This window comes from Mustela lutreola, chromosome 3 (assembly GCF_030435805.1).
Source record: "Mustela lutreola isolate mMusLut2 chromosome 3, mMusLut2.pri, whole genome shotgun sequence".
In the NCBI taxonomy this organism is placed as follows: Eukaryota; Metazoa; Chordata; class Mammalia; order Carnivora; family Mustelidae; genus Mustela; species Mustela lutreola.
In genome coordinates this window covers 83,079,747-83,151,835 of record NC_081292.1, presented here as the reverse complement: position 1 = coordinate 83,151,835, position 72,089 = coordinate 83,079,747, and the positions used below count along the sequence as shown (strand labels likewise).

The following is a 72,089-nucleotide window of genomic DNA, read 5'->3' as shown; positions in this document are numbered from 1 at the left end:
ACCCAAAGAGATACATGTCCCAGGGTTTCAGGCTCTGTTTGAAAGATCTCCATATATTGCTAAGACTTTTTCTTAATTGTGTGAGGGTTTGGACTTTTCTGCTTCAAAACTTCAGCACATTTGAAAAAACTATATGAACAAACGTTATTTTCCTTCATACTGATATTCACTTCCACACTTACTGCCCCAATTAAGTAATTCCCACTGTAACTGGACAAATTCTAGTGTAGAAAGTACAGAGTATAAGGAAATTTTCAAGAAAAATGAAAGCGGCAAAGACCATAGGATATATCTTATTTGCATATTCTTTATCTTTTAAAGGGAAAGCAATATGCCATGCTCTCCTAATCACTGGATACTGAATCCCAATGTTCACAATGAAGAGACCATTATCAGATAGAAAATGACCACCAAGTGTCCTTGGCCTGCAGTGTAATGATATGAAAAGTCTTTATATCATTATACTGATTTTCAGTACTTCCACGCAGCTTTTCCACTTTTCCTCCATCACTCAGAATTCCTCTCATCTATCCATCTTCTTCCTTCCCCTTTTATTTTTTCTGTACTTAATTCCTTTCTATTGAAACTGGAACTGAAATAAGAAAATAAACAAATAACCAGAACAAAAGATTTAAAGCAAAGATGCAGAGCTTTAGTTCAATGGCATCCAAAATTTTTGCAAATATAATTTTTTTATATTAGACTGTCTTTTTTTTATAATTTTTTATATTTTTATAAACATATAATGTATTATTAGCCCCAGGAGTACAGGTCTGTGAATCGCCAGATTTACACACCTCACAGCACTCACCATAGCACATACCCTCCCCAATGTCCATAACCCCACCACCCTTTCCCTACCCCACTCCTCCCGGAAACCCTCAGTTTGTTTTGTGAGATTAAGAGTCTCTTATGGTTTGTCTCCCTCCCGATCCCATCTTGTTTCATTGATTCTTTTCCTACCCCCCATACCCCCCATGTTGCATCTCCACTTCCTCATGTCAGGGAGATCATATGATAGTTGTCTTTCTCTGATTGACTTATTTCACTAAGCATAATACCCTCTAGTTCTATCCATGTCATTGCAAATGGCAAGATTTCCTTTCTTTTATGGCTGCATAGTATTCCATTGTATATATATACCACCTCTTCTTTATCCATTCATCTATTGATGGACATCTAGGTTCTTTCCATAGTTTGGCTATTGTGGACATTGCTACTACAAACATTCGGGTGCATGTGCCCCTTCAGATCACTATGTTTGTATCTTTAGGGTAAATACCCAATAGTTAGGCTAAGTCTTTTAAAATTACGATGTCTACCCTAGTAGGGCACCTGATGTAAATACACACACACACACACACACAAAACATGTCTAAGGACTAGGATATCATCATCATGGTAGTGTACACTGTCTGTACTTTTTGTCCCTCTTTTAACAACTAAAAATTGATAACCATGCATAAACAAAAATGCCTCTGTGGGAGTTGTGGAATCTATCACTATATATCAAAGGACCTGGTAGGAGTCTTGTCCACCTATGCATTGGATAGTGGGTAGATGGACCTTGGCATGTGTTGTGGAAGCAGCTGACACTGGCAAACTGGCTCCATCCCTCTTAGCTACAGTGGAGAAAAGATGGACAGTGCTGGCTTGGGCAGACATCCACAGATGAGAGAGACTTTATAGAAGTCCAGCTTTCCTGGGAAGAGAGTCCAGCACTGTGTTAGAGGAAATACACACACACACACACACACACACACACACACACGTACACACATTGGAGAAGATAAGGGGAACTTTGCCAACACTGCTTTATCCCCGAGGGCACAGAGTGGGACTGAACTAGCCAGTGGTAGACTATCTATCATAAGGTAAAGGGAGAGTGGTAAGTGAGCATTTGGCTTAAGCTATTTGGGATGCTGATAGTAACATATTGAGGTAGGAACTCCATGGCTGGAGGGAGACAGAGGGCATGATAGAGGCAGATATGAATATCAAAGTGCATTAAATGGACATGGTTCCTGGAATGTATTCAGGAAGCCTGCCAATGAGCCACTGGTAGAACCTCACCTGAAGATTCCCCCCACTTGGCTCACAGGCTTCCCAACACTACAAGTGCTAAACACACACTACCCCATATTCTCAGGAAAGAGTCCTTGTACACACTCATAACTGTGGCAACAAGAGTGAGTTCCATTAGACAGGGGATGCACTCAACAATCAAACCAGTGTCTGCAGGCAAGAGAGACACCATCATCTTCTAGAAAACAAAAAAAAAAAAGAATTTTCTAGCTGTAAGAATAAGAGAAAACAAGCAAGCTTAATAATTTGTTCACAAAAGGGAGCAAGAAATGTAGAGCAGACAAAATAATAAAAGGCTGGAGAAAATGCCAGAAACAATCAGGTTCACCAAAAAATATCCCCAACTTAATGACAGCTAGTTAAGATCTGCAGAAGTGTCTGCTGGAACATGAAGAAGGAAACATGTGGTCACCAAAAGATAACTATCCCTTAGTGACAGAACTCTAAGACACAGAATCTGATTTAGCTGATAAAGAATTCACAATTGTTCTGAAGAAACTTGACAAGCTACAAGAAAACACCGAAATACATTTCAATAAAATCAAGAAAGCCATACATGAACAAAATGAGAAAATTAATTAAAAAAAAAAAAAGAAAAAGAAAGAAAAAATAAGAGAGAACCAAACAGGGGTGCCTGGGTGGCTCAGTGTGTTAAGCCTCTGCCTTCAGCTCATGTCATGATCTCAGGCTCCCTGCTCAGCAGAGAGCCTGCTTCCCCCTCTCTCTCTGTGCCTGCCTCCCTGCCTACTTGTGATTTGTCTGTCAAATAAATAAATAAAGTCTCTTGAAAAAGAAGAAAGAAAGAAAGAACCAAACAGAAATTCTAAACGTGAAGAATCTAGAAATTTCAAATGCAATGATGATCACCTACACCATAAGAGAACAAATGGATAAAGATAAAGATAAAATGAGTGAGGTAGAGGATAGGACTTAGAAATAAACAAGAGGAGGACAAAGAAAATGAATAAAAAAGAGTAAAGAGGGGCACCTGGGTGGCTCAGTGGGTTAAAGTTTCTGCCTTCAGCTCAGGTCATGATCCCAGAGTCCTGGGATCGAGCCCCACATCGGGCTCTGCTCAGCGGTGAGCCTTCTACCCTCCTTCTCACTCTGCCTGCCTCTCTGCCTCCTTGTGATCGCTCTGTCTCTGTCAAATAAATAAATAAAATCTTAAAAAAAAAAAGAGTAAAGAAACTCAACGTGATCTATTGAACATCATCAAACATGCAAACATTAGGACAGTTGGAGTTCCTGAAGGAGAAGGGAGGGAGAAAGTGGTGAAATCCTCTTTAAAGAAATAATAGCTGAGAAGGTCTCCAACTGGGGGGGAAGAGGGAAGTGAGGTAGGTTTAGATACTCATATTCAAGAAGGTAAGAGGTCATGCCTTCCTTTCAATGCAGAACAATATTCTCCAAGACATATAAATGAAACTGTCAAAACTGACAGACAAAGAGAGAACCCTAAAAGCAGAATGAGAATGAAAGATTGTAATTTACAGTTGGAGCTCTATTAGTCTAAGAGAAGGTTTCTCAGCAGAAACTTCATAGGCCAGGAGAGAGTGAAATGATATAATCAAAATGTAGAAAGAAAAAAATTGGAAGGAAAGGTTGTATCTGGCAGAGTGATCCTTCATGTATGAAGGAAAATAAAGACTTTCAAGCAAACACAAACTGAGGGAATTAATCACCACTAGACCTGCCTTGCCAGAAATGTTGAAGGAGATCTTTGAGATAAAATGAAAAGATATTACTTAGTAAAATGAAAAATACAACACACTGGTAAAGGTAAATAAACAGTCAGATTTAGAGAACTCTGATTCTGTAATAGGGTATTAACCACTTAACTATAGTGTAAACTTAATGCTTAAATATAGTATTAAGATTAAAAGAAAAGAGTATTAAAAATAATATAGCTAGCATAATTTGTTTAAAAATATACAAAACTAAAAGAGATTAGTTGTGACATCAAAAATAAAAAAGAAAAATAAGTGTAAACTTTTGTATGCAATGAAAAGATTATTTTAGCTAAAAATTGGTTATTTTATTAATAAGATGTTTTACAAAAGCTTCAGGTAATCACTAAGAAAAATTGTAGAGTAGATGTACAAAAGGAAAAGAAAGGGTTATCAGAATTACCAATTGGAAAATCACCAATTCACAAAGGTAAGAAGTAAAGAAAAAAAGAAACAATAGAACTACAAAACAGCTAGAAAGCATTTAATAACATGACATTAGCTTTTCCTTACAAATCAATAATTACTCTAACTACAAAGAGATTAAATTCACTAATTAAAAAGCACATAGGGACACCTGGATGGCTCAGTTGGTTAATCATCTGCCCTGGGCTCAGGTCATGATCCCAGGTTCCTGGAATCAAGTCCTGCATCAGCCTCCCTGCTTAGAAGGGAATCTGCTGAGCCTACTTCTCCCTCTGCCTGCCACTCCCCTATGTTGTACTTTCTCTCTCTGCCAAATAAATATAAACTTTAAAAAAACAAACAAACAGAGTTTCAGGAAGAATGAAAATATAAGACCCATTGTATGCTGCATACAAGAGCCTCACTTTAGCTTTTTCTACATGCATAGGATCAAAGCAGAAAGATAGAATAAGATTTTCCATGCAAGTGGAAACCAAAAGAAAGTAGGAATATCTAAACCTATATAGACAAAATAGGCATTTGGCCAAAATTGGTAAAAAAAAAAAAGAAGACACAGAAAGTCATTGGATATGGTAAAGTGATTAATTTATTAAGGGGATATAACAATCATAAATACATATGCAGCCAACATAAAAACATTTCAATATACTAAGAAAATGTTAATAGATCTGAAGGGGAAAACAGACAATACAATGATAAAAAAAGACTTCAGTAACCTTTCAGCAATGGATAGATCATCCAGATGGAAAATCAACACAGAAACATTGGACTTGAACTATGATTTAGACCTAATAAAACAGTCACTGATAGAACACTGAAACCAAGAGAAATAGAATACAAATTTTTCTCAAATGCACATGTCACATTTTCCAGGATTTGCCTGGCCAGAAAACAAGTCATAGCAAATTTAAGATTGAAATCATACCAATATATTTTCTGATCACAATGGTATGAAACTAGAAATCAGTAACAGGAGAAAAGCTGAAATTCACAAATATAAACAATAAGCTCCAGAACAATTATCCACCTCTCTCCAAGAGCAGAGAGGTGGATAATTGGATTAGGCACACCAACTTGAGCAGAGGGGTGGTGGATAACTGGATTATGCACACCAACTTTCACTGGACACTATCTTCTCAGTGGGTTGGGGTCAGTGCTCACCTTGTACGTCTGTCATCTCTTCCATTTGATAATCAAGAGGACAGGCATAAAGATGAAAACCATCAGATTAAGGATAGTGGGGTGCAGAGATAGAAAGTACCTTAACTGTGCTTCTGAATTCCCAATCCTGGAACTGCTTTTCCTTTGAACACAATATAAACAACAAGCTCCAGAACAATCAATGAGTCAAAGAAATCAAAAGGAAGACTCAGATATATCTTGAAAAATAGATTAGCCAAAATACTATAGCAGATTGCACACAACACATTCTGCAGACACTCCCTAAAGCATCAAACCTTAGGCACCACATGATCTCTTTTTCATAAGACTGTTAGTTTTCAGGTGCAGGAGACATAAATGGAGTTTCTAACACAGAGAAGAAGGCAGAGACTAGACAAAATACCAAGACAGAGAAATTTATCCCAAATAAAAGAACAAGATAAGGCCACAGCTAGGAAAAGAGATATAAGTAACATACCTGATGGAGAATTTGAAGCAATAATCAAAAGTATACTCTGGGCTTGAGAAAGGAATAAAAGGCATCAGTGAGACCCTTACCACAGTAATAAAAGAGTTAAAAAAATAATCAACCAGAGATGAAAAATACAATAAAAGAGATAAGAGGCTTCATGCAATGAACAGAAGGCTGGAAGAAACAGAAGGAACTAATTAGTGATCTACAAGACAAAATAGTGGAAAATAATGAACTAAAGAGAGAAAGAATAATTATGGAACATGAGAAAAGACTTAGGAAAATCAGAAGCTCCATCCAACATAATAACATTCATATTATAGGAGTTTCAGAAGAAGAGAGAGAGAAGGGGGCAGAAAATTTGTTTCAAGAAGTATCAGCTCAAACCTTCCTAGTCTGGGTAAAGAAACAAGCATTCATATCCTTGTACAGAGAACTCCCAACAAAATCAACAAAAGCAGGCAAAGACCAAAGCATATTGTTATTTAATTCACAAAATATAGCAACAAAGAAAGAAATCTTAAAAGCATCAAGGCAAAAGAAGTCCCTAACTTAAAAGGAAAGATCATTAGGCTACCTGGAGATTTCTCAACAGAAACTTGGCAAGCCAGAAGAGAGTGGCATAATATATTCAAAGTGCTCAATGGGGGAAAACCTGCAGCCAAGAATACTCTAACCAGCAACGCTATTATTCAGAATTGATGGAGATAAACTTTCTCAGACGAACAAAAACTAAAGGAGTTAATGACCACTAATCCAGCCCTGCAAGAAATATTGAAGGCAACTCTTTGAGTAGGAAAGTAAGATCAAAAATGACAAAGACTAGAAAGGAACAGAGAAAAATTCCAGAAACAACAAAACAAGTAATAAAATGGCACTAAATATATATCTATCAATAATTACTCTGAGGAGTGCCTAGGCTGTGTAGTTGGTTAAGCATCTGACTCTTGGTTTTGGCTCAAGCAGTGATCTCAGGGTCATGAGAATGAGCCTCATATACGCTCCACACTTAGGGCAGAGTCTGCTTAAGACTCTGTCTCCCTCTCTTTCTGCCCCTGCCCCCCCCAAATAAATAAATAGATCTTTAAAAAATAATAATTACTCTGAATATAAATGGACTAAACACTCCAATCAAAAGACATAAGGTGGATAAAAAACAAGACCCATCTAATATGCTGCTTACAAGAGACTCATTTTAGACCTAAGAACACCTGTAGATTTAAAGTGTAGGAGTGGAGAAATATTTATCATGCAAATGACAAAGAAAGTTGAGAGAAGTAATACTTGTACCAGACAAGTAGTTTTTGTTTTGTTTTGTTTTGTTTTATTTTTCTTGTATTATGTTTTTCCAGCTTTGGTATCAGGGTAGTACTGGCCTCATGGAATGATTTTTAATGTGTTCACTGAATTCTGTTATTTGTAAGATTTTGATAAAAGTTGTCATTATTTTCTTTTTAAGTGTTCAGTGAATTCACCAATGAAACCATGTGATCTTATGTTTTCTATGCTGGGAGATTTTTGATTCCTAATTCAACATTCATTCTTGTTATTGACCTAAAAATATTTCCTATTTCTTAGATTCAAGATTCATGATTCAATCTTGGTAAGTTATGCATTTTTAGGAATTATGTTTGTTTGTTTCCCTAAGTGTATGATTTCTGTAGTTCTGTGGTTATCTGTTGTATTATTTTCTCCTCCATTTTTCATTTTAATTTTTGAGTCTCCTTGTTTTTTTTAAATAAGTTAATATAGTTAAGTCATTACCAGGTTTTTGTGGGATTTTTTTGTTTTTTGTTTTTTGTTTTAGAAAAACTTGTTATTACTTTCAATGATATGTTATTGTTTATTCTGTCCTCTATTTTATTTATTTCTGATTTTTCTTTGTTATTTTCTTCCTCTACTAAATTGTAGCTAAGGTTCTTCTTTTTCTAGTTCCTTGTGATATACTGCATCCCATAGATTTTAGAATATTATGTTTTCTTTTTCTTTTGTTTTGAGAAATATTTTGATTTCCCATTTGATTTATTTAGCCCATTGTTTGTGCAACCATATGTTGTTTAATATTTAAACATTAAGTATTTCATATTACACTGTAGATTTTCCAGCTTTATTTTGTTGCCGAGCATTAGTTTTTACCATCGTGGTTAGAAATATACTTGGCATGGTTTCAGTCTTCTTAAATTTGTAATTTTTAATTTGTTATTTTTATTATGTCTCCTTTTATGTGAATTAAACAGGGGATTCTTCTGTACCTGAAAAAAAATGTGTATTCTATTTTTCATATGTACACACACACACACACACACACACACGTGTCCGTATATATATATGTATATATATCTTTTAGATATCATACACCTCGAACTGATATAATACTATATGTTAACCATATTGGAATTAAAAGTAAAAACTTAATTTAAAAAAAAAATTTAGAAAAGAAATATCTTGAAACAAATGAAAAGTGGAGCACAACATATCAAAAACAATGGGATGCTTTAAAAGCAACCCTATGAGGGAATTTTATAGTAATAAATGTCTACACTAAAAGTATGCTAATAAATAACCTCACCTTATACATCAAGGAACTACAAAAGGTATAACAAATTAAGTGCAAAGTTAGCAGAGGGAAGGAAATGATAAGATCAGAGTGGAAATAAATAAAGAAAAGGAAAGTAATAGAAAAATATGAAAACTAAGAGCAGACTTTTTGAAAAGATAAACAAAACTGGCAAACATTAGCTAGACTAAGAAAAATCAGAAACCTCAAATAAAATAAGAAAGAAGAGGCATTACACCTAATGCCATAGAAATACATAGAATTGGGGTACCAGGGTGAATCAGTCAGTTAAGTGTCTGCATTCAGCTCAGGTCATGATCTCAGAGTCCTAGAATCTAGCTCCACATCAAACTCTCTGCTCATTGGGGAGTCTCTTTCTCTCTCTCTCCCTCTATGCCTTCTTTCTTTCTCTTTCTTGCTACCTCTTTCACAAATAAATAAAACCCTTTTAAAATGCATAGAATTAAGAGACTACTATGAACAACAGTTATATATCAACAAATTGGATAAACTAAAATAAACGGATAAACTATTGGAGAAACATATGAGACTTCTCGTACTATGTTGAACAACAATGGTGAGACTGAGCATCCCTGTCATCTTCCTGACCTAGGGGAAAAGCTTTCAGTTTTTATCCATTGAGAATGATAATCATTGTGGGCTTTTTGTAGATGGCTTTTATGATATTGAAGTATATTCCCTCTGTCCTTTTACTGTGGAGAATTTTAATCAAGAAAGGAAATTTTGTCAAAAACCTTTTCTGGGGGTGCCTGGGTGGCTCAGTGGGTTAAGCCTCTGCCTTCGGCTCAGGTCATGATCCCAGAGTCCTGGAATCGAGCCCCGCATCAGGCTCTCTGCTCAGCGGGAAGCCTGCTTCCTTCTCTCTCTGCCTGCCTCTCTGCCTACTGCCTACTTGTGATCTCTATCTCTGTCAAATAAATAAATAAAATCTTAAAAAAAAAAAAAAACAACCTTTTTCTGCACGAGTTGAAAGGATCACATGATTCTAGTCCTTTCTTTTATTAATGGAATTTATCACATTGATTAATTTGTGAATGTTGAACCACCCATTTAGTCCAGGAATAAATTCCACTTGGTCCTAGTGAATAATCCTTTTAACTTACTATTGGATCCTATTGGCTAGTATCTTGCTGAGTGTTTTGACATCCATGTTCGTCAGGGATATAGTTCTCTATAATTCCATAATTATGGAATTAATTCTCCTTTTTCATAGGGTCCTTATCTGGTTTTGGGATCAAGGTAATGACCTCATAGAATGAGTTTGGAAGTTTTCCTTCCATTTCTATTTTTGAAACAGCTTCAGTATAATAAGTATTATTTATCCTTTTTTTTTTTTTTTTTGACAGACAGATTCACAAGTAGGCAGAGAGGCAGGTAGAGAGAGAGGAAGGGAAGCAGGCTCCCTGCTGAGCAGAGACCCCGATGCGGGGCTCGATCCCAGGACCCTGGGATCATGACCTGGGCTGAGGGCAGAGGCTTAACCCACTGAGCCACCCAGGTGCCCCATTATTTATTCTTTTTATGTTTGGTAGAATTCCCCTGGGAAGTCATCTGGCCATGGATTCTTGTTTTGGGGGAGGTTTTTGATTACTGCTTCAGATTCCTTGTTGATTATGGGTCAGTTCAGATCTTTTATTTCTTCCTGTTAGTTTTGGTAGTTTATAAGTTTCCAGGAATACAACCATTTCTTCCAAATTGCCTAAATTGTTACCATATAGTTGCCCATAATATTTTCTTAATTCTTTAGTGTTGGTTATGATCTCTCCTTTTTCATTCATGATTTTATTAATTTCAGTCCTTTCTCTTTTCTTTTTCATAAGTCTGTTTAGGGGTTTATCAATCTTATTAATTCTTTCAAAGAACAACCTCCAATTTTTTTTTTTTATCTGTTCTACTCTCTTCTGGTTTCTATTTCATGAATTTCTGCTCTAATTTTTATTATTTCCCTTCACCTTCTGGGTTTAGGCTTTATTTGCTGTTCTTTCTCCAGCTCCTTTATGTGTAAGATAAGCTTGTGTATTTGAGATTCCTCTAATTTCTTGAAAGAGGCTTGTATTGCAATGTACTTTCCTCTTAGGACCAACTTTGAGGTATTTCAAAGGTTTCAAACTGTTGTGATTTCATTTTCATTGGTTTCTATTTTTTTTTAATTCTTATTTAATTTTCTAGTTGAGTCATTCATACTTCAGTAGGATGATCTTTAACCTCCAAGTGTTCTGAAGGTTTGAAGTGTTTGAGGCTAATTCCTAGCCTAAGCAAACAGAAAACAAAAATAAATAAAAGGCATTCAAATTGGCAAAAAAGAAGTCAAACTCTCTTTTTGCAGATGACATGATACTTCACGTGGAAACCCCAAAAGTCTTCATCCCAAAATTGCTAGAATTCATGCAATAATTCAGCAACATGGCAGAATGCAAAGTCAATGTGCAGAAATCAGTTGTGTTTCTATACACTAACAATGAGACTGAAAAAAGAAGTTAAGGAATTGATCCCATTTATAATTGTACCAAAACCCAGAAGATACTTAGGAATAAACCTACCAAAGACGTAAAAGGATCTGTACTCTAAAAACCAGAGGACATTTATGAAAGAAACTGAGGAAGATACAAAGAGATGAAAAAAAAAAAATCCATTCTCATGGATTGGAAGAATAAGTATTGTTAAAATGACTATGCTATCTAGTGCAATCTACAATTCAATTCAATCCCTATCAAAATACCATCAACTTTTTTCACAGAGCTAAAACAAACAATCCTAAAAATTTGTATGGAGCCAGTCAAGACCCTGAATAGCCAAAGAAATGTTGACAAAGAAACCAAAGCTGGTGGCACAAAAACAGACACATAGATCAGTGGAACAGAATAGAGAACTCAGAAATAAACCCTCAACTCTATGGTCAACTAATCTCCAACAAATCACGAAATAATATCCAATGGAAAAAGAACAGTCTCTTCAATAAATAGTGCTGGGAAAACTGGATAGCCAAATGCAGAAGAATGAAACTAAGCCATTTCTTAGACCATACGCAAAATAAACTCAAAATAGATGGAAGACCTGAATGTGAGACAGGAATCCATCAAAATTCTGTAGGAGAACACAGTCAGTAATCTCTTCAACCTCAGCTGCAGCAACTTCTTACTAGACACATTTCCAAAAGCAAAGGAAACAAAAGCAAAAATGAGCTATTGGGACTTCATCAAGATAAAAAGCTTTTGCACACCAAAGGAAACAGTCAACAAAACTAAAAGGCAACCCATGGAATGGGAAAAGATATTTGCAAAAGACATATCAGATAATGGGCTGGTATCTAAGACATATAAAGAACTTCTCAAACTCATACCCCCAAAACCAAATAATCCAGTCAAGAAATAGGCAGAAGACATGAACAGATATTTCTCTAAAGAAGGATTCCAAATGGCCAACAGACACTTGAAAAAATGCTCCACATCACTTGGCATCAGGGAAATACAAACCATGATATACCACCTTACACCAGTCAGAATGGCTAAAATTAACAAAACAAGAAACAACAAATGTTGGTGAAGATTAGAAGAAAGGGGAACCCTCCTATACTGTTACAAGCTGGTACTCTGGAAAACATTATGCAGTTTCCTCAAGAAGTTAAAAATAGAGCTACCCTCTGACTATGACAGAAATTATACTACTAGGTATTTACAAAATTTCCAGAGGTAGTGAAATGAAGGGGCACCTGCATCCAAATATTCACAGCAACAATGTCCACAATAGCAGAACTGTGGAAGGAACCAAAATGTCCTTCAACAGAGGAATGGATAAAGAAGATGTTGTATATACATTCAATGAAATATTATTCAGTCATCAGAAATTATGAATACTTACTATTTACATCAACGTGGAAGGAACTGAAGGGAGTTATGCTAAGTGAAATAAGTCAGTCGGAGAAAGACAATTATCATATGGCTCCATTCATATGTGAAATATAAGAAACAGTTCAGAGGACCATAAAGGAAGGGAGGGTAAACTGGATGGGAAGAAATCAGAGAATATGAAAAGACATTCTCTTCTATAAATGGGATTAGGAAAACTGGATAACCAAATACAGAAAAGTGAAATTGAACTCCTATCTTACACTACTCACAAAAATTAACTGGAAATGGAGTAAAGACTTGAACATAAGACTTAGTAATATAAAACTCCTAGAGGAAAAGATAGAGAAAAAGCTTCCTTTTCTTGTACATGACACCAAAAGCATAAGAGAAGAAAGTAAAAGTCAATAACTGGGGTTACATCAAACTAAAAAAATCTTCTGCATCGCAAAAGAAACAATCAACATTATGAAAAGCCAACCTATGGAGTGGGGGAAAATATTTTCAAACCATGTATCAGGTAATGTATTAATATCCAAAATATAGAAAGAAATCACACAACTAAATAACAAAAAAATACATTTAAAAATGGGCAGAGAAACTAAATCAACTTTTTTTTTTTTAAGAAATATCCAGGAGTGTTTGGGTAGCTTCATTGGTTAAGTGTCTGTCTTTGGCTTAGGTCATGATCCCAGGGTATTGGAATCAAACCCTGCATCAGGCTGCCTGCAAATGAGAAGACTGCTTCTTTCTCTCCCTCTGCCTCTCTCCCAGCTTCTGAGTGTTCTCTGTCTCTCCCTGTCTCACTCTCTCTCTCAAATAAATAAATGAAATCTTTTAAAAAATAAAGAAGACATCCAAAGGGCCAACAGGTACATGAAAAGATGCTCAGCATCATTAATTATCAGGGAAATGTCAAATCAAAACTTTAGTGAGCCATTACCTCACATCTATTAAAATGGCTATTATCAAGAGACAAGAGTAACAAAGTGTTGACAAGCATGTGATTAAAGGGAACCCTCATGCACTGTTGGTGGGAATGCAAATCATTGCAGTCACTATGGAAAACAGTATGGAGATTTTTCCAAAAATTAAAAATAGAACTGCTATGTGAGCCAACAACCTCCATTCTTGGTATATATCTAAAGGAAATGAAGACAGGATATTGAGAAGCTATCTGCTCTCTCATGTTCATTGCAGAATTATTTTCAATAGCTTCAATAGATATGGAAACAGTCTAAGAATCCATCAATGTATTGATGGGTAAGGAAAATGTGATATTCATATACAGTGGAATATTATGCAGCCATGAGAAAGAAGACAATCCTGTCACTTGCAAAAGCATGGATAGACCTTGAGGGCATTAGCTAAGTGAGATATGCTGGACAGAGAGGGATAAATACCATATAATATTACTAAAATGTGGAGTCTAAAAAAGCAATTTTGTAAAAACAGAGAGTAGAATGATGGTTAGAGGGTGGGGAAATTGGAGAGATATTGTTAAGGGATACAAACTTGGAATCTGTAGGTGAATAAGTCCTGGAGATCTAGGGCACAGCACAGAGATTACAGGAAAAAATGCTGTGTTATATACTTCAAAGTTGCTGAGAGTCTAGATCTCACATGTTCTCACAACAAAAGAGAAATTATAATTATGTGAAATGTTAGCTAATGCTACTGTGGTAATTATATAGTATCATAGAAATGTATCAAGTCAACACCTTATACACCTTGAACTTTTACAGTGGTATATTTGAATTATATCTCAATTGTTTAAAAATAGCTAATTATAAATAATTATGAGAGTTTTCTCTAATCTAGAACTACTCACTTTTCTAGGATAATGCCATTAGTAACCTATTAATTTTCTACTTTGGTGTTGATCTTTTATTTTTCACATATTAAAATATTTCAAAGATTGGGTGCTTTCCTTAAATAAGTACATTTTTAAGCGACCAAGGGAAAATGTAATAATTTCTATTTAGCAACAGAACCGATCCAAGTGTGTGTGTGTGTAACCAAGGGAAAGAACAGGTATTTATTATTTGAGATATAGCGTAAATATAACATATGTGGTATATACATACATATACATATGGTGTGTGTATAATATACATAAGTATACACACACACCACATATATATAATACATATTATTTCAAGTCCCTTTGAATATTTTAGAAGAAAATATTGAGAACGTATAAAAATCCCTTGATAATTTTCTCATCTGTTTCATTTCTGAAATTTAATAAAGACAGTTAAGATTTGCTATCTTTGTTTTTATCTACTAAAATATATTTATAAAAGCAGAGTACTTATAATAGTCTGTGAACCCTGCTATTATTCCAGAAGTTACCCCTTTCCCTTCATGTTAAAACTACTTAGCAACAAAGAGAACTCCTTCAGTATTCTACAGATTTTCCTTCCTCATTTCTTTGTTTCCATGGTGTTTTAACATAGTGTTTTCTTAGTTCCCTTGATACCAGCTTACGAAAGCAATAGAATATGAAACTATTTTAAACTTCATCTCCTAGCTTTTAATGTCTTCTACAAGTGAACTGTGTTGGTTAGAGAAAAAAAAAAATTATATATATATATAGAGAGAGATATCTCTCTCTCTCTCTATATATATATATATCTCCTCATCTTTTCCAGATCCAAATTCATCAAACCCAGGACTTTCTTATACATAAACAAATATAGTGTGAGATGTTATTTACTGTCAATAATAAATGGAGAGTGTGGGATGGATTAGAATGTGGTCAGAAGATACATTTGACATGTGAATGTAAATAGTGCTACTCTGTGAGGTGAGTAGGTGAAGGTGTCCTACAAGGGGACAAAACAGTAGTAGCAGCACTTTGGAGTTAAGTTACAGAAGAAATGGTATGTCCTAGAAGATTTTCAGTAAGGGTGGTATTGTCAATTCAGCTTTTAATAGAAAATAAAATTTAGTTTTCAAACGTATGTCTTTTTGGTCAAAAATTAAATTAAGTCAGCTGGAGAGCTCATTCACTTACTGATATATTCTTGTTCCTTCTTTTGACAAGAATTGCATTTTAAAGATGCCAGGGCATAGATTGATGGAGAGCTGTTGTAAGCATTATAATATTTTCTGTTCTATTTGACTTTCAACCCTGTACAAGTATTAATTTGATTAAAATTAATTTTACATAACATTTTCCCATTACTAATACATGGTAAAAGTACCGTATCTAGTGCTATATTTATTAACCATAGAAAAGAAATTATTCTGTATATTGTTAATGTATAACTGGCTAAGTATTTGGCAAAATGAAGTTAGATACTTACCTCATCTCACTAGAATGGATTCTAACTGTAATAAAAATTTACATACAAAAATTAAACTATAAAAATACAGGGGAACATATTTAAGAAAGGAGGAATTTTTTTGCATATAATACTTAAGGTTACAGTGGGAAATCAGGATCAACAGAATTAAATACATAACAACTTAGAAATCTAGATAAATCTAGTAAAACAAAAACTATAAAAGCATCTGAATATTATAAGACAATGAATTACTAATCTTCTGAAGAATGACCATTTTTTAGAAACCAATAGGGAATGTTAAGCATCTTTGTAGACACTTGGGCCAAATTTTAGAAGGGCTAATTTAGATAAAAATAAATTCAATTATACATAAATAGAGAAAATTAATTTCTCTGGAAAATTTTAAATTAAAAAATTACTAAGATAATTAGACACTGTTTATTGCTTCTGAAAGTATAAATAATACCTAGTATTAATATTGTAAGTTTTGGGTTGTTTTTTCATGAAATATACATGCAAAAGGACACATAAGATGAACACTGATGATTTAAAGAACAAATTAGCAACAGTGTACCCATTACTCTGTGTGTACCCATTTTCTGTTAAGAAACAGAAAAAAATGGTACTTCACATGACCTGTGGTAAAAATCACATCTTCCTCTGCTTATCCTGAAATTTGAGTTAGGATAACTCATTTTTTTAAAAAAATAATTATATTCCCAATATACTGTACATCTCAATATATATATCATGTATTGCTTTACATTAAATAATATGTCATTTTTTCTATTAACAATTTTGTATACTCTAAGCTTTTTTCTTTGACTTGCTACTGTATTTTAATGGTTGGATTTTAATCTGTTATTTCCTAAGCAATTGATTTCTTTTTTCTGAATTAAACTGTATTTATGCTTGGTGCAAGTGTATACATGTATGTGGACAAAGAAGATCGGGATCAGTTCTTCCCCTCTCCATAGCTTGATGTCCATAATAATTCACTGATAACAGGGAAAGATTACAACTGGGGTCAGTCACATCTTCAAGCTTGCTCATAAGCACTTATTTAAAATGACAATTTTAGCTGAAAGCAAATATAAATGGAAGTAAGAAAAGATAAACTGCATGTACTTAAAACCCTGCTAAAACACAAACTAATAATTAGACTGTTATAAACATTCCTTGACTAAAGAGTATCTGAAACTGGTAGATTGTATCCACCTTTATTATCTTGTGTGACATCAAGTACTCCCAAGTGATTCAAAACTTCCCAAATGGGGTGCCTGGCTGACTCAGTCAGTTAAGAGTCTGCCTTCAGTTAGGGTTAGGATCCCAGGGTCTTGAGATGGAGTCCAGCATTGGGCTCCCTGCTCAGTGGAGAGTCTGCTTCCTCTGCTCCCTCTGGCCCTACCCCCTGCTCATGCTCTCTCTCTTGTTCTTTCTCAAATAAATAAATAAAATCTTAAAAAAAAAAAAAAAAAAACCTTTCCAAATGTATTTATCCTAGTCTACTCTAGATTGATTGATTGATTGACTGATTCTGTCTGAATTCTGGTTTATAATGATTCCATTAACATATATGGATGATTTTTACTCTAAATACAACATGAAAAGTTCCAATCAGGGACTCCTGGGTCGCTCAGGGGTTTAACCATCTGCCTTTGGCTCAGGTCATGATCCTAGGGTCCTCGGATCAAGTCCTATGTCTGGCTCCCTGTTCAGCAGGCAGCCTGCTTCTGTCTCTGCCCCTCCCCCCACATGCTTGCTATCACTCTCTCTTTAAAATAAATAAATAAAATCTTAAAAAAGTTCCAGTCAGTATATTTGATGCTTTTTATTTTCAAAGCGATGTGAATACAAAATAATATTGAAGTTCACATGGTCAGGGACACCTGGGTGGTTCTCTCCCACTCTCAATCCCCCTGCTTGTGTTCCCTCTCTTGCTCCTCTCTCTCTCTCTCTGCCAAGTAAGTCCATAAAATCTTAAAAAAAAAAAATTCACATGGCCCTTGCTCTTAGGCCTTTTCAGTGAAACTTCAGAGAGCCTCCTGCTTTCCTGGTGGGATTTTTCATTAATGTTCTCTCACCACATTGGCTTTGAACTCAACTTTTCCTATTATGATGTGATCTTTATCCCGCTGCCCCAGTTTCTCACCTGAATTCCTCATAACCCTCTCATTAATATGACAAGGTCTTCTTAGCCACACTGGGCCATGTTAAGCCACACCTTAGGCTCAAGCATTATCTTGGCAATTGCCCATTCCTTTTAGGACTGTTTTTTTGGAGGTAATAGATGTCCACTCTCCATGCCTTGTTTAAAAAAAAAAAAAAAGAATCCTGAAATGTACATTCTTATTTTAAAAAATCTAAGTGTGCACTGCTGCAGAGATTGGGGAGACAGGAGTCACATGGAAGCACATTTCCCCAGATCACCAGCAATCACACCACTAGTCCACATACTGTGATCACTGAGATGTTGCTTATGAGGACTTTAATCATGAGCAGAGGTGATGAGCTACTTTTCTATCTTAATCATGAGCAAAGGTGATGAGATATTTTCTATCTAGAATTATCTTGGTGCTACATGCCTGGTTACTTTCCCAATCTTTATCCCAAACTAAAATTAAATACCATCTGTTAATGGATGAATTATGTTTCTGCAAAATTCATATGCCGAAGCCTTAATCCTCAGTACCTCAGACTGTGACTGTATTTAGAGAAGGGTCTTTAAAGAAGTAATGAAGTTAAGATGACCTCCTTAGAGTAGGCCCTAATCTTCTCTGACTAGTGTCCTGAGAAGAGAAAATGAGGACACAGACATGAACAGAAGGAAGACGCTCAGAGGACACAGGTAGAAGATGACCACCCACAAGCCAAGGAGAGGGTCCTCAAAAAAAAACAAACCCTACTGACACCTTGATCTTGGACTTGTGACCTCCAAAACTATGAGAAAATAAGTGTCTATTGTTTAAGCCACCCAGTCTGTAGTACTTTGTTATAGCCGCCCTAGCAAACTAATATGGCTTCTCACCAGACTTACAGCTCACATTTGCAGAGGTCTCCTGGTATGATGCCACTTTACTCTCTCCTTAAGCGTGTTGGTGCCATCTTACTGCAAAGTGGCTATGCTTGGTTTATCAGTGGCTCTGCCTGAGCTCTGCTGATAACCAGACAACAACACAAATATTACAGAAAATCTCACATAGATATGAACATTCATATTTTCATGTCTGATTTTTCTCTTCAAAATGTGTTTTCCCAATTAAATGATTCAATCAATATTCCTAAAAATTCACATTTTAAACTTTAAAAAAGCACATTTTTTAGGACATAAACCTTAAACAGATCTCTTTGCCCATAATATTTTTACTTCTATATTAAACTTTACTATTTCTAAAATCATATCAAAGTTTTGTGTTTTGTTTTTGTTTTTTCTGTTTTGTTTTTGTTTTTTTTCCTTTAAAGCCAGATGTTGCTTCTTGTTTGTGCTTCCAAGTCAGTATCACATGCTCCTCTTTTTGCTGAGCTGGCCCTCAGTTTGTATTGATTCCCTTCAGGGTTTCCTTGGAATCTAATCTTTCAACTTTGGACTTCTATTACCACACTTTTCCCCATTATTATGAATAGTGTTCCTGTCTACCTATGATCTTTCTTCAGTGACTTCAATTCAGGGGAAATTGGTATAAGTTAATGCTCTCCACTAGTTTATCAGAATCTCTCCACCTGCTCCCATCTGTTTACTCTAGAATTCAGACTAAAATATTTTTAATTTTCTCCAAACAATATGCCTAAGCATTTATATAGCATTAATCATGATCCAAGCACTGTGATAAATACTTTATGTTAGGTATGATTATTCCCAATTTTCTTGATGAAGAAACCAAGATTTAGAAATTTAAAAACTTTTCAAAGTTCATACAAGTATTAAGGGTTGGAAATATTATATAAATATAAGTCTGTCTGGTTTTGTAACTAAGATTAAAGCACTTATATAGGTTCCTTTTAAATATTCTTAATTTCATATTCTGTATACTCTAAAAATATGATATATAGTTTTTTCTTTTTTAAAAAGATCTACTTATTTATTTTAGAAAAAAAGAGTGTGTGTGTAAGAACTGGGGAGGGGGGAGGCACAGAGAGAGGTATAGAGAAAGAATCCCAAGCAGACTGTCTGTTGAGCAGGAAGACCAACACAGTGCTCAATCTCATAATCCTGAGATCATGACTCAATCCAAAATCAAGAGTCAAATGCATAACCAATTGAACCACCTAGGTGCTCTGATACATAATTGTTTCTTAAAGAATTTTTTTTTTCTAAGTTGGTACAGACACTATGGAAAACAGTGCAAGATTTCTTAAGAAATTAAAAATAGAGCTTCCTTATGACCCTGCAATTGTACTACTGGTTATTTACCCCAAAGATGTTGATGTAGTGAAAAGAAAGGCCATCTGTACCCCAGTGTTCATAGCAGCAATGGCTACAGTCACCAAGCTGTGGAAAGAACCAAGATGCCCTTCAGTAGACGAATGGATAAAGATTATATGGTCCATGTATACAATGGAGTATTATGCCTCCATCAGAAAGGATGAATATCCAACTTTTGTATCAACATAGATGGGACTGGAAGATATTATGCTGAGTGAAATAAGTCAAGCAGAGAGAGTCAAGTATCATATGGCTTCACTTATTTGTGGAGCGTAAGGAATAACACGGAGGACATTGGGAGATGGTGCGGAGAAGTGAGTTGTGGGAAATTTGAGGGGGAGACAAACCATGAGAGACTGTGGAGTCTGAGAAACAAACTGAGAGTTTTGGAGGGATGGGGGGTTGGGTGAGCCTGATGGTGGGTATGATGGAGGGCACGTATTGCGTGGAGCACTGGATGTGGTGCATAAACAATGAATGCTGGAACACTGAAAAGAAATAAAATAAAATAAAATGGGGAAAAAAAAGAATTTTTTTCTTATAAAAGCAATCCATACTAAGTTGTACAAAATATGAATAAAAGTATAAAAGAAAATTGATGTAAAAAGACCTTTATGGGCGCCTGGGTGGCTCAGTGGGTTAAGCCACTGCCTTTGGCTCAGGTCATGATCTCAGGGTCCTGGGATTGAGTCCCGCATCGGGCTCTCTGCTCTGCAGGGAGCCTGCTTCCTCCTCTCCCTCTCTCTGCCTGCCTGTCTGCCTGCTTGTGAACTCTGTCTGTCAAATAAATAAATAAAATCTTTAAAAAAAAAAAAAAAGGACACCTTTATGCTCATGGCCTAAAAATATTGAATATTTTAGGTACATCCTACTAGGCATCTCTCTTTATCCCTCTTTCTTTTGTTTAGGGAAGATCTGAGCCTCTGGTGGATATTTTAGGGAGGATCTGGTGGATACTTTATATAAATATATCATATTTTATATAGAAACAACTCTTTCCATTTAACATTTTAACATAACTATTTCCCATTTTAACATTTTGAAAATACTCACAATGGCTGTGTAATATTCTATTAAGTGGATAAACTCAAATATAATTTAAAGAGTCTCCTATCTTATATTGGATATGATTCTTGTTTTTTTTTTAAGATTTTTTAAATTTATTAATTTGACAGAGAGAAATCACAAGTAGATGGAGAGGCAGCCAGAGAGAGAGAGAGAGAGAGAGGGAAGCAGGCTCCCTGCCGAGCAGAGAGCCCAATGTGGGACTCGATCCCAGGACCCTGAGATCATGACCTGAGCCGAAGGCAGTGGCTTAACCCACTGAGCCACCCAGGTGCCCCGATCTTGTTTTTGTATGTTAATAGATTCCTGTTCTCATCCTTATAAATAATGAAATCAGTAAGTATCTTTGAAACAAACTTTAAATTTTGTAATACATTTTAATTTACAGAAAAGTTGAGAAGATATTATAATTTTCATATATTCCACACCCAGTTTCCCTTAGTATTCAAATCTTACATTAAGTTACATTTGTCACTATCAGTGAACCAATATTGATACATTATTAAGTAAAATTCCATATTTTTTTTCAGATTTCTTTAGTTTGGCTATGATTTCTTTCTTTCTTTCTTTCTTTCTTTTTTTTTTTTTTTTTTCCCCAGGATCCTATCTGACATCCCACATCACATTTAGTCATCATATCATCTCATGTTCCTTTTGATAGTAACAGTTCATCACACTTTACTTGTTTCTGACAGTTTTGAGAAGTGTTGGCCAGGTTTTTACAGAATGTTCCTCAACTGAGATTTATCTGCTTTTCCTATTTTTAGAATGGGGTTAGAAACTTTTGGGTTGAAGACATTTTTAACACATCTTCCCAGAAAACATACTATCAACATGACTTCCCCCTATTGATGTTGACCTATTCCCCTGCCTGAGGTAGTGCTTGCCAGGTATCTCTGCTGCAAAGTTATTCCTTTTCTCCTTTCCATACTGGACACTTGGGAAGGGAGGCACCCACACTTAAAGATAGGGAGTTGTATTCAACCTCCTTGAGGACAGAGTGCTTATGTAAATTATTTGGAATTTTTCTGCACTGGAGATTTGTCTTATGTCCCCCCATCTATTATTTATGCAATTATTATATAAATATGGACTCAGTGATATTTATTTCATATTTTTATTTTTTATTTTTTATAAACATATATTTTTATCCCCAGGGGTACAGGTCTGTGAATCGCCAGGTTTACACACTTCACAGCACTCACCAAAGCACATACCCTCCCCAATGTCCATAATCCCACCCCCTTCTCCCAAACCCCCTCCCCCCAGCAATGCTCAGTTTGTTTTGTGAGATTAAGAGTCACTTATGGTTTGTCTCCCTCCCAATCCCATCTTGTTTCATTGATTCTTCTCCTACCTACTTAAGCCCCCATGTTGCATCACCACTTCCTCAGATCAGGGAGATCATATATTTCATACTTTTAATTATAGTCTAAACTATTTTTTTGTGTTATTCACTCAGATTGTCCCAGGTTTGTCCATTGGGAGATCTTTCAGTTGACTCCTTTGTCCCTTTCACATTTTCCCTCATTTTGTGTGTGTGTGTGTGTGTGTGTGTGTGTGTGTGTGTGAAAGAGAGAGAGAGAGCACTTTCACTGTGTACATTTCATTGTGTACATTCCCTTTGAAAAAGAGTAATGTCACAAAGCTGACTGTAAAGAACCCCTTTCAGTTCAGGGAAACTTTTCTGAAAGTGAAAATATCCCAGAGAGTTACAGCTTTAGAACCTTCCTGAAGTGTGACCTCTCCCTTCTCCTCTGATAGGTCAAAGAATCATAAAAGATGTTAACTACTTGTCTTGCAAATTATAATGACTCCAGATCACTGATGATGTCTTGTGGTGTGAAATTTAATAAAGGGGAACCACACTAAAGTGGACTTAACAGTCTAAAAAGTGTGGCTGGAGGGGAAGAGGAATCATTCTGCATCAGTTACAGGAGGAAGTGTCAGTTATAGACCTTAAGAGAAGAATCATCCACAGGTAAGGATCATCAATTACAGGTTCCAACTGGAAAAGAAGTACACTGCATCTCTTACAAAAAAATCCATGAACCCTGCATCCATTCCATGAGAAAGAGGTATCACCCTGAACCCTTGCTCTTCTCCAACAGATTTTCATTCAAAACAACCCCACCCAGGTTCCTCCTTTTCCATAAAATCACATTCCTCTCCTTTGTTTATTGGATTCGCCTTTGGTTTTGCCATAGCTTGTGTGTCCTGAATTGCAATTCTCCCCTATTCCTGAATAAATTCATTTTTCTGGGAAAATAACTGACAGTTTTATTTTTAAGCTTATCAGTGGTGACAGAAGTGTATTCAGGAGTGTTCTACTTTGGGGTGAATCAATACCCTCCTGTATTAATATGCTGCAGCAGCATTTGCAAGTTTCACACAGTTCAGAACCTGCTGGGTGAGAAAGCCACACCTAAAAATAGGATTTTACAGCAAGTCTGTAGGCCAAGCAAACACTGCCCTTCCTGGTTCCCTTACTGACCAGTTCTTGGCCTGGTGAGTATGTAATAGCAGGAAATCTACACTCAGTTTAGTACAAAATGAGTAATAAATGTTAGCTTTTAGCGGGGGTTTCCTAAGAGAAAAATGAAACTTTTGCAAAAACAGACAAGCAATTTTCCAAGGGGCCTGATAACCATGTGATGCATCCTTGTGCAGAGAGACTTTGGGTTTCCCCAGCCCATGAAAGGAGTTTAAAAAATGGACTAATGGATGTTGAATTAAATTAAATATTACTCAAGATAAAAAAGAGAATAACATAATTATTGAAGACAAAAATTTCTTGTATTCACAGTGTAAAGTAGGAATTTGTTTTTCTCATCTCTCCCCTCTCCCTAATGTCCTGGAAAAGACAAGTTTTTGGAGAAGTCACCTCCAAGCACTTGTGTCTTCCTCAGAACTGATACATAGGTAAGTTGTTTCACAAATGCTTTGGCTTAAAATTCACTTTGGCTTTAAAATGCATACTTTTTATCTGTAAAGGTCTTTCAACCGAATAGTTGTTAGTATCATTTCAAACTCTAAAATTGAAAAAGTCCTCGAAAATGTTTTAAACTTTAAATGTAAAATAATTGTAGTAAAATATTATTTAAGCTTTAAAAATACAAAATAACCCATTGGCTAAGGAGTTAAAATTGTGGTATCTCTCCCACTTTAATGTTCTGTTTCTTTCCTTTCCTTTCTGGTCCTTATCAAGGAGAGATCTGGTGTGGGGACACTGGGAGAGGAGGAAGAGTATGCAGGCAGGCCAGCTGTCAACTTAACCCAGCTGAGGACCAGGAGGAAACAGAAAGCACAGTGTGTGCCTCTGAAAAGTCCAGTATTCCCTTCCCCGTCATAGGAGATGTGAACATCAGGTGTGCCTTCTTCAGCTCAAAAGGGGCACTGGGCATTGTGTCTGCTTACATCCGCAAATGCAAACCTGTTTTTATTTCCAAGGTATCCAGAAACGTCATTCTTGAATTGTTTACAAATAGAACTGTAAGCTACCTGTCCCCCAAAAGCTATTTATTCTGAAAAAAATTATCTTAACTTTGAAGATTATATGCAAAATTTGAATTTTATTCTCAGGCTGACCGTGAAAATGTATACATCTCATAAGCCATTTATGGAGGAACAATAATAGATTAAATCAAATTATCAGATGTTTAAAGATTGCATTTTTCACCTAATACATACAGTTTTATTTTTACCTTAACTGTGAAATATGTTGACTTTCTTTTACCGCAGTACCTTGACAACCACTAAGACCACTTAGTACAAGTTGTCACCCTATGACACCCTAGAGCTGAGGCTGCTAATTCTATGGCATGTTTTACTGGCAGCACACACATTATTTATCAGTCAGTACAACTGACACACACTCAAAGAACTAGGGAAAGTTGATTGTGCCTTTGTTGGCAAGATCGATTATCCATGCTAAGCTCGAAATTTTTAATTATGCATAATTAAATGCAGTTCCCCTCCTTGTAATTTGCATGTTTATACCCTTTCAGAGTTAAAAGAATATGTGTGTGTGTATATAGCAACAGGAAAGAGAACTATTAATGCAAGTAAGAAATCCAGTGGAATACATATGAGTTACACATTTAATAGCAAACATTAGGCTCCTCTGTTTAGGAAAAATTAATATACAAAGTATTTTATATTAAAAATTATACCATCTGTTCAAAATGTATCTGACTGCAGTTTTCAAACATTACAGTGGAAAGCTAGCTTATCTACTGTCTATAGTTTAGAATGTGGTTAGGTAGATGCTTGCTTTCCTAATGATGACAGTTCATGATGTGAGAGTTCATTCAGTTTTTTCAGTTACAGAGTTTTTCTGCAAAAATTCAACCTCTTTACTGATTCTAAAATTCTGAAATTAAACCGGAATCAAAACTTAAGTTTACATATTACATGGTAATATAGGGGAACCTGGGTGGCTCAGTGGATTAAGCCTCTGCCTTCAGCTCAGGTCATCATCTCAGGGTCCTGGGATCGAGCACTGCATTGGGCTCTCTGCTATGCAGGAAGCCTGCTTCCCCCTCTCTCTCTGCCTGCTTGTGATCTCTCTGTCAAATAAATAAATAAAATCTTAAAAATAAAATGGTAATATAGTATATATAATGACATGAAAGGTAGCCAAATGTTCAGAAAAATAAAATATAAAATTCTGATTCCCCTTTAAACTAGGATTTTAAATATTCTATTTGTTTTTTTTTAAGATTTTTTATTTATTTATTTGACAGAGAGAGATCACAGTAGGCAGAGAGGCAGGCAGAGAGAGAGGAAGGGAAGCAGGTCCCCTGCTGAGCAGAGAGCCCGATGCGGGACTCGATCCCAGGACCCTGAGATCATGACCTGAGCCGAAGGCAGCGGCTTAACCCACTGAGCCACCCAGGCGCCCTAAACTAGGATTTTAAATCAAACAAATTTGTTTGTATTTAATGCAATTCAGGGCATGTCTCCGTTCAGAGATATAGGTAGACAAAGAAGGCAGAATACCAAACAAAAATGAATATTAATCTCATACTGAGCAGAAAAAATATATGTTCCCTAAGTCTGGTTTCTGCTTTAAAAATGTGTGCTATATAGCATTTCTAGTAACTTATTGAAGAAGTTACATTGTGAAAATTACTGTCTGGCTCTGACTTCCCCAATTTATGGAATTTGCATAGCTCATTCCAACTGCACTTCATTTCTTACCCACTAACCAGGGGGGAGTACTCAATACCCAATTTCTACTTAGCTCACGGGGATACAGTCAGGGTCGAGGTGACCTGGACTTCACTGTATCTGTACATATTTATTGTTCTCAAGCCTTGAATACTGAATCAGCATGGAGGAGATGGTTCACATTCTTGTGTTCAAACAGAACCTGTCCTTAAAGAACATTCCCGCCATTAAATGAGAAGAAATGGTGGGTTTGCCATGACTGATGGTGGAGACCAATTTTGCTAACTAATGGAGAATGTTGGGACTCTGTGGTAGCATGAATTGAATAGGAAGCCACACCTGGATATGCCAGTTCTGCTCTACTTTTGCAAACACAGTGTCTTCAAACACCTATCAGGACTTTTTCACTGAAATAATCTATCTACCACAGTGCAGATGTTATAATTAGCATATAGCAAATTAGGTTCTTAATGGGAGTTTGTGAACATAGATAAGAAAAAAAATGTGCCGGGGGAGGAGTCAAGATGACGGAGAAGTAGCAGGCTGAGACTGCTTCAACTAGCCGGAGATCAGCTAGATAGCTTATCTAAAGATTGCAAACACCTGAAAATCCATCGGCAGATCAAAGAGAAGAAGAACAGCAATTCTGGAAACAGAAAAACAACCACTTTCTGAAAGGTAGGACCGGCGGAGAAGTGAATCCAAAGCGACGGGAAGATAGACTCCAGGAGGAGGGGCTGGCTCCCGGCAAGCGGCGGAGCAAGGGCGCACAAAATCAGGACTTTTAAAAGTCTGTTCCGCTGAGGGACATCGCGCCAGAGGCTAAACCGGGGCAAAGGCCACATGGGGTCAGCGTGGCCTCAGGTCCCGCAGGGTCACAGAAGGATCGGGGGTGTCTGAGTGTCGCAGAGCTTGCGGGTATTGGAACGGGAAAGCCAGCTACAGAGACAGAGCCAACAGTAAGCTCACAGCTTGGGGTGACCTTGAACCGGTCGCAGGCTCTGTGAGCTCAGAGCGCAGCCAGAGGTCGGGCAGACGGGAGTAACTGGGCGCTCTTCTCTGAGGGCGCACTGAGGAGTGCGGCCCTGGGCTCTCGGCTCCTCCGGGCCGGAGACCAGGAGGCCACCGTTTATATTCCCGTCCTCCGGAACCCTACGGAAAGTGCTCAGGGAACAAAAGCTCCTTGAAAGCAAACCTGAGCGGATTAATCACCCCGGCCCCGGGTAAGGGCGGTGCAATTACACCTGGGGCAAAGACACTTGAGAATCACTACAACAGGCCCCTCCCCCAGAAAATCAACAACAAATCCAGCCCAGACCAAGTTCACCTACCACGGAGTGAGGTTTCAATACCAAGGAGAGCAGCAGAATTCCAGAGGAGGAGAAAGCCAAGCACGGAACTCATGGCTTTTTCCCTGTGATTTTCTTTTAGTGTTGCAGTTAATATAATTTTTTTCTTTTTCATTTTTCATTTTTTGTTTTTTTTTTCTCGCCTTCGGATAAAATTTTTTTTTTAATTGTTACCCTTTTCTTTTTTAACGATTTTTTACTAGTTTATCTAATATATATATCTTTTCTTTTTTATATTTTTCTTAGGTGTTTTCTTTTTTTAATTCTTTTCTTTTCTTTTTTTTTCTTTTTTCTTTTTTTTTTCTTTCTTCCTTCTTGAACCTCTTTTTATCCCCTTTCTCCTCCCTCACGATTTTGGATCTCTTCTAATTTGGTTAAAGCATATGTTCCTGGGGTTGTTGCCACCCTTTTAGTATTTTACTTGCCCCTTCATATACTCTTATATGGACAAAATGACAAGACAGAAAAATTCAACACAAAAAAAAAGAACAAGAGGCAGTACCGAAGGCTAGGGACCTAATCAATACAGACTTTGGTAATATGTCAGATCTAGAGTTCAGAATGACAATTCTCAAGGTTCTAGCTGGGCTCGAAAAAGGCATGGAAGATATGAGAGAAACCCTCTCGAGAGATATAAAAGCCCTTTCTGGAGAAATAAAAGAACTAAAATCTAACCAAGTTGAAATCAAAAAAGCTATTAATGAGGTGCAATCAAAAATGGAGGCTCTCACTGCTAGGATAAATGAGGCAGAAGAAAGAATTAGTGATATAGAAGACCAAATGACAGAGAATAAAGAAGCTGAGCAAAAGAGGGACAAACAGATACTGGACCACGAGGGGAGAATTCGAGAGATAAGTGACACCATAAGACGAAACAACATTAGAATAATTGGGATTCCAGAAGAAGAAGAAAGAGAGAGGGGAGCAGAGGTATACTAGAGAGAATTATTGGGGGGAATTTCCCCAATATGGCAAAGGGAACGAGCATCAAAATTCAGGAGGTTCAGAGAACACCCCTCAAAATCAATAAGAATAGGCCCACACCCCATCACCTAATAGTAAAATTTACAAGTCTCAGTGACAAAGAGAAAATCCTGAAAGCAGCCCAGGAAAAGAAGTCTGTAACATACAATGGTAAAAATATTAGATTGGCAGAAGACTTATCCACAGAGACCTGGCAGGCCAGAAAGAGCTGGCATGATATTTTCAGAGCACTAAACGAGTAAAACATACAGCCAAGAATACTATATCCAGCTAGGCTAACATTGAAAATAGAAGGAGAGATTAAAAGCTTCCAGGACAAACAAAAACTGAAAGAATTTGCAAACACCAAACCAGCTCTACAGGAACTATTGAAAGGGGTCCTCTAAGCAAAGAGAGAGCCTACAAGTGGTAGATCAGAAAGGAACAGAGACCATAAACAGTAACAGTCACCTTACAGGCAATACAATGGCACTAAATTCATATCTCTCAATAGTTACCCTGAATGTGAATGGGCTAAATGCCCCTGTCAAAAGACACAGGGTATCAGAATGGATAAAAAAACAAAACCCATCTATATGTTGCCTCCAAGAAACTCATTTTAAGCCCGAAGACACCTCCAGATTTAAAGTGCGGGGGTGGAAAAGAATTTACCATGCTAATGGACATCAGAAGAAAGTAGGAGTGGCAATCCTTAGATCAGATCAATTAGATTTTAAGCCAAAGACTATAATAAGAGATGAGGAAGGACACTATATCATAATCAAAGGGTCTGTCCAACAAGAAGATTTAACAATTTTAAATATCTATGCCCCTAACGTGGGAGCAGCCAACTATATAAACCAATTAATAACAAAATCAAAGAAACACATCAACAATAATACAATAATAGTAGGGGACTTTAACACTCCCCTCACTGAAATGGACAGGTCATTCAAGAAAAAGATCAGCAAGGAAATAAAGGCCTTAAACAACACACTGGACCAGATGGACATCACAGATATATTCAGAATATTTCATCCCAAAGCAACAGAATACACATTCTTCTCTAGTCCACATGGAACATTCTCCAGAATAGATCACATCCTCGGTCCTAAATCAGGACTCAACCGGTATCAAAAGATTGGGATCATTCCCTGCATATTTTCAGACCACAATGCTCTAAAGCTAGAACTCAACCACAAAAGGAAGTTTGGAAAGAACCCAAATACATGGAGATTAAACAGCATCCTTCTAAAGAATGAATGGGTCAACCGGGAAATTAAAGAAGAATTGAAAATAATCATGGAAACAATGATAATGAAAATACAATGGTTCAAAATCTGTGGGACACAACAAAGGCAGTCCTGAGAGGAAAATATATAGCAGTACAAGCCTTTCTCAAGAAACAAGAAAGATCTCAGTTACACAACCTAACCCTACACCTAAAGGAGCTGGAGAAAGAACAAGAAAGAAACCCTAAGCCCAGCAGGAGAAGAGAAATCATAAAGATCAGAGCAGAAATCAATGAAATAGAAACCAAAAAAACAATAGAACAAATCAACGAAAGTAGGAGCTTGTTCTTTGAAAGAATTAATAAAATTGATAAACCCCTGGCCCGACTTATCAAAAAGAAAAGAGAAAGGACCCAAATAAATAAAATCATGAATGAAAGAGGAGAGATCACAACTAACACCAAAGAAATACAAACGATTATAAGAACATACTATGAGCAACTCTACGCCAATAAATTTGATAATCTGGAAGAAATGGATGCATTCCTAGAAACATATAAACTACCACAACTGAACCAGGAAGAAGTAGAAAGCCTGAACAGACCCATAACCAGTAAGGAGATTGAAACAGTCATTAAAAATCTCCAAACAAACAAAAGCCCAGGGCCAGACGGCTTCCCGGGGGAATTCTACCAAACATTTAAAGAAGAACTAATTCCTATTCTCCTGAAACTGTTCCAAAAAATAGAAATGGAAGGAAAACTTCCAAACTCATTTTAGGAGGCCAGCATCACCTTGATCCCCAAACCAGACAAGGATCCCATCAAAAAAGAGAGCTATAGACCAATATCTTTGATGAACACAGATGCGAAAATTCTCACCAAAATACTAGCCAATAGGATTCAACAGTACATTAAAAGGATTATTCACCACGACCAAGTGGGATTTATTCCAGGGCTGCAAGGTTGGTTCAACATTTGCAAATAGTCAATGTGATACAACACATCAATAAAAGAAAGAACAAGAACCATATGATACTCTCAATAGATGCTGAAAAAGCATTTGACAAAGTACAGCATCCCTTCCTGATCAAAACTCTTCAAAGTGTAGGGATAGAGGGCACATACCTCAATATCATCAAAGCCATCTATGAAAAACCCACCGCAAATATCATTCTCAATGGAGAAAAACTGAAAGCTTTTCCGCTAAGGTCAGGAACACGTCAGGGATGTCCATTATCACCACTGCTGTTCAGCATAGTACTAGAGGTCCTAGCCTCAGCAATCAGACAACAAAAGGAAATTAAAGGCATCCAAATCAGCAAAGAAGAAGTCAAAGTATCACTCTTCGCAGATGATATGATACTACATGTGGAAAACCCAAAAGACTCCACTCCAAAACTGCTAGAACTTATACAGGAATTCAGTAAAGTGTCAGGATATAAAATCAATGCACAGAAATCAGTTGCATTTCTCTACACCAACAGCAAGACAGAAGAAAGAGAAATTAAGGAGTCCATCCCATTTACAATTGCACCCAAAACCATAAGATACCTAGGAATAAACCTAACCAAAGAGGCACAGAATCTATACTCAGAAACTATAAAGTACTCATGCAAGAAATTGAGGAAGACACAAAGAAATGGAAAAATGTTCCATGCTCCTGGATTGGAAGAATAAATATTGTGAAAATGTCTATGCTACCTAAAGCAATCTACACATTTAATGCAATTCCTATCAAAGTACCATCCATCTTTTTCAAAGAAATGGAACAAATAATGCTAAAATTTATATGGAACCAGAAAATACCTCGAATAGCCAAAGGGATATTGAAAAAGAAAGCCAACGTTGGTAGCATCACAATTCCGGACTTCAAGCTCTATTACAAAGCCGTCATCATCAAGACAGCATGGTACTGGCACAAAAACAGACACATAGATCAATGGAACAGAATAGAGAGCACAGAAATAGACCCTCAACTCTATGGTCAACTAATCTTCGACAAAGCAGGAAAGAATGTCCAATGGAAAAAAGACCTCCTCTTCAATAAATGGTGCTGGGAAAATTGGACAGCCACATGCAGAAAAATGAAATTGGACCATTTCCTTACACCACACACAAAAATAGACTCAAAATGGATGAAGGACCTCAATGTGAGAAAGGAATCCATCAAAATCCTTGAGGAGAACACAGGCAGCAACCTCTTCGACCTCTGCCGCAGCAACATCTTCCTAGGAACAACGCAAAAGGCAAGGGAAGCAAGGGAAAAAATGAACTATTGGGAGTTCATCAAGATCAAAAGCTTTTGCACAGCAAAGGAAACAGTTAACAAAATCAAAAGACAACTACAGAATGGGAGAAGATATTTGCAAACGACATATCAGATAAAGGACTAGTGTCCAGAATCTATAAAGAACTTAGCAAACTCAACAACCAAAGAACAAATAATCCAATCAAGAAATCGGCAGAGGACATGAACAGACATTTCTGCAAAGAAGACATCCAGATGGCCAACAGACACATGAAAAAGTGCTCCATATCACTCGGCATCAGGGAAATACAAATCAAAACTACAATGAGATATCCCCTCACACCAGTCAGAATGGCTAAAATCAACAAGTCAGGAAATGACAGATGCTGGCGAGGATGTGGAGAAAGGGGAACCCTCCTACACTCTTGGTGGGAATGCAAGCTGGTGCAGCCACTCTGGAAAGCAACATGGAGGTTCCTCAAAATGTTGAAAATAGAACTGCCCTATGACCCAGCAATTGCACTATTGGGTATTTACCCTAAAGATACAAACGTAGTGATCCAAAGGGGCATGTGCACCCGAATGTTTATAGCAGCAATGTCCACAATAGCCAAACTATGGAAAGAATTGAGATGTCCATCAACAGATGAATGGATCAAGAAGATGTGGTATATATACACAATGGAATACTATGCAGCCATGAAAAGAAATGAAATCTTGCCATTTGCGACAACATGGATGGAACTAGAGCGTATCATGCTTAGCGAAATAAGTCAAGCGGAGAAAGACAACTATCATATGATCTCCCTGATATGAGGAAGTGGTGATGCAACATGGAAGCTTAAGTGGGTAGGAGAAGAATAAATGAAACAAGATGGGATTGGGAGGGAGACAAACCATAAGTGACTCTTAATCTCACAAAACAAACTGAGGGTTGGTGGGGGGAGGGGATTTGGGAGAAGGGGGTGGGATTATGGACATTGGGGAGGGTATGTGCTTTGGTGAATGCTGTGAAGTGTGTAAACCTGGTGATTCACACAGCTGTACCCCTGGGGATAAAAATATATGTTTATAAAAAATAAAAAATTAATTTAAAAAAATGTAAAAAAAAAAGAAAAAGAAAAAAAATGTGCCTTGAGTTTCACTGACTTCTAATTGATATTTAGCAGTTTTTTTCAATTATGAATGTAGACAAAAACCAAAGCTTTGGATGTACCAGTAGAGCCCATAGCCATGGGTCACCTGGATAGCTCAGTCAGTTAAGCTACCAACTCTTGATTTCAGCTCAGGTCATTATCTCAGGTCCTGGGATTGAGTCCTGTGTTGGGCTCCACACTCTCCACTCTTGTCCCGCTCCCTCTGCTCCTCCTCCTGCTCCTGCTCTCTCTCCAATAAATAAATAAAATCCTAAAAAAAAAAAAAAACAAGAACCCATATATATTTTAAATATTTTAATATTTATATACAATTATTGCTACAGATAACTCAAAAATATTGTTTTGCTTATCACTATAATCATGGTATTTATTAAATTAAGAGGACTTAATAAAGTCATGGTATTTACTAGTCCCACTGTTAAGTCTTAGTTAAGGTGATTTGTATAATTTATAATCATATTTCAATATAATTTGCCTTTTTTGTGCTTGTATTATCTTACTTTATGTATTTACATGATTCTTCTGATAAGAGTTAGTAAGTTCATTTTGCCATAGAAATGCAGACAAAGTAATAGAATTTTTATTGTGGCATGGCTTTCAGTGGCAAGGCAGAAAGTAAAGGCTTTTGAAGGCATTCTCCTTCCCATTTCAGTTTCCTGAAATTCTGACACCCCTCAGGAGAGAAGCATAAAAGAAAGGTAGTTAAGACGGAGATAGGATGGGAAATAAAGTGGCTTTATTCCTGAAAGAACCATACTTTGCTTGTTGATGTCCTGCAGGACGATGGCCGGTCCTCCGAAGGTTCTGGTTTAAAAGATGAGGATAGAAAAGCTCTATCCTGGCACTGAGGTTCCCAGAATATATAAAGTGACAAATCCAGCTTGACATGGGATAGTAGAACCCCCAGCTTCAAATGAATATAAGGACTTGGCCAGAAAGTAGCACAATCAGTGGAGACCATGATGGATTAGAACCCATACCCTTGTTTTCTGTACAACTGAAACAAACAAACAAAAAACTAATACCAGCTCAGATAATTGTGCAGCCTTGAGAAAAGAAACGTAGCTTAAAAATGATCATAATTGGATTTACTGCCATTGTGGCAAAATGCTGGCATGGACTCAGATTTATTTTCATCTTAAGAAAAATGAGTACATATTTTACCTACACTCAAGTTGGGAAAGAATCAATCACATAGAATACATTATATACTTATTATACTATTACACTTATTTTATTAATTAATTAATTGTTATCCTTTTTATAAGAATATTATTTCAAGTCCTGATATTTGGGAAGAATGATGACGCTTAATTTTTTATAGCTTTTGAAATCTGTACTCTGATTTGGAAGATAAGTTTGGGGAGATTATTTCATTACAGAAGGAGGCATTTTATAATGAATAATCATAATCACTTCTGAATATGATTTTATGACTATCAACTTTAGTCCTTCATTAACAAATAATTATAATGTGTGTACTTTAGAACACTCTGGACATTATTAGAAGCAACAAAACTACTGCCATGGACAAGAGGTAGTTCTAAATTCGCAGTGTAACAGGAGACAGCTGAACGATCATGTAACATTAGCTAATGATCTGTACTGGGAGGGGAGAGGACGGAGCATGTAGCAGACACTGGTGAGTAGTTGGTAGGCTATTTTTGTTGGGTAGTGAGGAAAGGCTGTCTAAGGAACTGGCATTTATTCCAAGACATGAACACTGAGAAGGCACTAATCACAAGGAAGAACTCTAGATTCAGAGACTGGAGGATCCAGAGGCTTCCAGGAATTCGTGTAGCAGTGTAAGGATGGAGATGTGTTTCTTAATGTACTGGACAAGAACAAAGAGAATAAAAGCTCAAGAACCAATAGCAGGAATTTTGCCTTTTCCATACGACACTACCTGCTTCAAGGAATGTGGTTAAGGTTTGGTAAAGATCACTTTGGATGCCATTTTGAGACTGAATGCAGAGTGCACAGTAGGTGTTCAAGATAACAGAGGGTTGGGCCATGTTAACAACAAAAACGGGGAAGGGTGGAAAACTAGAGCTATGTTTTATAGGTTGCTCTAATAGGGCTTGTTGGAGAAAGGAATTTAGGAGAAAAGATAGAGTAACTATAATTTGCTATCCAAACCAGAATGCTTTTGAAGTGATTAGTAATAAGCCAGGGCAAACAATGTTAGCCAGGACTGTCCTGAATAATCAAGGCATATGTTTATCCCAGATTAAAGGAAGAGTCACAAGACTGAAACTGAGGTTTTGGCTTTGGTGACAATGTAGAAAGTGTTGTGCTTAGTAGGAAGAACCGCAAAGCCCATAGCAGAACAAATTTGGGAGAAGAAATCAACTGGCCCCTATTAGATGTTAAACCTTAGAAACCTAAGTTTTTTTAAAAAGATCTTATTTATTTATTTATTTGACACAGAGAGAGAGATCACAAGTAGGCAGAAAGGCAGACAGAGAGAGAGGGAAAAGTAGGCTCCCCATCTGAGCAGAGAGTCCAAAGCAGGGCTCGATCCCAGGACCCAAAGATCATGACCTGAGCCAAAGGCAGAGCTTAACCCAAACACCCCACCAAATTTTTTTTAATCATTAGAATCTAAGTAAGGATTTAGGGGTTAAAGCACCCCTTAAAATACCATGTGAAGTTTTGCAAATATGTCAAATTGTTTCCTTTATGCTATTCTATTCCTTTATAATTTGTTTACATAGGCCTGGGCTCATCATTTCAAAATCAGAATAATGAGAGCAAAGTATAATGTCTCTTAAGATTGAATGTTTTTTGAGACTCTTATGATACTTGTAAACCCTTTCAATAGTAGCACTTATCTTTTGAAGATAATTAATCACATCTACTCTTCAAGAGATGGACACAATACTGAGAAAAATGTACCCAATCAAGAAAAAAAGAATATATTTTTTGCTTAATACACTCTACTATGAATTGGGCACATAAATTCTAGATTAAGGCTGCATTATGTCCTGTGACAATGGTTTCCAAATCTGGGCTTCACATCTCAGGATACACAAAATGATTATTTGTTATAGTAAATATGTGTATATTCCTTCTACTCATCTGTAAACATTTTATTATTATCAAAATATACTGGCATGGTAATACATTTATAAGATAGAAACATATAAAATCAGTGCTCAGGAAATATTTCATTGATGCAACTATCAGAAAAGTATGGGGGAGGGACACTGTCATATGCCACCACTGATACTAGAACACATTTTCACTCATTTGGACTTTTTACCTGATAGAGCAGGCTCTGAATTTGGCCAGGTGACCTTTGTTTGGGCTCACACCCACCCTAAAAATGTCTAGGTTGCAGAGTATTTCCTGTTCTCACCTAAGGGAAAGTCCCAAACCTGACTGGTCAAGAACTTGTCACATGACCTTAAGCAAATCACTTTATCTATCTTCATATTATCTGTGAAACCAGAAATTTGGAATTAGTACCTTGTTAAATTAAAGCATGAATAAATAAATCATGACATAGGAATGAAAGCTGTACTTAGGTTCCACCAATATGAGACAGATTAACAGGAGAAAAACACAAGTTTTATTACATGCAGACAAAGGTCCAATCGTGAAAATAAAACCCAAAGAAATGAACAAGAAAGCAGTTTTTATTCATTTTAGACAAGAAGACAAATTTCTGAGGTACTGACAGGACAAAGAAAACAGATATTTAGGAGCTTTAACTTGTAAAGAATTCTAAATGGAATTTGGGCAAGGGGTGTAGATGAGAAAACAAATAACGAGGTGTGTATATACAGCTTGCTCAGCTTTAGTCCCTATCTCTGGTGATACAAGGATGTCTCACTTCTTATAACAGGGAGGATATTTCTGATATAGGAGGTGTGTTTCCTGTTTGCAGGGGGCAAAAGAGGGTTCTTGCACTAGCTGTTTCTTAAGTAACTTTCATTTAAAATAGTCAGTATGCCCCCAATGTTTATAGCAGCAATTTTCTCAAGAGCCAAACTAAAGAAAGAACTCAGACATCCACTGATAGATGAGTGGATAAAGATGTGGGATATGTATACAATGAAATATTATGCAGCCATCAAAGAAAAATAAAATCTTGCCATTTACAACAATGTGGATGGAAGTAGAAAGTATTATGCTAAATGAAATAAGTCCATCAAAGAAAGAAAATTATCATCTGATCTCACTGATATGTGGAATTTAAGAAACAAAACAGGATCACAGGAGAAGAGAGGAAAAAATAAAACAAGAAAGCAGAGAGGGAGACAAACCATAAGAGACTCATAATCATAGAAAATAAACTAAGGGTTACTAGAGGGGAGGGAGGGGAGGGATGGGAAAGTAGATGATGGGCATTAAGGAGGGCGTGTGATATAATGAGCACTGGGTATTATATAAGACTGAATCACAGACCTGTACCCAAGACCAATAATACACTATATGTTAATTAATTGAATTAAAATTTTTAAATGTTAAAAAATAAAAATAAAATAATCAGTATGCCAAAGCTGAATATTTGGGAGCAGCCTACCTTTGACCCCTGCAGTGCCCTGGCATTCACTTCCTCTCAGATGCTCATCTTCAAAGCTCTGAAGTAGGAGAAAGAAATCTTAATCTCATCTTTGAAGTTACCACAACATAACATTGGATGTTTTGTACTTTGCAAATATGTCTACACATTGCACATATTTCAACAGTAAATCATAAATGACACCATTTAAATTGTGCAATAGGTACACATAGAGAAAAAGTAAATCATGATAGGGCACAATGTGGTAGAGTTATTTTTTCTCTCCAAGACTTATGGGAGAGGAGATGGCAAAGATAAATTTAACTAATTCATTAGTTCATTTTCATGGAGACAATAATTTTTTAAAAACACTGGAAAATTTTACTCAGTGGATTTTCAGTGTAATGTTGGAGAAATGTCAGAAGCTACATATTTGCATACCTTCTGGGATTCCCCCTAAATTAAAGGAATTTGGAAAATAATTATAAATGTAATATATGCAACCTTATCTTGTCTTATGGCATCAAAACTAATAAATCATGTAGATGAATAAAGCCCTGGAACCATAAATTTTAATAGAGTAAGCTTGCACAAAAACAATAATGTCTACCAAAAATGTATTTACAAGTCATGGTTGCAACTATATTTCCATAACATAATTTATGAAATCATAATGAAGTACATACTTCATAATATGATTACAAAACTAACTAAGAAGGCATTACTCTGTTTTATGGAAAATAAAGTAATTTAAATGAACTTCAATTTTCATTTCAAATGTCATAACTCTTTCTACAATTTATCAAATGCCTCATTCTTGTCTCTGTGATTTGTTAAAAATGCCATCTTCCTGTCTCCAGCAAATTTGCATATCTATATTTCATTGCCAAATATCATCAGTTGAAAAATATCTCTAAGGACTACTTTCCATTGAAAAATCTCCTGACATTTACTATGTAATGCTTGTAATATATAATCAATACTTGATAAATCAGTGTGTTTCCATATAGCATCTCCAGAACAACTAATCCAGGTAAAACTTGCAAAATGTGTTCAATCACTATGCTTGCCACTACATCACCATAAACAGCAGCAATGGCAGCCCCCTGATTTCCTTATAATGCCAGGAGGGAGGACACTGGGTGCTTTAATAACATTGTTAGAGTGGAAAAAGGCAGGAACATGGGTTACAGCATACAAATATTTACAGATTATTTGGAAGGAAATGTTGAGAAAGCTTAAAACAAGTTTTTCCTGATAAGAAGTAGTTTTCATGTGATGATCAGATAAGAATAATTATATATAGGAGGCAGATAAGAAGTTGGTGGGCACAGTATGCCCCCAGGAGCGAACCATCCCAAGTTCTGATCAGAGATTGTAACCCATGGTCTGCCAGTCAGTGTGAGGACACCCGAAGCCCTTCTGAATGCTTTCCCATTCAGATGATGATGAGTGGTGAGTGAGATGATTTGATGGTGATGAGTCTGGTGAAGAAGCAATGATCCCAGAATGTGAAGAACACAAGTAATAAATGGGTCATGCATCTGGGCATGTTGTCCAATGGGCAGTTGTCCATTTCTAGATGTTTCTCATTGTTTGCCGAGTTCCTGCAGGCCAGTGGAACCCATTAGATAACTTCTAGAGTGTGGTGTGGGGCTTCTTTACTAACAGTGTATCTCCTAAACTGGATTCTCACCTTTTTGAAGGTTGTCTGAGCTGCCAAATGTCTTTTAATAAGTTTCTTTTCTGTTTAAATTATTTGAAGTTTTACTCCTATTTGTGGAGTAGCGGTGGCTGATAGGAGGTCCATAGAGGCAGTGGTGTAAAGTGGCTAAAAGCTTTCCTGAAGACAGCTGGAGCCATGGTCACCAAATGTGTTTGCTGGGGAGCCACAGGTTAGTCAATGGAGGCCTTATTGTCAGAAAATGAGCAGGAGGTAATGGAGTTTATACACCCAGTGTGGAAAGAGCAGAGGCACAGAGCTCTTCTAGACTGGGATGGAGGTCCTAGTCAACCAGCACAGAGGCAGCAGAGGTTCTACCTTGCTGTGGGTACTACTCTGGCTTCTCTCCATGGCAAATCCAACCTCACATACTGAGATGTAATAAAAAATAAATGCTTGGTCTCTGTGCCTGATTCCTGTCATACAGCTTCTAAAACACTTGGACTCTACAGAACAGAGTTGTTGAGACTGGTGGTTTTGTTTTGTTTTGTTTTGTTTTTTAATGCTAAAGAGATGACTGGTGGTTGGGGCCCTACAACTCCAGGATAGGGGCTGGTCACCAGAAAGGCTCTGGCTTGACTAGAAGGGTGGGACTTTCAGCCTTACTGACTTTAAGGGAGTAGGGAAGAGCTGGAGATTGCATTAATCACTAGTGACAAAAGTTTTAATCAGTCATGCCTGCACAATGAAACCTCCACCAACACCGCTTACCAACAGAGTTCAGAGTTCTGAGTTGATGAACACATCCACATGCCAGGAGGGTGGCACACCCCAACACTCTGAACACATTCAAGAATTTTTTCTTGGCTATTGGATCTGAGTCCCAACCATTTCCTACCTCATCTACCAGGCCAGAAAATAGCCTGACCAAATTAGAGACAGTAAGTCAATGATAAAACGCCTAGGGCTGTTTCAAGAATAAGGATTGACCTAACGCACACTCTTGAGTCATTTTTGTAAGAATTTAAATCACTTTGAGTACTCAAACACATGGCTAATTGGAGCCAGAGAACTGTTGATGCTGACCCTTGTTGGCCCTGTGACTTCAATCAACCAAGACCTGGGCTCTCTCAACTTAGGATGTCTTTTTGTCCCAGTTCTACAATGAATTTTCCCTTGCCAAGTACCTCCATGAATATGCATGCTCCCTTAACTTAAAACTATCTCCACTTTTTTTTTTTTTTTTTTTTTTGGAAGTAGAGCATTGCTTTGGGAAATATGCTCACTGTTCTCCTTACTTGTTGAAAGAAAACCCTTCTTTCCCAGTTTTTGGCTTGGCTTTTTGGCTCAATGCCCAGCAAGAGGTGAAGCCAGTTTTGAGTTACATTGTGAATAAAAATAAAGCTCATATGTGGGAAACAAAGGCAGAAGGAAATGTAGATAAAATTAAGTGTTCTTATAACCTGCAGCCCATGAAAAAAATCACTGAGTCAGGCAGAGTAAAACTCCTGATTGTCTTAATGTTAATTCCTTGCTAGTGGGAAAAATTACCTTAGCTTGACAATAGCAAGGCCTCCGGTATCTTTTGAGTCTTCTTTAATGTATGAAAATCCTTTGGAACTTCCATTTTCTTTACTTCCCCTAACCCAGAAGTACATAATCACTTATTCCCCAAAATCCTGGGATGGCAGTCTCCTGTCCTGTGCTTTAATAAAATCACCTTTTTGCACCAAAGATGTCTCAAGAATTCTTTCTTAGCCATCAGCTCTAGACCCCAACAAAAACACTACCTTGGATAAATTATTGACAAGATAAGAAACAGTCTGTTCACTCACTTTTCATTCATGCTATATGTGCTATGTGCTGAGATTAGGTGGTGTCAATAATAAGATAAAATAGTTTTATCCCAGCTATAGCTGCCAATGTCTGCATTAGACTCACTGAGGGAAAGAAGAGGGAGCCACCCTCAGAAAGCTTAGAATCATATTTATATATTGAATAAGAAGAAATGTAAAACAGGAAACACACCTTTGGCAGAAGTATTCCTCTCCAGGGATAGAGAGGTACTCTTGATGTGGGAAACAAAGGCAGAAGAAAAAAAAAAAAATCCCTTACTCTTTAGAGCCCATTGACAACTCCTTAAAACAGGCAGAGTGTCATTCCCCTAGGGACTCAACTGCCTGGATGTTGACACTTTGCTAGGGCAAAAGGCAATCTTAGCCTGATCTCTAGGATCTTATAAGTCTACTTTAATGTATAAAAATTCCTTTGGAAACTTCCTTTATCTTTACCTCCCCACCTCCACACCCCCACCAAAGATACATGTTGGCAATCATCCCCCAAGTATATGACCCACCAATAAACATCTGAAAGGTGTCATAGAGTAAGGGACAGACAGGGCCGGGTAGGGAGAGATAGATAGGGGGCTACATGATCAGGCTCACAAAAAGCCCAGAAATGCTGAGGTGTAATGAAACTAGAGATAAGGGAATAAACCGGACCATCCTGTTCTGGGCATCAGAGGTGGGTCTTTTTATGATAGTCACCTTGTTACTAACAAAGAATAACCAGATTCGAAAGAAGTAAGCCATTAAAGATGTTATCACCAGTCTTGGGGCACCTGGGTGGCTCAGTGGGTTGAGCCTCTGCCTTCAGCTCAGGTCATGATCCCAGGGTCCTGGGAAGGAGCCCCACATCCAGTTCTCTGCTCAGTGGGGAGCCTGCTTCCTCCTCTCTCTCTCTCTCTCTCTGCGGGCCTCTCTGCCTACTTGTGATCTCTATCTGCCAAATAAATGGATTAAAATCTTGAAAAAAAAAAAAAGATGTTATCACCAGTCTTTATTTAAACCAACACATCACCAGGATGTTAAGGCCAAAAGTTCCCTGGTCAATTTAAATCAGTTTTAAACAAAAGATTGTCGGTGGAGGCCCATGTTGGCAATCCTGTCAGGATTCCTCTCACTCTTGAGAGCTTTTCCTGTGTCTTGGTTTAATAAAACTCTCTTTACTCACTCTCCTTTGTCCATAGGTTTCATTCTTCAACTCCATGAGACAAGAACCTCACTCTCCTGCTTTACCCGTATATGAAAAGGGATCAACACTGTTGGGTCCGCGGTTCCGGGAATGCAGGAGGAACAATAGAAATGTCCACTGGGGCCGCCATCTTCCTGCCCCTCACCCTTCCTTAATCCTTGACTCTCCCACCAAAAGGATATATGCCCAGGTCATATCTCCATAGGTAACCTGATACATATGCAGGAAAAAGGAGCATCAGGGACCCCCCCAATACCCTCCAATCACGAAATACCTTACCATGTATGGATGTGAGCTCATGCCTGCCTTGGCCCAATAAAAGACCCCACCAACTCACTCCCAGTGTGACTTTCCCCACTTCCCCTTCCCTTCCCGAGTTGCGGAACCTCACCCGTGAGTGCTGACCTCCTCCCAGCGCGACTTTCCTGGCTTCCCTTCTCCTGAGCCCCGAAACGTCACCGGAGAGTGCTTTTAATAAATCTTGCCTTGTGCCTACCTCGCCTGGTGTTGTGTTTACCTCGCCTGTAAAACTTTACAAACACCAAATAGAGTCCTATATTTCCCACCCATGTGGGAATTTTGCAAGATGATTACTTTCCCTGCAATCAGGGATTGAAGGACTTTGCTTGAGGAGATCAATTACTGGCTCTACATCCTAAATCAGAATCCTTATTTACCCTGATGATGTAATTATGGAATGAAAATTAGGATACATGTTGATTCCCATGCAGAGTACAATCAGGTTAAAGGTTAAATTTCATCATGATTCAAATTCAAGGTGCCCTAAATTTGATTTCAATAATACATTGAAATGAAGAATATTGTCAGATATCTGTCACTAAAAGAGATAAGGGGAGTTGCATAGGATTCTCTCTACAGTTTGAAAGACAAGTTACAGTACTTCTAGGGCTCACCACCTTCCAATGGATAGTAATTATAATAATAAACAACAATAACAACAGTAAATATTTTTGAGAGCTTATTATGTGCACAGTTCCAAGGTTTTAAAAATGCATGACTTATTTTGGACATCATTTTTATCCATGAGTCTTAGTTTTTTCTGCCTTTATTATATCTTCAGTCATTTCTTGATTTTTTTTTTAAATCTTGGTATGTAGCATGAATTTTAAATCTTTATCCAAATATTTTTGGAAAAAATTGGGGGAATATATGTTGAACATAAGCAAAACAAAGGAAGAATCAAACAAATAAATTTAAAAGGTAAATATATATAATTTATTTCAAAATATCTTTTCTCCTTCTAAGTTATTATGCTTTGCCAATTACTTATTCAAAATGCCTCAAAGCCATGATTATCTCTGAGATCCTGAATGCAGCTAAGACTAAATTTTATGACATGGACTTCAAAATTTAGTTCTATCTAGCCCTGCTCTGGCTTGCTGTGGTGTCTTCATTTTTGGAAGCATGTGGGGAAAATGTACATGTAGTCCTTGGCTTACCTGCTCCTCTGTTGGATGGTTTGGCTACGTTCCAGTTCAATTCCCTAAACTTCTGGCTCTACAGCAGATTTGCTGATTCATTGCAGGGGCTCTAAGCACTACTACTGCCTTCTCACATCCCTCCAATGGTGAGAATTACAGATACCCAGATACAACACCCAAGGTGAAATAACTCAAGGGACAATTTCACATGGTATTTTTTTTACAGTCTCTCTGTAAGGTCTTTTGGAAAAGTAAGTCTTCCTTTGGATATTGTATACTTCATATATTACAATGAAGATTTTATTTTTAAAATAAATGTGTATTTATTCAAAGCTAACTAAATTTATTCAAAACTAACTAAATCGTAGTTTAGTTTTATGAGTATAGAGAACAAAATGGAGTCTCTCATGTCAAGCAAAGACGCAAGCAGTTAAAGTACTGCAGCTAGGAGATTTCACCAGAACCAATGTCAGCCAACACCCCAGAACTGATAATGTGCAGAATAGAGGAGGTCTGCAGAGACCCAAAACTGATTGAATCCCTTTAAACAGGGAAGGATTTTTGTCAGCAAACTGTCAGATTCTTCAGACCTGACCTCTCCATATCGACCACTTCACAAAGGCAGCTGTCACTGAAGGCTCTGTCCGGTGGATCTCTGAACAGAACCAAGATCCTTCCCTGCTTGAGCATCAGAAGCAGCAAGTGCCAGAGAGTTGACCCGGACCAAACAGAGGGGCCTTATCTCAGCTGTACACCCACAGACTGACTTCACATTTGGTTCCTGAACTTCCCGTACCCTTATGTTAGCTTGTTTGTTGTGTAGCTTGCCTTGTACCCCACTCCCTGTGCTGTGTATGAAGCCAGGTTTAATCTGATAGTGAATTGTCATTGAGTTTGGAATCCTGAACCACTTTATCAGTGTGAATTAACTTTGCTTTGTAACTGAATAAAGCCAACATTGTAGAAAGACACAATTCATGTGTACCCCTTCATAGCATCCTTATGACAATGAGATTATTAAATGTTTAAACAAGTGATACAATTAGAAACAATGAATTTTAGATATATTTATATCTGCTTGAATACAACATGCTACTTTGATGATATTATTATAAACTATTATAAGTACTTTCCATAAAGCAGGAGAATACTTATTGATTATCTGTACTATTTTTGTAGTTTAATTTTGAAGTTACTGTTGACAAGCTTTCATTGCAACATGTATAATTTAGAAGATGTGTACAGAAAATTCTCTTAAGATAGGAAGTTGAGGAAGTGAGGAAAGATTTCCAAGTACTTTTTTTGGGATTAGATAGAATGTGAGGGTGAACACTATCATCTTTAAGCCTAATGTGTCAGGTCCCCATAGCTTACACATCCCATGTCTCAAACTCTCCTCTTGTTATAAGGCATAAATGGTAAGATTTGGGAAGTCATGTGATACTAAGAATAGGAAGCCAGAAAACATTTTTTTTTTTTAAAGTATCTACTGTCCAAGCCAGATAATCATAGAACCAACTTAGCTGAAAAAATCAAACAGGATATCTTGCAGGCTAATTCAAGCAAAGTATGTAATGTGTTTTTCTGTATAGGTGTTTGGAAAGTTAACAAGTTGGGATACTGCCAGGAAAGGCCTTTACAGTGTAGGAATAAAAAGAACATCATGAGGGTGCTTGGGTGGTTCAGTCAGTTAAAAGTCTGACTCTTGATTTCTGCTTGGGTCATGGTCTCAGGGTTGTGAGATTGGGATCTGCACGGGGTGTGGAGCCTGCTTAAGATTCCCTCTCTCCTTCTAAATAAATAAATAAATAAATAACCATGAGAAAAAGTTAAGTAATAATTTTTACATTTATTGCATGTTGAAGTGATATTTGGATATACCATGTTAAATAAAAAAGGATTTTTCCAAAGCTATGAGACTTTTAGATTCCTTTTAATTTCAAAGGCTGACAAGCAATTCATAGCCCAAATCAAATAGGAGGACTCTCCAGTGTAGCAACTCTTCCTACTTCTATGAACAAGGAAGACTTGAGGATGACTCAAAACCGGGAAAACTCTGGGTGCTTGTTGAGCTGATGTGGAAGGAAATTTACAGTCTTTGAGGATGATCTGGAGCATGAAATACGGTGATTTTGAGGCCTCAATGATCTATGGTACACATCTCAAATAAAATTTCCATTCAGTTCTATACATACTAGGGCTGGATAAAGAAATTGGTTAGGAAGTAGACATATTGGTAGGAGTAAATACTATTTAATCCTTGAGGAGTATTCTGGAACACTACTCCATTGGTAGTGAAGCTACCCACAGGGAAGAAAAAGGAAGATGTTTGGCAACAGATATTATAGTCTTTAGGGCCAGTAGGGCAAATGAAAGATATGAAGGCAGACTGGAAGAATATGAAGGATTATTAAATTATTTCTTTTGAAATATAGAAGTTGGTGTTAAATCAAAAAACAACAGTTTAAGCAATATAAGACAGACATAGAATTTAGGAGATAACCTGCACTTATAATCTATAGTTTTCACCCTAGAATAGAAAAGTAGAAGTAGTCACCTAGAGATGGTGAGCAGTTCAGAGTGACTCCTAATGAGACATGTTCCATCCCATATGTGGCATCAACTGCTATCTGATGTCTTATAGAGGTACACATATATGGAACATTTCCATGGTAAACTGAATTTAAAAAGGACTAGGCAGATAATGTAACACAGAAGTGAGGGAAAAACAAGGAAGGGCATTCCAGGTCTGCCACACCACAAGCTGCTTTGACAGAAGTCAAATTATATTGCATTACATCCAGTGAACAAATTATATTGCCTTACACCCAGGAAACTGCAGGGGAAAAATTTGATAGTCCAAAAAGTACAGAACCTCTGGAGTTGTCTCTGCCAAGGACAACCAGCAGTCCACCAAATTACTTGAAGTATGAAGATATTTTTGTTGCTGTTGTTTCTGCCCTTAAAAATAGCACACAATTGTGTAATTAGCAAGTCTGTTTTGGAAGACACCATAACTTCTCCAAATAGTGATTTTCTGCTGGTGAACGAAAAGCTTAGGAGAGAAAGAGATTAAAGACTTTTGATCCAAATTGGCACTATATGTTCATGCTTCTACAAAAGAAAAAAGGTTTAAAATGAACTGCATTGAGCAGAAATTAAAGTGCCAAATCGAAGTATGAATGCAGCTAACAGGAGTCATACTACAGACTTGGATGTAGGAAATGAGGAAATCGAAGAAACAAAAGGCACTGCTACAAAAGGTAGAAAGAATCTATCAATCCTGTTTGAAGCTGAGTTATCCTGCTGAGCTTCCCAGATCCTGAACTGAGAGCACAACTGTTATGAATTTGTCAAATTAACACTTGTTAAGAGGAGCACAGGATACCAGATGGTGAGTCACTGTTCAACAACAGACCACAGGAGAAAGTGAAATAGTGTTTATGACTCATAGGTCCTGAAGGAAGTACTCTTTATGCCTCCAGGGGTCACATGGAGGACCAAAGCAGAGTGCAGAGAGAGACACAGGCCTTTACTAGGGTCTATGAGTAGAGTGCTTTGGGATTCCCAGGCTAAGGCCAGTTGGTTAATTCAAACAATTGGGGTTTTGGTAAGCCCCATGAGTCTTATGTAAGGGGTCCATAAAAGGAAGGAATTGGGAGACAGAGGGAACTGTTGTTCACAACAGCAGCTGGGAAAGTCATATTAGGAACTTAGAGTTGCTGGTGACTTTGTTGGCTCTGATCTGGGGCAGATGCTTGCATGAGGGGCTACTGTCAGTGGTCCTGGCAGCCCACCTGGCCTAACAAAAAGGGTACCAAAGCAAATTATCATGGAGGATCTTTGCTAAACTCTCAGCATCAACTGTGGCTTAAGACTTCACTTACAGGGGCACCTGGTGGCTCAATGGGTTAAAGCCACTGCCTTCAGCTCAGGTCATGATCTCAGGGTCCTGGGATCGAGTCCCTCATTGGGCGCTCTGCTCAGCAGGGAGCTGCTTCCTCCTCTCTCTCTCTCTCTCTCTCTCTGTGCCTGCCTCTCTGCCTACTTATAAAATAAAATAAAATATTAAAAGAAAAAGAAGACTTCACTTACAGGGAAACAGAATGAATGTCCCTTCACACCTTGTAATCCTGATTCCAGGTGCTGAACCAAGTGCAAGGACCAGATCATATATTCCCAAAGCTCACAGTAATATTGAAGTGCTAAGCTCTTGAGAAAGAATGTCTATGTTCAAATCTTGACCCCATACTTATTTCCTGGACCTTTTGCATGTTACTTAAACTTTCAGTGACTTACTTTTTTCATCTATCAAGTGGGAATAAAATCAATGCCTATGTTGGGGAGCTGAATGTGATGCGTTAATACCAACAAATCACTTAGAAAAATACTTGCAAGTACTGAGTAAATGGTAATTATTGTTATTGTCACTGTGGGACAGAAAATCAAAGCAATCATTATAAGGATTGCGTCTGAACCGGGAAGCATCAAACAAGAAGGTAGTAGACATCTCTGTATAAACCTATGGACAGGATCAGTCAGCAAAAGAAAAAAATAATTCCACTTAGTATGAGTCTAAAATCACTAATTCTAAAAGCCAGAACAAAAAAAACTATTGCTAAAAAGGCAGCTAACAAAATCAATATCAGGTACATGAAAACATTCTAGATAAAACTATTTATTGAACTAATCTGGGAAGGACTGAAGCATATTTAAGATTTCAAAAAGATTAATTGAGGAATTATATTAATCAAACCAAAACAAGAAATTCTGATCTTTAAAAATGGGTAGAAAGGAAACAACCAGAAAATGTCTAGAAACAATTAGAATCTTTAAAATTAAAAATAAAGTCATGGAAATTTAAAAAATAAAATTAAATCTGGACTGATCACAGTTAAGGAAACAAACTGGAGTATTGCAACATAAACATGAAGCAGTTACCCAGGATGTAACAAAGAAATACAGACAGAAAAGGCATTAAAGGGCAGTTACAAAACATAGATAATAGATTGAAACACTCCCATTTGGGTTTTCTTAGAGTGTTAGATGAAGGAAATGGAGAAAATGTGAGAGACACAATATATGAAGGGATCATAGCAGAGATTTTCCTAGAAATAAAGATGTCTTTCAACAAAAGACAAATGATAAAACCTAATTTCCAAACAGGATAAATAAACATTAGGCTAAACTTAGAATATTGTAGTAAAAATGGAGAATATAAAAAAATGAAGAGAAAAATAAAAGCTAGCAGAGGGAACATTTAGATTATAAAGGACTGAAAGCAGTTTACTTGCCAGCTATGCAAATACTGGAAGACAAAGGATTACTGTCTTCCAAGAGGCTGAGGAAAACCAATAATCCCCCAAATCTGTGCTGAAACAAACTATCATTCAAGAGTGCAAAAGAGAGGACATTTACCCAAAAAAGGTGAAAATATTTTACCACCCTCAACCACTATATCTGTAACTCAATGATATACTCAACAAGAAGGACAATAATCCATAGTGAAGATAAGAAAGAAATGATGAAAAGCACAAATATTGATAAAATGTCACTATACTCTCCAACAATTATAGTAATTAATGTTAAAAAAGTAAAGCTAAAAAAAATCTGTACATGATATTAAGATCAAAGGAGTTGGAGCTTGATGATACCTTAAACACATAGTTCAATTACTCCAAGTTCCTTACGCTTTGTAGGAAGAAGGAAAAGTTTATATCTGCAACTTATTTAGAACAACAACAACAACAACAACAAAACAAGGTTAAAGCTCATGTAAAATTCAAATATATCTGTAAAAACCATAGAAGTATATTCTGTAGCTTAGCAGCATTGTGTGGTTGAGATGTAGATATAGCACTGACCCCATGAGTATGAATAATGGCTCTTTGATTCAATAGTTTCATGAGGAAGCAAAGACAAGTTTCTGGATTTTTCTCTGCCTCAACAGCCACATCTTTATTTTATTAATTTTTTTAAAGATTTTATTCATTTGTTTGACAGACAGAGATCACAAGTAGGCAGAGAGGCAGGCAGAGAGAGATAAGGGGAAGCAGGCACCAAGCTGAGCAGAGAGCCCAATTGGGGACTTGATCCCAGGACCCTGAGATTATGACCTGAGCCAAAGGCAGAGGCTTAACTAGCTACATCTTTAAAATTTAATAAAATAGGGGTACCTTGTGGCTCACTGGTTTAAAGTCTCTGCCTTCAGCTCAGGTCGTGATCTCAGGGTCCTGGGATTGAGCCCCACAATCCCAAGACCCTGAGATCATGACTTAAGCAGAAATCAAGAGTTGAATGCTTACCTGACTGAGCTACCCAGACACCCTTGACTCCCTCATCTTTAAATTGGGCATTGCATTAGTACTCACCTCCTAAGCTTAATATGAGGACAAAATGAATCAATGCCAATGAAGCTTTCTTCACCACACTGTATTTCAGGGAATTTCCTTGTACATTTCGTCCAGCTTGGTGATTCTCTCTATAGATGCATCCATCCTAAACTGCCTGACCCACTGAGATTTCCTTTCAGTGACTATACTTTCCAGAAAAGTATTGCCTTTATATTCAAATGCTGAATCTTCTCCTTTTAAATATTGACTTAATCTTTGTGACCACTTAAAGATGTATTTCATATACTCCTTCATATAGTTATTTAAACAGCTTAGAACTCTTAATGTTAATCCTTCTACTTGTTCTGTTTGCTGATTAAGGAGGATTGTGTCCACTATAGATTTGTAATGTTCAAATGTAAATTCATCTTAAATTGGTGGTATGGTTGTAGATGCGAGTGTTAGGATTTCTCCCTCCAGAGTGAAATTTTTTCTTCATTTTTTTCCTGCAATAATTCCGGAGGTATCATTGACTTAGCACCAGGTTTTCTGTTAACTTCTTGGCTCATTCAGTGAATTATCTGCCTTCAGCTCAGGTCATGATCCTGGGGTCCTGCATTCTAGCCCCACATCAGGATCCCTGCTCAGCAGGGAGTTTGCTTCTCTCTCTGCCCCTCCTTCCACTTGTGCTCTCAATCTCTCTCTTAAATAAATGAATGAAATCTTTAAAAAGATTTCTCATCATTTCTCATGCACTGTTGGTTTTGAAACTGCATTCAAGCCAAAATTAAACCCTAAGTTTAGATTTTTTCATGTGACATTTTTTTCAATCATGTTTTCTTTGTTGTCTTCTTGGGCCACTGGCAGAAATTTTTTAGTCTCTCTTTCATTAGAATTATAGCTTAATGCAAGAGTTTTAATTCCAGTTCTCTACTTTTCTCAAGTCATAGATGCTCTATCTAATTAGACTTGTACATGGTACTGAAACTCATTTCCCTACCGACTGCGGTTCAGGTAACAATACCACCACCTTCCTGGGTTGTAATAGCACCAGGTAATGAATTCATTGCTCCAGCCTTCTGCTCCTTCTTTGTTTCTGACTTTTGAGGATTGCCCCTTTTTACTTGTGTGCTGCATCATGCATCTTTTTCAAGTACTTGGATATGTTTGTAGGACAGACTTTCCTGCTACACAACAGAATTAGAACTCCACATTTAACTTTTATTACTCAGAAAAATGTAATAAATACATTAATTTTAATGTAATTTTGGTTAACTTTCTGCTCGAGAGTGTTAATATTGTCACACTATACATTTTTCTGCAATAACATTCAATATAATTTACATAGCTGTATTTCTTAAGAGTTTCTTGCTAATAGAAATTAAAGTTTTGCCAGAAAAACTTCAACATTTTTAATTCCTCTGTCACTGATTTGGTTTTAGTTTTTGAATTGTCTTAAAAAACAAAACAAACAAATCTTCTTTGCTAAATAACTTTGGCTATTTGGATGGAGAGTTCTAAGAGTTAAAATTTCAAAAGAGTAAGGCTTTGATTCTGTGCATTTGTGCTCTAATTTGGAAACAATGCTACAATGCACAGTCAAGTGGAAGAGAGGAAAAGAGACAAAGGGAAGAAGAGGTACGTAATTATATCATTATTCACATAGATATATTCAGTTTTTAAAATGACCTGACTCTCTAAAGGTTAATATAGATCAAAATATGAGATTAATGTTTCTATATATTATACATGAAAATACTGAAATTCCCAACACTGTAAGATGTATATACATACCATTTGGTATGCCAGTGATATGGGTCCAATGTGTCTAATAATTTAGTTATTGAATGGTTGTGGCATTTGATATATGAAGTTTATGCTACATTTTCATAATATTATGCATAAAAAGTTTTAAGAATCATGCTTATCCAGGTCCATATATTCTCCGCACAAAAAAGCAAATATCCTAAATGCAACTGAAAAAAAAAATCATCCTATTTTAACAACAATTGCAAACTGATTATATATTGCTTAAAGCATGCTTGCATACCAGGATAACCATTTTTCAAATGAGTGTCTGCATATTGAATAGAGAATAGTGGTAGATTGAATTATTCACCTGGCTCTTCACCACACTGAGATCACACTCTTTGCCTTTTACCGTTCTTCCCACTAGGAGAGGAATATTTTTTTCACTGAATGGACTTTCTTTGGACAAAAAGATTTTGGCTGATGTAACACAAGTACAAGCTTAAAATAGACCTGAAATGTTTTGCCTTTGTCAAGAGGACAACATGCTCCACTAGCGCACTGGTTCCCCAGGTCCATGGAGAACAAATACAAAGGAGCATCCCAGACCAGCCTTGAAGTTTAGAGCCAAGCCCAGCTGGGCTTATCTCCAGAGGCATGGACCAGAATAAATAAATATCATTTTAAGCCAGTAAGTTATGGTCTGGTTTTTCAGTCAGCATTACTGAATCAATAGTTAAAATACACAATAAAATATGCTTAATCATTCTGGTTTTGATAGACAGTTGAATTTATGCGTATAACATATTTATTGATTTTTCAACAACAGGTTGACTTTAATGGTCTATTTTTATGATTCAATAAATATGAAAAGTTATTGAAGCTAATATACCCTAAAATTAGACAGACTATCCATTATCTGTATTAAAAGTGACTATAAATCTTAAAATAGCTGAGTAGAAATTTATTCTAGTAATAGTAGGCTGAATAATTCAGACCACTTACTAAATAAGACAAGGGAAAATGCTACAGGAAATTTTTAAATGCTTCTCAAATATTTTCAAATCTAACAAGATGGAAAAATTATAAGGCCAAAATCTGTGGGAAGAAGAGACCCCTGAGACCAAAGAACAGCACTCATATTTGCTTTTGGCTAAGGACATTTATTAATCTAAAAGAAATGGCTAAAACTTTTTAATAAATAGGTATCCATGTGGATGAAAAAGAAAACCCATATCAGGGACACCTGGGTGGCTCAGTTGGTTAAGCATCTGCCTTTGGCTCAGGTCATGATCCCAAGGTCCTGGGATTGTGTCCAGCATCAGTCTCTTTGCTCAGCAGGGAGCCTGCCTCTCCCTTTGCTTGCTACTCACCTGCTTATGCTCTCTCTCTTTCTCTGACAAGTAAATAAATAAAATATTTTTTAAAAAAGAAAATACATACCTTATATCATATGCATAAAAACACTTGCAAAGAGATCAAAGGCCCAGATATGTCAGTCAAAAGTTAAAATTAATATTAATATTAAAATTAATATTAAAGAATATCTTTTTAACCAAGTAGATAAATGATCACACGTTTTGAAAAATTACTTAACAACAAAGGGAAATCAGATGGTATTTGAATGAAATGATAAAGTGTACCATCTCATTGGTAACCAGGGAAGTGCACATTAAAACCACACTGAAATACAATTTCACTGACACTACATCTTTTTTAATTCATCTATTTTCAGTTTTTGTTTTTGTTTTTGTTTTTTTAAGATTATATTTGAGGGAGAACAAGCCAGGGGAAGGGGCAGAGGGAGAAGGAGAAGCAAACCCCCCTGAACAGGAAGCCCAATGAGGGTCTTGGTCCCAGGACCCTGAGATAAAAACCTGAGCCCAAGGTAGATGCTTAACCAACTGAGCCACCCTGGCACCTCACCACTACATCATTTAAAGTTAAGAAGCATGGCAATACTAATGGTCAGTAGGAGTGATGTTTTTGAGTAAAGGAGCTTCCATATAATTACGATACTATACTATATTGTACCATACCATACTGGAATTCAACTTTTTCATTGTCTAATGAACTGACTATACACAAACCCCAACAATTTCAATCTTGCATACATGTCTGAGAGACTAATGTTGCACGAGTTACATATTGTTGCGTAAAATTTATCCCTAAAAGAAGCTTAAAACTATACACATTATCTCACATTCTCTCACTGTCAGAAATCTGAGAGAAGTAGTGTGTTGTTCTGCTTTAAGATGTCCCATAATGTTATAGTCCACATTTCAGGCCAGGGATGCAGTCATTTCAAGGCTCAAATGGAAGATCTGTTTCAAAGCCCATTCACATAGTTATTGAGGGAGCTCAGTCCCTCAGGATCTGTTAGGTAGAGGTCTGTTTCTTACCTAATGGGCCTCCTCATAAGTTCACTTACAACATGGTAGATATCTTCCTCCAGAGCAAGAAATCTGAGGGAGAAGCCACCTGGGTGATGCAGTTGGTTAAGCACCCAACTCTTGGTTTCAGCTCAGGTCCCAATTTCAGGATGGTGAGATGGAGCTCCGCGTGGGGGTCTGAGCTCAGCAAGGACTCAGCTTAAGACTTTCTCTCCTCTGCCCCTTCCACCAATCTCAATCTCTTTCTTTCTGAAATAAATTAATTAATTAAAATAAAAGAAATCTGAGGAAAAGGGAGATAGATACACACACACACACACACACACAGAGAGAGAGAGAGAGAGAGAGAGAAAGAGAGAGACAGTCAGATAGAAAGTCAAAGAGACAAAGACAGAAAGAGACAAAAAGAGCCAGAGAGAGTAGGGGAGCTGGCGAGCACCCAAGAAGAAACTACAGACTTCTATAACCTAACCTCTCAAGGGCCATCCATCCCTCCACTCATGTCATCCACTACTAGTCATACAGAGCAACTACTATAGAAATCAAACATGAACTTCAGAGTGCACAGAGTGTGAAGATCAAAAGGCAGGGATCATTAGAGACAATGCAATGAGGCCCTGGTAATACATACATGGCTCTTCCCTATCCACATTGTTTATCATAGGTCCTAATAAGAAAGAATCCAAATGTTCATTAATGTTAAGAAAGATAAATAATCTTTGGAATACTCTCAAATTGGAATATTATACAACAGTGAGAATAAATGAACTATAGTAACAATTATAATTTGATGGCAACTACGTATGTTCCTAAATAGACAAAATTAACTGCACCTTTACTAATGTATACATTGGAGGCAAAACTATGAAGAAAAACAAGCTGATTACAACTTAAGTCAAGATAGAGGTTATAACTACTGGAGTGAAACAGAAAGTGTTTGGAAAAGACCACAGGAGGATTTAGAAAAGAAACATTAAGTCTATTTTTTAATCTGAATAATGGGTATGAATGTTTTCTATGTATGAATTCATTATATCCTATATAGGTGTGTATTTTAACATTTTTCCCACGTGTGTTATAGTCATGTTGAATTATCTAAATATTACATAATGTTGGAGGAGGGGCAAGATGGCAGAGGAGTAGGAGACCCTATTTCAACTGGTCCCCTGAATTGAGCTAAATACCTACCAGAGCATTCTGGCCGCCTATGAAATCAGACTAAGATGTAAAAGTATATGATTTTTGATCTCTACAGAGGCAGAGGATCTTCAGTGGAGGGTGAACCTTGCCTGGATTGTGGTTCATATTTTCAGCTATACATCCCCTCAGCCACCTCTCACCAAAATGACTAGGAGGAGGAACACCCAACCGAGGGAAAATTCAGAGACTGTGACCTCTGCCACAGAACCACTGGATATGGACATAAATAATATGTCAGAAATAGAACTCAGGGTAACAATTATACAGACAACAGCTAGGTTGGAAAAGACCATTAGTGGTAACATAAAATCTTTAAGGTCAGAAGTAAGAGGTGATCTGGCAGAACTTTAAAATACTATCAATGAGATCCAAACTAAACTAAATACTCTAACAGCTGGAGTAATGAGGCAGAAGATTGCACTAGTGAATTAGAAGACAAACTAATAGAACCACATAAAGATCAGGAGGAGTCCTGGAACAAGAATTAGGGAAATAAATGATGCCATGAAATGTTCCAATGTCAGAATTAGTGGGATCCCTGAGGAGGGTGGAGAGAGAGAGAGGACTAGAAGTTATAGTTGAACAAATCCTAGATGAAAAGTTCCATAATCTGGGGAATGGAACAAGTGTTCATGTCCTAGGGGCAGAGAGAACACCTTCTAAGATCAAAAAGGGTAGAAAAACCTCCAGTCATGTGATTGGAAAATTCACGATTCATAAATTCAGAGAAAATATTTTGAAGGCAGCTAAGGAGAAGAGATTCCTTATGTACAAAGGAAGGACCATCAGAATAACATCAGATCTGTCCACAGAAACCTGAAAAGCCAAGAAGGGCTGCCAAGACATATTCAGGGCACTAAATGAGAATAACATGCAGCCAAGAATACTTTATCCAGCAAGGCTGACATTCAGAATGGATAGAGAGAAAAAAAGCTTTCAAAGCCAGCCAAGTTTAAAAGATTATGTGACCACCAAGCCAGCACTACAAGAAATATTAAAGGGGGATTCTATAAAAGAAGAAAGAACCCAAGAGTGACATAGAACAGAAATTTACAGACAATCTATAGAAACAAGGACTTCATAGGCAATGCGATGTCAATAAAAACTTATCTTTCAATAATCGCTCTCAACATAAATGGCCTAAATGCTCCCATAGAACAGCACTAGATTGCAGACTGAATAAAATGACAGTAGCCACCCATATGCTGCCTACAAGAGACAGATTTTGAACCTAAAGATACATCCAGAATAAAAGTGAAGGGATGGAGAACCATCTCTCATGCCAACAGACCTCAAAAGAAAGCTGGGGTAGTGATTCTCATATCAGATAAATTAGATTTTAAGCTATAAACTGTAGTCAGAGACACAGAAGGACACTACATCCTTGAAGGGTCTATCCACCAAGAAGATATAACAATTGTAACTATTTATGCACCCAACATGGGACCAGTCAACTAAATAAGACAACTGTTAATCAAAATAAAGAGTCCTATTGATAAGAATATGCTAATTATAGGGGATGTTAACATGCCACTCTCAGCACCAGACAGATCATCTAAGCAGAAAATCAACAAAGCAGCAAGAACTTTGAATAACACATTGAACTACATGGAGCTCATAGATATATATAGAACATTCCAACCTAAAACAACAGAATACTCATTCTTCTCAAGCCCACATGGGACAGTCTCCAGAATAGACCATGTACTAGATCACAATTCAGCTCTCAACTGATACCAGAGATTGATGTTATCAACTTCATATTCTCAGACCACAGTGCTTTGAAACTGGAACTCAATCACAAGAAAAAGTTGGTAAGAATTCAAATACCTGGAAGCTAAAGACCATCCTGCTCAAGAATGTTTGGGTCAACCAGGAAATCAAAGAACTTAAACAATTCATGAAAACAAAGACGCATTGGTCCAAAACCTGTGACAAAGGCAGTTCTAAGTTGGAAATACACAGCCATCCAAGCCTCCCTCAAAAAAAACTGAAAAATACCAAATACATATTCTTTACACCTTAAAGAACTGGAGAATCAACAACAAATTAAGCCAACCCCATGCACAAGAAGGGAAATAATTAAGATTAGAGCAAAGATCAATGAGTTAGAAACTAAAGATACAGTAAAACACATCAATGAAAATAGAAGGTGGTTATTTGAAAGAATAAGATTGATAAATCACTGGCCAAACTAATCCAAAAGAAAAGAGAGAGGACCCAAATTAATAAAATTATGAATGAAAGGGGAAAGATCACGACTAAAACCAAGGAAATAGAAACAATCATCAGAAATTATTGCCAACAGTTATATGCCAATAAGTTAAGGAACCTAGAAGAAATGGGTGTATTCCTGGAAACCTATAAACTTCCAAAACTGAAAGAGGAAGAAATTGACAACCTGAATAGACCAATATCTAGAAATGAGATTGAAGCAGTGATCAAAAACCTCCCAAAAAACAAGAGCCCAGGACCTGATGTCTCTACCAAACATTCAAAGAAGAAATAATACCTATTCTCCTAAAGCTGTTTCAAAAAATAGAAACAGAAAGAAAATGTCCAGACTCTTGCTACAAAACAAGCATTACTTTGATCCCCAAACCAAGCAAAAACCCTGTCAAAAAGGATAATTTCAGACCAATATCTGAGATGAATATGGATGCCAAGATTCTCAACAAGATCCTAGCTAATAGGATGCAACAGTACATTAAATAGATTATCCACCATGACCAGGTGGGATTTAACCATGGGATGCAAGGGTCGTTCAACATTTGCAAATCAAACAATGTGATAGAACACATCAATAAGAGAAGAGACAAGAACCACATGGTCCTCTCAATTGAGGTAGAAAAAGCATTTGACAAAATACAGCATCCGTTCCTGATTAAAACTCTTCAAAGTATAGGGATAGAGAGAACATTCCTCAACTTCATAAAATCCATCAATGAAAATCCCACATCAAATATCATCCTCAATGGGGATAAGCTGATAGCCTTCCCACTGAGATCAGGCACATGACAAGGATGCCCACTCTCGCCACTATTGTTCAACACAGTGCTAGAAGTCCTAGCAATAGCAATCAGACAACAAAAAGAAAGAAAATAAAAGTTATTCAAATTGGCGAAGAAGTCAAACTCTCTCTTCACAGATGGCATGATACTTTACATGGAAAACCCAAAAGACTCCACCCCCAAATTACTCAAACTCATATAGCAATTCGGTAATGTAATAGGATACAAAATCAAAGCACAGAAATCAGTTGCTTTCTTATGCACTAACAATGAAACTCTAGAAAGGGAAATTAAAGAATTGATTCCATTTACTACAGCACCAAGAAAATCATATGTACCTTGGAATAAACCTAACCAAAGAGGTAAAGGATCTATACTCAAGGAACTATAGAACACTCATGAAAGAAATTGAAGAAGACACAAAAAGATGGGAACACATTCCATGTTCATAGATCAGAAGTATAAACATTGTTAAAATGTCTCTACTGCCCAGAGCAATTTATACTTTCAATGCCATTCTGATCAAAATCCACTAGCATTTTTCAAAATACTGGAATAAACAATCCTAAAATTTATATGGAACCAGAAAAGACCCTAAATTGCTAAGGAAATGTTGAAAAAGAAAAACAAAGCAGGGGCATCATGTTATCTGATTTCAAGCTTTATTACAAAGCTGTGACTACAGACACATAGACCAGTGGAACAGAATAGAGAGCCCAAATATGGTCACTCAACTATATGGTCAATGATCTTCAACAAAGCAGGAAAAAATATTCAGTGAAAAAAGACACTCTCTTCAATAAATGGTGATGGGAAAATTGGACAGCTATGTATAGAAGAATGAAACTTGACCATTCTTTTACACAATACACAAAGATAATTTTGAAATGGATAAAAGACCTCAACATGAGATAGGAATTCATCAAAATTTTATAGAGAATATAGGTAGGAACCTCTTCAACATCAGCCACAGAATCTTCTTTCAAGACAGGCCTCCAAAGGCAAAGGAAACAAAAGCAAAAATGAACTTTTGGAACTTCATCAAGTTAAAAAGCTTCTGGACAACGAAGGGGAAACAGTCAATAAAACAATCCCATGGATTGGGAGAAGATATTTGCAAATGACACTACAGACAAAGGGCTGATACCCAAGATCTATAAAGAATTCCTCAAGCTCAACAACCAAAAAATAGATAATCGTGTCAAAAAATGTGCAGAAGATATGAACAGATAATTCTCCAATGAAGACAGACACAAGGCTAGCAAGCACATGAAAAAATGTTCATCATTAGCCATCAGGGAGATTCAAATCAAAACCACATTGAGATATCACCTTATGCCAGTTAAAATGGCAAAAATTAACAAGACAGTAAACAACAAGTGTCGGAGAGTATGTGGAGAAAGGGAAACCCTCTCACACTGTTGGTGGGAATATAAGTTGGTGCAGCCACTTTGGAGAACAGTGTGGAGGGTCCTTAAGAAATTAAAAATAAAGCTACCCTATGACCCTGCAATTGCACTACTGAGTATTTACCCCAAAGATACAGATGTAATGATAAGAAGGGTCATATGCATTCCAATGTTCATAGCAGCAATGTCCACAATAGCCAAACTGTGGGAAGAGCCAAGAAGCCCTTTAACAGATGAATGGATAAAGAAGATGTGGTCCATATATTCAATGGAACATTACTCAGCCATCAGAAAGGATGAATACCCAAATTTTGTATCATGGATGGGACTGGAGGAGATTATGCTGAGTGGAATAAGTCAGGCCGAGAAAGTCAATTATTACATGGTTTCACTGACTTATGGAATATAAAGAATAACATGAAGAACATTAGGAGAAGGAAAGGAAAAGTGAATTAGGGGAAATCAGAGAGGGAGATGAACCATGAGAGACGGTGGACTCTGAGAAATAAACTGAGGGTTTTAGAGGAGAGGGGGATGGAGGGATGGGTGAGTAGGATGGTATTAAGGAGGGCACGTATTGCATAAGGCACTGGGTGGTGTACATAAACAATGAGTCTTGGAACACTGCATCAAAACTAACGATGTATTTTATGGTGACTAACATAACACATTAAATTTTTTAAATAATAAATAAATAAATAGTTCATAAAGTTGAGTTCGTTTCTTAAGCAAAACCCATTCCATATGCATTACAATAGTCTTTGATCTAATAATTACTTATAAACAAATGCTTTAAATATTAGGGAAAATAAACTTGAACATTCCTAGATCAATACAAATGTCTCATTGTCAAACAATGGAAATTGCTCCCGCTCCACTCCAATGTTCCTTATGTTCAAGGGCATAGTCAAATATTCCTTAAATGTCACACAGAGGTCTCAGAGTTGTCATGAATTGTGTCGATAGTCAGAAAATATTAGAAGAGAGAAGAAGAGTGGAAGAAAAACCAGCAGATAAAGGAAGAAGAAAGGACAGGATCTGGGATAATGGGAGGAGAAAAGAGAGACAGTAAGATAATAGAGGCTTTATCTATGGGAACAAGGGGCTCAGGAATCACCTTGCTGGTTCAATCAGCATTGGTTACCCAAAATGTGACTGAGATTTTCCAAAAATACATCCTTTATGTCTTTATATTGTTGAATTAATTAGGCTAAACTAATTATTAGCCGAGAAATAGGCTATCAGTGTCTGTCTTCTCTATTAAGGAAAGACATAAGAAAACAGAAAAGAGCTTGGTAAATTAAAAGTTTCTTACTGAACATTAGTTATTGTTGTGATCTTATATCTTCAGTGGTGTATTTTGAATTTATAAACTCCAAGTCATTTGAAAAAACTTTTAATAATTTCCAAAAGACTGAGGTTATCATCTAAACATTTTAACATTTCCAGTATACTGCTTAGCCCTACACTGCAATTATAGATAATGTTACTCTATGGACATTTAAGAGAGCAGAAATCAACAACAGCACTCACTAATGTTTCTGAGTTCAAAGGTGACCACTGTATTTCATCAGATTGGGTGAAGTCCAGGTCAAGGATCTGCCAGAGCCACCCTCCTACATTGCTCTTTTTAATTGACTCCTCAGCTCTGATTCTTACTGTGTAGCTTCAACATCTGAGCACTAACATAGCAACAACCAATAAGGTTCCTGGAAAAGCCTTTGGAAGGTTTTCTTTCATGTCATGTCAATAGTGTTTAGAATATCTGCGGCATGTATCTACATGTATTTAAATTAAATCCATGACAGTTACGATTTTTAAAATTATGATCCAAATGCTATAAACAGCATGCCATATTGTCATGGCAGGGCACCTAATCGCTAGGTACGCTGCTTCGCCTCCTTCCCTTCCCACACCAGCTCCGTAAGGGGCAGACTTCTTTATGGTCTTTGTCATTTGTGAGTAGATATAAAAAATATTTTATAGTTTTTAAACATAGCCGACTAATAAATATATAGCACAAAATGCAATCATATAAGCACCATTTTAAAATAAATATATATTATTGTACTATTAGATAGAAAACTTATGTAATAATCCAAATAACATGGTAGCTAAAACAAAATAAAGCACTTCCATTGACCTTCTGTGAGGACTGCTGATCTATTCTCCCAAACAAATTCTTTTGAAGGTAAATAATTCTATAACATTAATGTTTTGGCAATTTATATGCTGGCATATCTGCTCTCTATGGCTTTTGAAATTAGTTTTTCCATCAACTTTGTCTTTTTCCCTTCAATGTTAATTTGACCATAAAAGAAAAATGTCTATTATAAATGCAACAAAAAATATACTGCTCTTTATACTCTCATGACCCCTAAATCTCTAGCTTTCTGAAAAATATTAATCTGTACTTCCTATACCCTCTCTTTGTTCTATGTCTCCACAAGTTTGAGGATACATTACACTGTCTTCCAAGTAACTACTTGAAATCCACCCCACTGTCCTCACCAACCTGATGGATGAGAAATGTACATGTGTATTTTAAAACAGATTTTTATATCAATCATTAATTTTTACTTGAATTTCTACCTCCTGCTTTAAAGGACTTCATATGACTCAGAGAAGTGGCCATTGCTCAGTCTTTGACAAATATCATAAAGGACTCCTGGCAAAATATTCTTTTCAAGGTTTATTAGTTTTACACTTCAAAGTATTATAGGGATAATGTTTGTAGCCTTACTGAAACTTCACTTTCTTATACAGTTCTCACAGTAGGTAAGTCTATAATAAAAATTTTGTCTATAAAAACTTTAATCTTTAATCTACTTGAAAATTATACAATCATTAAAATGTAGATGAAACAGCATTATTATTCAACACATTAGTTTTAAATATAATAAAAATAACCTTTAACTTTTCTAGAGATTGTGGCCTATAGGGATCCTTCACATAATTATTACATTATTTTAGTCAAAATTACTGTCAACTATGATATATTTTGGAAATTAAAATTAGATCAAGAGTGAACTAGTGCAGTCCTAAAAGACTGTTGGAATTTCAGGGTGCATCAAATCTACAAGGTCACCCACCAGAAAAGAGCAAGATGCTCCTATGCTACATTTCCTTGCCCTTACTTTGCTCAGCTTTCTGGGAGTGTTGAAGTGTTGAAACTGGATCTACAGGTAAACAAAAATGTATATGAACGGTGGAAAAAATAGAACAGAGAGTGAGACATTTGAGCTAGATGGAACAGACATCAGGACCAGCACACACCTGCAAGGATAAGCCTAAAGCTCTTGTGTCTTTCCCACTACCCCAACCAAAACAACTTGTGGCCAGACACAATCTCCTGGGAGATATTATAGCATCCTGCCTGGTGGGAGGGAGGGAAAGACTTGGACAATCCAAATCACACACCAGAGAGCTCAGGTAGACTACAAATGGGGCTTTAGGCTGGAGTTTTTCAGTGGGTAGCACTCTGCCACCTCACAGAATATTATTAGCTACTTAGAAGATCTAAATCTAGCATCAAATTCTCAGTGATTTAGTTTTTTTGACCAGTAGAGGCAGTTCATGCCAGCAGGAAGTTGCATACCTTTTAGGACATGGCAGTGTGGAATTCACACACAGGACAAGATATCAAAGGGCCCCAAAACCCAGACCTAGTTAAAGGATATAAGTCAGTTTTATTCAGTACTACTGCAGTAAGGAAGAGATACCAGCCTAACCCGACCTCTAGTACACAGAAAGAAAAGGTGAAAGGAGATGCTTCTTAAACACTGGGATGTGCTAACATACAAGTCCCCTGGGATTTTAAGGGCTATGATTAGGCCATCTCTGACTACTAACTGGTGTTTATGAAAGTTAGGTTCCTACCGTCTGCAAAGCCAGGGAACCAGGGGCCCTATTCTTCCTCATGATTACATTTCTAAAGAATGGCTCCTAAGTCATTGAGGAAGATACTCCTGGGTTGTAGAACATAGCTGTGTGTCTCAAAAGGACAGAGAAAGGATTTACAATGCCAAGTTTCCCAAAGTGTTCTGAAAATAGAGAAGTTATGGGCCTATGTCAGGTTTTTGGCTGAAACAATTATTTGGTAGCTTTGAGTTTTCCCAGGCAGGGACTTAGAGGAGCCAGCATCATCCCACAGACAAGGCCTTAAAGCACTAGAAGCCATGCGAAGTTTGATTATGTCTCTAGGTGTGAGAGGTCAGACAGATGGTTCCAGCTCAGAGTGTTTGCAGTTCTCAAGGGCATGTCTGAGACCTGCCTGACCCATTTGACTGGAAAAAGTACAAAGAATCACTTGTATTTAGACAGAGATAAGGAAAAAAAACTAGAAGTGCCAGCTTCCTATGGTCCTGCATCACACACACAAAAAGGGGCAGTGCTGAAACAAAAGGGTTCAGCTGTGCGAGCATTACCTTCTGCATACTGCAGTGATTTGGGCTCCCATTTGGCAGCTCTATCCACTCTGAGCTGCTGATGGCTTCTCAGAGCAGTGATGAGGCAGCCAGAGACCACACAGAGGAGCCCCTGTGCAGGACCCCAGGCTGGGGCTCAGCACAATGAGTGGAACCCACACAGACACGACAAGCTCAGGCTCCCCCAGCATTGCACTATATCTGCATGGAGTTGCATACTTGGCTACACTGCCTTATGGGTGCTAAACGTTGGCAATTTTTCTCTTTTCCTCTACTTCTAATTGAGCATCACTTCAGTTTAGGGTGGGCTGACACTGAGTTTTGTGTCTTACACTCACTGCTGGTTATAGTAGCATGATTTTCATTCTGTCTACAGGCAGGGCATTTAGATGGGTTTGTTTCTCAGAGTTTCATGAACTCCAAAACTGAATCCATACTGGATAGGCAGGTGAAAGAAGGTATGATGTTTTTCTAGTATTGAATATTTAGATGCACCCTCCTCCTATATGGAACTGTTTTGTTTTGTTTCTTTTGAACCATTGGAAATTGTCAATATGTGAACAATTGCAAACTTTCAACTGTTTGTGGAGCTCCTGACTACGAGGCAGGCAAGAGGCCATTTTTGAGATTGTAAGTTTATTTAAATACATAATTTTTATTAAATTTAGCATGTCTAAATTAGAATCTATCTTTAAAAATGGTGGATAATTTTCATCTAAGGACTTCATTCAAGTAATAATCTGATAAATTAAGTTTTTCTCTGGTTTTCAAATTCACCCACTTTACTGTGCAGGTGCGTCCAAAAGCTTCCAGATAGGTATAGCGTTAACAGTTCAAATTCTATAAATACAGAATTAGAAAAGAGTGAAATATGATTGAGCAAAAATCTATATACAAATTAATACTATTTGATAGTGAAAACTTGGAGCCAAAATATACATCCAAAGAAATTGAATAATGATCATTTTTATAAGTTGCAAAAAGATTAACACTATTTTTCTTCCTAAAATGTATAATATAGTTGAAAGGATGGTATTGACTAGGAACTGAGGCTTTAAATTAATCCAACGTTCTTTAGAATCATATGATAGGTGAACTAATATAGTCTAAGAGTCAGGGAAGGCTTTTCCAAGGAAGTAATGCTTAAGATAAGACCTAATATCTGGTGATGAAATGGGAAGAGCAGGTGAAACCAGTGGAGTTTGAAGTTTTGTGAGCAGAAGGAAAGAACTCCAAGAATACAGGGAGGTAATTTATTCAGAACATCTTGAATTTGCCATGGCTAACATAACTACAAACAAACAGATAAAACAAAATCAGGACAGAATAACAGCAAAAAAATTGCAATTTTTTTAATCCTCTGTGCTCACAAACATGATATGGAATTTACCATTGTAACTATTTTTAAGTGTGAAGGTCATACATTCACATTGTTGTACGACCATTCTTACCACTCATCTCTAGAACTTTCTTTCATCTCATAAAACTGAAATTCTCTATCCATTAAACAATAAACCTGCATTAACTCTTGCCTCCCCCCAGCTCTATTCTACTTTCTGATTCTACAAATTTGACTTTTCTATTTGACTTTTTTACTTCATGTAAGTGAATCACAGAGTGTTTGTGTCTTTGTAATTGCCTTATTTCACTTAGCATAATGTCTTCAAGGTCATCTATGTTGTAGAATGTGTCAGAATTTTCTTTTTGTGTTTGAATTATATCTCATTACATATATAGCATCTTTGTTTATCCATTCACCCACCAATAGGCATTTGAGTTGCTTTCACCTTTTGGCTACTGTGAGTAATGTTACAGTGAACATGTATTTACAAATATCTGTTGGAGTTCCTGTTTCCACTACTTCAGTGTACATACCCAGTAGGAGAATTTGGGGATCATATGATGATTCTATTTTTAATTTTTTTTAAAAAACTGCCATACTGTTTTCCATAGCTGTTGCCCATTTTACATTTCTACCAGCAATATACAAGACATCTAATTTCTCCACATCTTCAACAACAATTCTTATTTTCTGTTGTATTGATAATAACCACTATAGTAAGTGTGAAGTGATATATCATTGTGTTTTGATTTGTATTTCCCCAATTTTTAGTGAAGTTCAGTGTCATGTCATGTGCTTATTGCCCAATTGTATGTCTTATTTGGAGAAATGTCTACTTAAAATATTAGCAGTTTTTTTAATTGGATTTTTTTTTTTGGTTGTTAGATTTTAGGAGTTCTATTTATACTTTGAATGTTAGCCCATTATCAGATACATGACTTGCAAATATTTGCTCCTATTCTCTCAAGTGCTTTTCACTTTGTTGTTAGAGTCCTTTGATGCACAAAAGAGTTTAATTTTAAGTGGTTCAATTTATCTATTTTTGTTTTTGTTGCCTGTGATTTGGGTGTCAAATCCAAGAAATCATTGCTAAATCCAGTATCATGAAGTTTATCCTTTATGTTTTCTTTTAAGAGTCTTATAATTCTGGTTCTTATGTTTAGGTCTTTTATCCATTTTGAATTAATTCTCATATGCAGGATAAGCTAAGGGTCTGATTTTATTCTTTTGCATTTGTACAGGTTTTATAACACCATTTGTGAAGGAGGTAAGGGCAGATGACACCAATGAGAGCTCAAATAATAAGTGAGCACCTTGTATATATTGTATTTCCATTTTATATAATTGTCTGAGATGAGCATTCTGGGTCAGCAGATCTGTGCACACTGTTCTGTGGAAATTGGGATTCCCTTCATCTTGTTTGTCTTTGATTCTTGGTGTGAGGCCTCAACTTCCTGTTGGGAGCTAGACTTTGAGTGTCTCTTTGTAGCTTGAAGAAAGAGGTGAAAAGTTCTCAGATAGACATTCCTGCTGAGGCTCCTGGGTAGTTCAGTCAATTAAGCATCTGACTCATGGTTTCAGCTCAGGTCATATCTCGTGGGCTGTGAGATCAAGCCCCATGTATAGCCCCATGTGGGATTTCATGCTCTGGGGGGATTCTGCTTGGGGAGAGATTTTCTCCTTCTGCCCTTCCCCCCACTTGTGTGTACTCTCTCTTGTAAATAAATAAATCTTTAAAAAGAGAGAGAGAGGCATGCCCACTCCCTTACGGTGTAAGCCTAGATGATCCACATGTTTCCACTTCTCTTCCATGAAGGATGCAAGACCATGGCAAGTGCTGGACAGCCATGTTCTCAGCCATCATTCTATACCAGTGGAAACGGGGGATAAATTTTGGTGGATAGCTAGCAGTATACACTACAATAATCCTCTCTTGCCACCAAACAATTGTTTATCCCCTTTCTATAATATTTGAGTGTACTTGTGGCCATAATGGAGGTAATCACAATCTCATCCAGTTATAGCATACAAGTGAAGTCCATGGTTTTTAACTAATGTACCATTTTGTTGAGAGTCCAAATATGGTGTCTCATGATCTAGTAATTTATAATTAAAAATCAATTTATCTGGACCCTCAGATGCAAAATACAAAGAAACAAACACTGTATGATTCATTTGCATGAAGTACATAGAAAAGTCAAGTTTGTAGAGGCAGAAAGTAGAATAGGGCTGGGGGAGAGTTAATGTAGAGCTATTGTTTAATGGATACAGAATTTCAGTTTTACAAGATAAAGGAAAGTTCTAGAAATGGATGGTAAGAATGGTTGTACTTTTTCCTTGGAAAGAATATATAGAAATAATTCATCTAAAACCATCATTATACAGGGGGAGGAGCAAGATAGCAGAGAAGTAGGAGACCTAAATTTCATCTGGTCCCAGGAGTCCAGCTAGGCTATCAAGCTATTTTGAACACCTACAAATTCAACAGGATATCAAAAAGAAGATTAGCAGCAATTCTATGAACAGAAAAGTGACCACTTCCTGGAAGGTAGGATGTGTGGAGAAGTGAATCCAAGCCAGCATATGGGAAGAGAGACCACAGGGAGAGGGAGCCTCCATCAGCAAGCTACCAGCAAGTGAGAGAGCAGTGGAGAACAAAATCAGAAGATTTAGAAGTCAGCTCCTTGTAGGGACATCACTCCAATGGTTAAGTGAAGAATGAAATCCTCACTAGGACAGTGTGGTCTCAGGACCCTCAGGATCAAAAGACCAGGGGTGTTTGAGTGTGACAGAGGTCCCAGGTATCAGAGCAGGGAAGCTGGCTGCAAAGACAGAGCCAAGGAATTGGCTTTCAGCTCCAGGTTGCCATAAACCATGATCCAAGGCGAAGTTAGGCCACTAATCTGAGCAAGAACCCCATAAGTGGCAGATTCAGGGAGATCTCCTTCCTCCACCAGGGAGAGAACTGTGGGAATGTGCTGAAGGAATCTTCTGGGTTCAGAGACTTCAAACAGGGCCATGTGCCAGAGGTAGAAATGCTCAGTCACAGGCGGGGTGAGTGCCAAGTGCAGCTGGAGACCAGAAAGAAAGGTGTGATTGACTGCTTTTCTCTGAGGGCTCACTGAAGAGGGGGACCCTGAGCTCTCGGCTCCTCTCTGGATGGAGATATCAAGACTGCCATTTTTATTCTTATCCTCCAAAGCTATGGGGAAAGCTTTCAGGCAACAAAAGTTACTGAGAGAAAACCCAAGCAGATTGATTAGCCTGGACACTAGCAAGGGTGGTGCAATTTTGACTGGGGCAAAGATATTTGAAAATCACTGAATAGGCTCTTCTCCCAGAATATCAAGAAGAACATAGAGCCAAGACCAAGTTTACTAATCAATGAGAACTATGACACAGCAGTGCTAGGGGAATACAGCACATAGCATTCATGTATTTTTCCCCCATGATTCTCCAGTCTTTCTAAGTTAATTTTTTAAATTTTTCATTATTTTTTTCTTTTTAAAAAATTTTTCCTCTTTCCTATTTAACCAACATCTTATCTTACCAATACCTTTTAAAAATATTTTTAAATTCTAACTTTTATAGTCATATTCTATCACTTTTTTTACATTTAACCTTATTTTTTGTATACATGTAAGCTTTTTGTTCTTTAAAATTTAGGGGTAATTTCTTCCAACAGACCAAAATATACCTTAAATCTAGTGTATGGCTTTGATCTAGTCTCCCTGATCACATTTTCTCCTCTTTTTTTTTTTTTAATTTTTCTTCCCTTTTTCAACTTTTTATAAATTCCTTCTTAAAAATATCTTTTTAAATTTTCACCTTTACAGTCATATTCCATCCCTCCATTTTGTTTACTCTTATTTGTGTGTGTGTGTGTGTGTGTGTGTGTGTGTGTGTATGTTTTTTCCTTTAAAATTTTGGAAGGCAGGGTGCCTGGCTGGCTCAGTGGGTTAAAGCCTCTGCCTTCAGTTCAGGTCATGATCTCAGGGAGCTGGGATTGACCCCACATTGGGCTCTCTGCTCAGTGGGGAGCCTGCTTCCCCTCTATCTCTGCCTGTTTCTCTGCCTATTTGTGATCTCTCACTCTCTGTAAAATAAATTAATAAAATCTTTTTAAAAAATAAAAATAAAAACAAAATTTTGGAAGGCAGTATCTTCTAACAGACCAAAATACACCCAAAATCAAGTTTGAGACTCTGTTCTATTCACCAGCTTTTTTTCTTCTCTTTCTTCTCCCCCCACCACCCCTATATCAGGTCTCTTCTGATTAGGTTAATGTATATTTTTTCTGGGGTTTTTGTTACCCTTTTAACATTTTATTCCCTCATTCATCTATTCTTTGGACAAACTGAAGAGGTAGAAAAACTCACCTCAGGAAAAAGAACAAAGAGGCAGTACTGACTGCTAGGGACTTAATCAATATGGACATGAGTAAGATGTCAGAATTAGAAATGATCAACAAGAAAACAAAGGTTTTAAATGACACACAGACCAGATGGACTTCACAGATGTATTCAGAATATTCCATCCCAAAGAAATGGAATACATGTTCTTCTCTAGTGAACACGGAACATTCTCTAGGATAGATCACATCCTAGGTCACAAATCAGGTCTCAACTGATACTAAAAGACTGGAATCATTCCCTGCATATGTTCAGGCCGCAGTGCTTTGAAACTAGAACTCAACCCTAGAGGAAAGTTGGAAAGAACTGAAATACATGGAGGCTAAAGAGCATCCTACTAAAGAATGAGTGGGTTAACGAGGAAATTAAAGAAGAATTGAAAAAAATTATGGAAATAAAAAAAAAATTAAAAACACAACTGTTCACAATTTTAGGGATGCAGCAAACTTAGTCCTGAGGGAAAAGTTTATAGCAGTACAAACCTTCCTCAAGAAACAAGAAAGTTCTCAAATACACAACCTAACCCTAACTTAAAGGAGATGGAGAAAGAACAACAAAGAAAGCCTAAACCCAGTAGGGAAGAGAAATAATAAAGGACAGAGCAAATCAATAAAATAGAAACCAAAAGAACAGCAGAACAAATCAACAAAACTAGGAGCTGGTTCTTTGAAAGAATTAATAAGATTGATAAATTCCTGGCCAGACTTATCAAAAAGAAAAGAGAACGGACCCAAATAAATAAAATCATGAATAAAAGAGGAGAGATCACAACTAACACCAAAGAAATACAAATAATTATAAGAACATATTATGAGCAACTATACATCAGCAAATTTGACAATCTGGAAGAAATGGATGTATTCCTAGAGACACATAAACTATCAAAACTGAACCAGGAAGAAATAGAAAACCTGAACAAACCCATAACCAGTAAGGAGATTGAAACAGTCATCAAAATCTCCCAAAAAACAAGACCCCAGGGCCAGACATCTTCCCTGGGGAATTCTACCAAACATTTAAAGGAGAATTAATACCTACTCTCCTGAAACTGTTCCAAAAAATAAAAATGAAGGAAAATGTTGAAACTCACTTTATGAGGCCAGCATTACCTTGATCCAAAACCATACAAACTTCTTCAAAAAGAAGAATTACAGACCAATATCCCTGGTGAACATAGATGTAAAAAATTCTCACCTAATACTAGCCAGTAAGATCCAAAAATACCTTAAAAGGATTATCCACCATGACCAAGTGGGATTTATTCCTAGGCTGCAAGGTTGGTTCAACATTTGCAAATCAATCAATGTGATACAATACATTAATAAAAAAAGAACAAGAACCATATGATACTTTCAATAGATGCTCAAAAACCATTTGACAAAGTACAACATACTTTCTTGATCAAAAGCCTTCACAGTGTTGGGATAGTGCGTACATACCTCAATATCATAAAAGCCATATATGAAAAAACACACAATAAATATTATTCTCAATGGGGGAAAAACAGAGCTTTTCTGCTAAGGTCAGGAACATGGCAGGGATGCCCACTATCACTACTGCTATTCAACATTGTACTAAAAGTCCTAGCCTCAGCAATCAGACAACAGAAAGAAATAAAAGGCATCTGAATTGGCAAAGAATAAGTCAAATGCCTACTCTTTGCATATGATACGATATTTGATGTGGAAAACCCGAAAGACTCTACTTCAAAACTGCAAAAACTCATACAGGAATTCAGTAAAGTGTCAGTATATATAAAATCAATGCACAGAAATCAGTTGCATTTCTATTCACCAACAACAAGTCAAAAAAGAGAAATGAAGGAGTTGATCCCATTTAGAAGTGCTTCAAAAACCATAAGATGCCTGGGAATAAATCTAACAAAGAGGCAAAGAATCTGTACTTAGAAAACTACAGATTACCCATGAAAGAAATTGAGGAAGTCACCAAAAAAGGGGGGGGGAT

At 36.9% G+C, this 72,089-nt stretch overlaps 1 long non-coding RNA gene across 1 annotated transcript; it reads right to left on the bottom strand.

Annotated features, from left to right (window-relative positions):
* Positions 1 to 33,219: 33,219 nt before the first annotated feature.
* Positions 33,220 to 42,927, bottom strand: LOC131828073 (uncharacterized). The gene is made up of 3 exons (XR_009352220.1): positions 42,799 to 42,927; positions 37,733 to 37,790; positions 33,220 to 33,451 (listed from the first exon to the last, which is right to left on the bottom strand). It is a non-coding gene; the product is annotated as an uncharacterized LOC131828073 (long non-coding RNA).
* Between the last annotated feature and the right edge of the window lie 29,162 nt (positions 42,928 to 72,089).